The sequence below is a fragment of the Nicotiana sylvestris genome, chromosome 3 (assembly GCF_000393655.2).
Source record: "Nicotiana sylvestris chromosome 3, ASM39365v2, whole genome shotgun sequence".
In the NCBI taxonomy this organism is placed as follows: Eukaryota; Viridiplantae; Streptophyta; class Magnoliopsida; order Solanales; family Solanaceae; genus Nicotiana; species Nicotiana sylvestris.
The window spans coordinates 193,279,929-193,352,017 of record NC_091059.1 but is presented as its reverse complement, the minus strand read 5'-3'; the positions used below and the strand labels follow the sequence as shown (position 1 = coordinate 193,352,017).

General features: G+C 38.2%; 3 protein-coding genes across 3 annotated transcripts; 1 reads left to right on the top strand and 2 right to left on the bottom strand.

The window, feature by feature from the left end:
* Positions 1-25,062: 25,062 nt before the first annotated feature.
* On the bottom strand, positions 25,063-25,437 carry LOC138888528 (uncharacterized mitochondrial protein AtMg00820-like). Its single transcript, XM_070170403.1, has one exon. The coding sequence runs from the start codon at positions 25,435-25,437 to the stop codon at positions 25,063-25,065; it is 375 nt and encodes a 124-aa protein (XP_070026504.1).
* Positions 25,438-35,826: 10,389 nt separating this feature from the next.
* Positions 35,827-37,514, top strand: LOC104226933 (uncharacterized). The gene has a single exon (XM_009779038.2). The coding sequence runs from the start codon at positions 36,295-36,297 to the stop codon at positions 37,219-37,221; it is 927 nt and encodes a 308-aa protein (XP_009777340.1). The 5' UTR covers positions 35,827-36,294; the 3' UTR covers positions 37,222-37,514.
* A 4,615-nt stretch (positions 37,515-42,129) lies between these two features.
* LOC104226932 (transcription factor bHLH87-like) lies at positions 42,130-44,143 on the bottom strand. Its single transcript, XM_009779036.2, has 3 exons — positions 44,067-44,143; positions 43,737-43,809; positions 42,130-43,447 (listed from the first exon to the last, which is right to left on the bottom strand). The coding sequence occupies exon 3, from the start codon at positions 43,402-43,404 to the stop codon at positions 42,130-42,132; it is 1,275 nt and encodes a 424-aa protein (XP_009777338.1). The 5' UTR covers positions 43,405-43,447; positions 43,737-43,809; positions 44,067-44,143.
* Between the last annotated feature and the right edge of the window lie 27,946 nt (positions 44,144-72,089).

Below are 72,089 nucleotides of genomic sequence, written 5' to 3'. Positions count from 1 at the left end.
GCCTTCCAATTCAGAATTTAAACCAAACAATCCTTTTTACATTACTGATCAATTCAACAGCTATAAGTAAACAAAAACTGGTTCTTAATTGACTCAACACATGCTTAGCAGAAGTAAGTTGATTTGTTATTGTTCGGATAGCTGAAACTAATTGACGACACATGTCGACTCGACTATATTAGCCTTAACATACACAATCGTAGCCAAAAATCAGACATTTAAACAGTATTGATACATGGTTCGAATTATACTGACTAAGCAGAAATGCACTCGAGGAGTCAACTAGTCAGTACAAATTTGGAATACAACCAATACACATGTCTTATCAGAATAGGAGGGGTTCAAACAAACACAGTGGTTCAGGCAAGGTGGACAAACAGAAGTTGGTAAAAATTCAAAGACACAAATTGAAACAAAACATGAACAGACATTTAAAATAAATCACACGGACTAAAACAAATAAAGGGAATAAAGCAGACTCACCTTAAAACTTGAAAAGTTAAAAGTTTGAACTCGGATTTGGACAGTCCTTTCTTAAGGCTGAACGGACTTTAATCGAAGTGTTTCTCTGATGAGAAACACTTCGATTAAGGTCCATTAGACCTTAATCTCTTTTGCTCGGATGGACATGGGCCAGTGATGAAGAACTTACAATGTTCCAAAACTCAGATCTGGGATTCATGCTTCCCTGTTCAGATTCGGACCAAACCAAGTATGGTTTGGTCACGAGGGGGGTCTAGGGAGTGTCTGGTGTGAGGCTGGGGTTAAACTGTGTAGATCGAGTTTTGACTCGAATCTTCAAATGAAGATTCGAGAAGGTGGGGAGGGATTCGAACTACATGGTTAACAGATCTATGTTCGGGATGGCAAGGGGGTTCTAGGGTGTAAAGGGGAAGGTCGCCGGCGTCCATGCCGCCGGCTTTCATGGCGAAAGTATACAGGGGCGGCTAGGGTTTAGGGGCCTGGTCTGTGGAGACGAAGGCTGGGGTGTTGGATAGGGGGGGGGGGCAGGGTAAGGTTATGAACTTATATAGTTAGTGGGTGGATTGATCTCAACCGTTAGATCAATCTAGATCTACGGTCTGGATCTGATGGCTTAAGTGGAACGGTGTCGTTTCAAGGGTAAAGGGTTGGGGTCGGTCCGGGTGTGAACGGGTCGGGTTCCTCAGTGGGTTGTGGGGAAGTGATCTTGGCCGTTGATCAATATGAGATCAATGGCCCAGATCACACTGGACTAAAACGTCGTCGTTTGGACGTCCTGGGCATCAGGTGGCCTGGACCGGGCAGGCCTGGGTCTTGGGCTGTTTGTTTGGGCCAATTTTGTTTTATTTTTTTTTATTTATTTCTTTTTTCTTATTTATTTTAAAACAAAACTAAGCCAAAAAATCAAATTAAAATTAAATACACACTCAATACAATTATTTGCACACACACTAAAATATTTCAAAACAGGTAAAGTCAAACAAAATAAAATCACGGACGAAGATGCCTATTCATGATTTTCTATTTAACGACCGGATTACGGTTCGAATTATGCAGGACACATATATTTTTTGAATTTTGTTTTAATAAAGTAAATAAATAAAAATGGGCCGAAGTCACAAATAAATCAACAAGGTGCCGCACAGAAATCCAAAAATTGTACAGCAGGGCCAATTATTATTTTTTTATTTCTTTTTGGAGCGATTGTCGTGCGAAACAAAAATCACGTGCTCACAGCTGCCCCTCTTTGTTCGGAAAAACGAAGGGTTTTCGTGCAAAGATAAAGTGAGCGTATATGAGCGATTTTTGCCTATAGACCACTCCGTATGAAGCATGTTTTTTTTTTGAAAGATCTGACCGAATCTTGCTTCAAAGATTTCCTACATATCCTGGGCTAAACAGGAATCAGGTCAATGTAGTTCGAGAAGTTTTGGTAGCTGGGACTACCATGGGATTGCAATGCTTGCTGCTACTGCTGTTGCTGTTGTCACTGCTGCGTCACTGACCGCCTTATTACAACCAAACAAAAATTAGAAACTGAACTGAATACTTATATGTATGTCAACTGCTAGTTACAAGATTCCTATCTATGACTCTTTTACGACTTGATCTTGGGTCTTAGCTGATTCTGCTTGCAGACTCCGATCTGAATCTTGATGCTTGCGAGTTGCGGCGACTTGTTTTAATCTTCGGGATACTGAGTGAGACGCGGTTGGCAGGGTTCAAGACCTTAATCAAATGTTGGAGTCAATCCGCCTTCCATTTACTCCGATATCTCGGGACATCTCTCTTTTTTTTTTTTGATTCCGTACTGGGACTCATCTCGTGGGTCATTTCGATCCATGTGGGTCGAGGTCAGACCTGCGGGAGAAAACAAACGAACGAAATTTTTTGCCCCAGTTTCACTAGGAAAATTTCATTAATTATTTACCAGGAAGTTCATAAAATTGATGAAAGAGGATATGCATGCTCAGTTCAGGGTTGGAGCCCTAATACCGACTAGCTGGGGAAAGTTTCAGTTCAGGGTTTAAAACCCTAATGCCGAACAGAGAAAGAATTCAGTTTAGGGTTTAAAACCCTAATGCTGATTAAAGGAAAAGTTCAGTTTAGGGTTTGAAACCCTAATGCTGATTAAAGGAAAACTCAGTTTAGGGTTTAAAACCCTAATGCTGATCACATGGGAAAGCTCAGTTTAGGGTTTAAAACCCTAATGCTGGCTGAAAGGAAAAAGTTCAGTTTAGGGTTTAAAACCCTAATGCTGACTAAAAGGAAAATTCAGTTTAGGGTTAAAAACCCTAATGCTGATTGCATGGAAAAGCTTAGTTTAGGGTTTTAAAACCCTAATGCTGGCTGAAAAGGAAAAAGTTCAGTTTAGGGTTTAAAACCCTAATGCTGACTAAATGAAAAAGCTCAGTTTAGGGTTTAAAACCCTAATGCTGATTGCATGAAAAAGCTCAGTTTAGAGTTTAAAACTCTAATGCTGGCTGAAAGGAAAAAGTTCAGTTTAGGGCTTAAAACCCTAATGCTGATTGCATGAAAAAGCTCAGTTTAGAGTTTAAAACTCTAATGCTGGCGGAAAGGAAGAAGTTCAGTTTAGGGTTTAAAACCCTAATGCTGACTAAAAGGAAAATTCAGTTTAGGGTTTAAAACCCTAATGCTGATTGCATGGAAAAGCTCAGTTTAGAGTTTAAAACTCTAATGCTGGCTGAAAGGAAAAAGTTCAGTTTAGGGTTTAAAACCCTAATGCTGACTAAAAGGAAAATTCAGTTTAGGGTTTAAAACCCTAATGCTGATTGCATGGAAAAGCTCAGTTTAGAGTTTAAAACTCTAATGCTGGCTGAAAGGAAAAAGTTCAGTTTAGGGTTTAAAACCCTAATGCTGACTAAAAGGAAAATTCAGTTTAGGGTTTAAAACCCTAATGCTGATTGCATGAAAAAGCTCAGTTTAGAGTTTAAAACTCTAATGCTGGCTGAAAGGAAAAAGTTCAGTTTAGGGTTTAAAACCCTAATGCTGATTGCATGAAAAAGCTCAGTTTAGAGTTTAAAACTCTAATGCTGGCTGAAAGGAAAAAGTTCAGTTTAGGGTTTAAAACCCTAATGCTGACTAAAAGGAAAATTCAGTTTAGGGTTTAAAACCCTAATGCTGATTGCATGAAAAAGCTCAGTTTAGAGTTTAAAACTCTAATGCTGGCTGAAAGGAAAAAGTTCAGTTTAGGGTTTAAAACCCTAATGCTGACTAAAAGGAAAAGCTCAGTTTAGAGTTTAAAACTCTAATGCTGGCTGAAAGGAAAAAGTTCAGTCTAGGGTTTAAAACCCTAATGCTGACTAAAAGGAAAATTCAGTTTAGGGTTTAAAACCCTAATGCTGATTGCATGAAAAAGCTCAGTTTAGAGTTTAAAACTCTAATGCTGGCTGAAAGGAAAAAGTTCAGTCTAGGGTTTAAAACCCTAATGCTGACTAAAAGGAAAATTCAGTTTAGGGTTTAAAACCCTAATGCTGATTGCATGAAAAAGCTCAGTTTAGAGTTTAAAACTCTAATGCTGGCTGAAAGGAAAAAGTTCAGTTTAGGGTTTAAAACCCTAATGCTGACTAAAGGAAAAAAGTTCAGTTTAGGGTTTAAAACCCTAATGCTGACTAGCTGGGGACAAAGTTCGAGAATACTAAACGATCTCTTTTCTTTTGAATTTTCTTGTTTTAGTAGAAGATAAAAGGGAGTTTCGTGGAAACTTACCTTTCGAGTGAATTCATCATTGCCAAAGTATTTCTTGTACCCGTGTACCTTCTTCTTTGGGTGACACCTGCTTCTTGCACGGTTGTCTTGGATTATACTTGTTTCAACCTTTCAGACAAAGAACAATTGTTAGTTCGGGAATGACGGTCGGTTTGGTGAGCTTGATCGTTTCCAGTTGCTTTCTTGCGTCTTTGTTTTCTGTTGTGAAGTTCCGCCATTGATTTGATTCGAATGGCGAAACCCTTCCAGATTTTTCAGGCTTGTATTTCCAGATTCTGTGATGATCTGCCTCGTAAGGCCTCTCTTTTTTTTTTCTTTTGTCCCGTTTTGATTGAAGGTTCTCAACGGGGATTTTATTGGAGATACTCTGTGGGGATTTGTACAAAAGGAAGCTCTGTGGGGGGGAATATTCACAAAGTGGATTCTTTGTGTGGATTTTGTACAATGGGGTATGCCCGGTTTTTGTTTCAAAACGAGTTTCCCAGGGTTTGTTGGGGTAAGCTTGTTGGGGAATATTTACAAAAGGACTTGCTGGGGATGTGGTGGTGAAATCCCAACAGTTTTTTTTTTTGTTTTGTACTGGGGAGACTTTGTGGGAGATTGTACAAAAGGAGAAACTCTGTGGGGATTTGTACAGGGAGAGACTCCATGGGGATTTGTCTGAAGGCGGACTTGCTGGGTAAGATTTCAAGATTTCTCTCTTTCTTCTTTACTCTGCAACACCATCAAACGTCATGATTCATCATGCTTGGGTAATCATATCAACGAGATGAGGTGCTTTCCTTCATGAGACGGGATTCCGTGCAAACAAACCATGCCACCTACTCTTTCCGGTGTGTCCTGAACTCGGGGTTAAAATGCAAAAGGGATTCGAAAAGAAACAAAGCAGGGGAAAACAAATCAGAAAAGGAATACCCTTTTCGGGACGAGAAAGACTTATCTGAGGAAGATAACGCTGGCTTTAAATGACATGACATGCCTTTTGGACTGGACGTCTGACCTTCTAAGAGCTTGCGTTTTCCTGAACCAGAACGGACCTGTGATTCCAAACTGGTGGCACTCTGCCGAGACTTTCTTGGGGTGGCGTCATTCTTTTCGGCCAACAGCGCCCTTTGCGGGTTTTCGCTGGCTGACCTCTCTCATTTCTCTTCCTGTCGTCGCTTGATAGCACTCTTTGCGAGTTTTTACTAAACAAGCTCTCTCATTTTGGTTTCTCTTCTCCCGTCGCCTCGTGGTGCCCGAAGGTTTTCACCGCCGAGACTCTCTCATTTTATCTCTCTCAATTCAGAGTGTGATGGTCTTCGTTTGTGACGCTTATTGATTCCCCACCATATTTGGTAATTGATTTGAAGGCTTGTGCTTGGTAAAGAGAGGTAGTGATACTAACTTCTCAACTGCTCGACGTGCCCCGGTTTTCAATTTCAGGGTGAATGGGATTTTATTGTTGGTGTGACTGAACCTCAGGGAGAGGCTGCCTACGTATCCTTTCGGAATCAAGTCAAACGTAGTTCAGGCCTCAATCAAATTTTATTTTTATTTTTTTTTGTTTTTGGTTTTGTTTTTTTTTTTTGTTTTTTTTTGTTTTGTAAGCGGCTCAAAAGTTGGTAGAGGGAATTGGGTAGTGTTTGGGGAGTAGTGGGGAATGAAACCTTCGCCATTTTCAAACGTGTCAAGACCACTGGAGTATGATTTAGACGTAGTACCTCTTGACTGCATCTGCATTTACTGCTGTGTCGGGGTCATTTCCTTCGATATCACCTAGATACAATGCTCCTCTTGGCAATATTTTCCTTACGATGTATGGGCCTTTCCAATTTGGGGCAAACTTTCCTTTTGCTTCTTCATGATGCGGCAGAATACGCCTCAGTACCAATTGTCCTACTTCGAAATTCTGAGGTCGGACTTTCTTGTTGTAAGCACGGGCCATCCTTCGTTGGTATAACTGTCCGTGACAGACCGCGGCCATCCACTTTTCATCAATCAACGTCAATTGCTCTAAACGGGTCTTGACCCACTCACTGTCCTCGATTTCTGCTTCGACAATGATTCGAAGCGAAGGAATTTCTACTTCTGCCGGTATTACCGCCTCGGTCCCATAAACCAAAAGATAAGGAGTCGCTCCTACTGATGTGCGTACCGTAGTGCGGTACCCCAATAATGCAAATGGTAACTGCTCATGCCACTGTCGGGAACTTTGGACGGTCTTCCTCAAAATCTTCTTGATATTTTTGTTCGCCGCTTCCACAGCACCATTGGCCTTTGGCCGATAAGGAGTAGAATTCCTATGCGTTATTTTGAATTGCTCGCATACATCTCCCATCAAGTGACTGTTCAAGTTTGCTGCGTTATCTGTAATGATAGTCGCAGGAATACCGAAACGACAGATAAGATTTGAGTGTACAAAATCCACCACAGCTTTCTTAGTGACCGACTTGAGAGTGACAGCCTCTACCCATTTTGTGAAGTAGTCTATGGCAACCAGTATAAACCTGTGTCCATTCGAAGCTTTTGGTTCAATTGGTCCAATAACGTCCATGCCCCAGGCGACAAATGGCCACGGTGCGGACATGGGATGCAGTTCCGTGGGAGGTGCATGAATCAAATCACCGTGCACCTGACACTGATGACACTTCCGAACGAAGCTAAAGCAATCCTTTTCCATGGTCATCCAGTAATAACCTGCTCGAAGGATTTTCTTCGCTAAGACATACCCGTTCATGTGAGGTCCGCACACACCTGCGTGTACTTCGTGCATGATATTTCTTGCCTCCTCGATATCGACACATCTTAAGAGATTGAGGTCCGGAGTCCTCTTATATAACAATTCACCGCTCAAAAAGAAACCACTTGCATGTCGCCTAATGGTCCTCTTTTGATCTCCAGTAGCGTGCTCGGGGTATTCTTGCGTCTTCAGGAACCTCTTGATGTCATGGTACCAAGGCTGCGTATTTGATCCCGCCTCGATTACACTGCAGTAACCGTGTCTTTCCTTGATTTGGATTTCCAAAGGATCGACGTGGGCGTTGCCCGGGTAGGGTAGCATTGAAGCCAAAGTAGCAAGTGCATCTGCCAGTTCATTGTGACACCTCGGAATGTACCTGAATTCTATTGATGTAAAGCGCTTGCTGAGGTCCTCCACATGTTGTCGGTACGGGATAAGTTTGACATCCCGAGTTTCCCATTCGCCTTGAGCCTGCCGGATGATCAGGTCAGAATCTCCTTAATCAGTAAGTCTTCGACATCCTGATCGATTGCCATATGCATGCCCATAATGCAGGCTTCATACTCAGCTGTATTATTTGTGCAAAATAAACGAAGTCTAGCTGTAGGGGGATAATGCTGACCGGAAGGCGAGATCAATATTGCCCCAATCCCTACACCCTTGGCGTTCACGGCTCCGTCAAAGAACATCTTCCAAACATGAGCTTCCTCTGAGATTACTTCTACGGTGTTTACCTCTTCATCTGGAAAGTAGGTATCCAATGGCTGGTATTCCTCATCGACCGGGTTTTCGGCCAAATGATCTGCTAACGCCTGGGCTTTCATTGCCGTGCGAGTGACATAAACTATGTCGAATTCCGTAAGCAAGATTTGCCATTTAGCCAGTCTCCCAGTAGGCATTGGTTTCTGAAATATATACTTCAAAGGATCCAACCTGCTTATGAGGAATGTAGTGTGGGCTTGGAGATAATGTCTCAGCTTTTGAGCAACCCATGTGAGAGCGCAGCATGTCCTTTCCAGCAGAGTGTATTTGGCCTCGTAGCTGGTGAATTTCTTGCTCAGGTAGTAGATTGCTTGTTCCTTCTTTCCGGTTATGTCGTGTTGCCCGAGGACGCAACCGAAAGAGTTCTCCAAGACTGTCAGATACAAGAAAAGTGGCCTCCCTGGTTCTGGAGGGACCAAGACCGGGGGATTCGAAAGATATTCTTTGACTTTATCAAAGGCTTCTTGACATTCAGTTGTCCATTTGATTGCCGCGTCTTTCCTTAACAGCTTGAATATGGGCTCACACGTGCTTGTCAACTGGGCAATGAACCGACTGATGTAATTCAACCTGCCCAAAAGACTCATCACGTCTTTCTTTGTTCTCGGGGGAGGTAGATCTCTGATGGATTTTATCTTAGTTGGATCTAGCTCAATTCCTCTCCTGCTTACGATGAAGCCCAAAAGTTTGCCCGACGGAACTCCGAAAGCGCATTTGGCTGGATTTAGCTTCAAGTCATACTTCCTTAATCTCTCGAAAAACTTCCTCAAGTCGTGGATGTGATTATCCTGCGTCCTGGACTTGACTATCACATCATCCACGTACACCTCTATTTCCTGATGCATCATGTCATGGAAAATGGCAGTCATGGCCCTCATGTAAGTAGCCCCAGCATTCTTCAGACCAAATGGCATGACCCGGTAACAGTACGTGCCCCAAGGCGTGGTGAAGGCAGTTTTCTCGGCGTCCTCTTCATCCATCAATACCTGGTGATACCCAGCATAACAATCTACAAAAGACTGTATCTCGTGTTTGGCACAATTGTCAACGAGGATGTGGATGTTGGGCAACGGGAAGTTATCTTTGGGACTCGCTCTATTCAGATCTCGGTAATCTACACATACCCGAGTTTTCCCGTCCTTTTTTGGTACTGGAACCACATTCGCCAACCATGTTGCATATTGGACTACCCGGATCACTCCTGTTTTCAGTTGCTTGGTGATCCCCTCCTTAATCTTGTCACTGACCTCAGTTTTGAACTTTCGTTGCTTTTGTTGAACTGGAGGACAATCAGGATGAATCGGCAATTTGTGAACCACTAAATCGACACCTAGTCCCGGCATGTCATCATATGACCAAGCAAACACGTCTTTGAATTCAAAAAGAAGTTGAATTATCGCCTCTCGCGTTTTCTTGTCCGTGTGAATGTTTATCTTGGTCTCCCGGATTCCTTCCGGGGTTCCTAAATTTACCGGTTCAGTGTCATTCAGATTTGGCTTAGGTTTATTCTCGAAATATTCCAACTCTCGGTTTATATCCCTAAAAGCCTCTTCCGCATCATATTCTGGTTCTGGGTTCATTAATTCGTAGTTAAATAACTCATTGTGATCTGGGCGTGAAGTCCGCAAGCATGTCATATTTAAAGCCGCATTATTAGGACTGAAAAGGAAGATAAAAGGAAAAATGATAAAAATCAGAACAAAAGAAAGAATAGGAAAGCAATGATGATTTTTTATTATTATTTTCTAAGAATAGGAAAGCAATGATGATTTTTTTTTATTATTTTCTTTGGAAAGTTGGAAGACAACAATGTTTACAACTAGGAATTCAAAGCAACAATTGAAAAGAAGAAAACGTTCAAGTTATGTCCTGGAGATAACTTGTGACACAGGAAAGGTGGCAGGACAGGTCTACCCGGACTTCCGTCTAGTCGGGAATGGCGTGGCCTCCCAGTTTTGAAGTTGGGCGCTCGGCCCCATGTACAGCATCTCAGCAGTGCTTGTGCCTTCACCTGGTTGAACCATGTGGACATCATAGAGCATCTCTCTCATTGCCCCACATATCTCCTCGATTTCCTCAGCGGTGAAGACCTCATCATCTTCTTCTTCAATGTACCTCGGCCCGATGAAAGTTGCGTATAAATCCGGCAGTGGTTGAGGTAACTTCCAACCCTCATTTCTCCTTTTCTTTGCCAATTCTTCGTCCGCTGGAGTAGGTTTGAAACCTAGTCCGAAAGGTTTCTTGATGATTGGCAAAGTAATAGGTTCTGTTATTCCCTGAAGGGCTCGTCCAAGCCCCTTCCCTGGCCTAAATCCGTGCCGGATCATTTCTTTGGCCACCATAAACGAGGCGTTAGACAAGAAAGGCTGGGGGCAAGGTATTCCCTCTTCGTGCTGCTCTGCCAGTACCACCTCGAAAGCTTGATAGACCGTATGTTCACTTCCCTCTCTCGGTTCAAGGTAAGGGATGGATGGGTCCCGATAAATGGCATGCTCGTCTTCCCCATGGACCACGATCTCTCGGTCTTCGAACTCGAACTTCACCATCTGGTGAAGAGTGGAAGGAACGGCTCCTGCCGCGTGGATCCAAGGTCTGCCAAGGAGAAAATTATAGGACGTGTCCATGTCAATCACCTGGAAGGTGACTCGAAATTCGATTGGTCCTATAACCAACAACAGGTCTATTTCTCCCATGGTATCTCTCTTGATGCCGTCGAAAGCTCTTACGCAGACATTGTTGGGTCGGATTCTTCCGGTCCCAATTTCCATTCTTTGAAGCGTGGAGAGCGGGCAAATGTCAACACCTGATCCCCCATCCAACATCACCCGTTTGACATAGTAGTCCTCGCATTTAACTGTTAAATGCAAAGCCTTGTTGTGTGCTGCTCCCTCCGGGGGTAAATCATTCTTGCTGAAAGAGATTTGGTTGACGGCGAAGAATCTCTCTGTCATCCGCTCTAGTTGCTCCACCGAGGTTTCAACTGGTACATATGCTTCATCCAGGGTTTTCAGCAGTATCTTTTAATGCTCGGTTGACCTCATCAACAATGACAGCATGGATACTTGCTCAGGGTACTTGCGCAGCTGATCTATCACTTCGTAATCCGGCATTTTCATTTGTTGGAAGAACATTTCCGCTTCTTCAACACTCACGGGCTTCTTTGGAGGGAAGCGCCTTTGTGTGGCGTTGTTCAGTTCTTGGGTATTTGAATACCTTCCAATGAAAGTATTTTCTGGAAGTTCTCCCATGACCTCTTTACCTTTGTACATTACCAAAGTCTTTTGATAATTCCACGGCACTGTGGACGGGTTGGTCATTGGCTTTTGTGGCACGCGTCCGATAACCACTGGCTCATTCAGCCGAGGTGGTTGAATCGTCCCCCGGACCACATAGGCCCCTTTTGGCACATACATAGGTTTTGTCTTTTTGATCCCGAAGTTCTGCGTCTTCTTGGCTTGACCTCGTGGTATGTAAAGAACTCCACCCTTTGCTGGTACTACTTTCTTCTCCACCTTCTTTTCGGGCTTGCTTTCTGCAGCCTTGGCCTCCTCCCCCCTTTCTGATTTCTGGTCTGTTTCAGGCCTCCTCGCTGTGTCGACAATGGCAATTATGGCTTTCAAAGCAGGGTCGAACTCTTTGTCTTCACAAATCATGCCGATCAACGGCCCATTATTGTGAGCGGGCAATGGATTGTTTGTTACATTCGGGATCTCCTCGTCCCTTAGCACTATTTTCCCCTGCTCTATCAAATTTTCGACCACTCTTTTCAATGACCAGCAGTCGTTTGTATCATGTCCCTCGGCCCCTGAATGATAGGCGCATCTGACTCCGGCTTTGTAAGAAGGCGATGTTGGGTTTTGCCTCGTTTGGGGAATTGGTTGCAAGAAACCCAACTGGACTAGCTTAGGGAACAAAGTAGAGTATTGTTCACCGATGGGCGTGAAAGTCCGCCGTCGAGGTGGCTCCTGGGGGCGGTAGTTATTCTGCGGGGGTTGTGGGTTATAGTGGTTGCGGTAAGGAGGCTGATTTCTGGGAGGTGGAGCTGGGCCTCGGTTGGCTTGTTGTGGTGGATGGTTATAAGGTTGGGCATTCATGACCATATAAGGTTGATGAGCATATGCCAAATTTGAGTGGGGGTAGTAGTGTTGTGGGGCTCTTTCCGGAAAATGGGGCCTGGGATGACGATACTCCCTTGCTTCAGAGGCTGCCATAGTCGTTTCTTCCTTCTTCTTCCCCCTTGTCGTTCCTCCGGACCCGCTTTGGACGGCCTGGGAGGTCGCCCTTATGGCTGCTTGACTCAGAATCCTACCTGTTTTCAAACCATTTTCCACCATCTCTCCAATCTTGATCGCTTCCGCGAATGGCTTACCCATGGCTGACATCATGTTTTGGAAATAGTCAGACTCTTGAGCCTGGAGAAAGGTAGTGACCATTTCCACTTCATCCATGGGAGGCTTCACTCTCGACGCCTGTTCACGCCACTTAATAGCATACTCTCTAAAGCTTTCCGAAGGCTTCTTCTTCAAATTCGACAGAGAGTTTCGGTCTGGCGCAATGTCGATGTTATACTGGAATTGTTTTACAAAATCTCTGGCGAGATCATCCCATATATGCCATCGGGACATTTCCTGATCCATATACCATTCCGAAGCTATCCCTACTAGACTTTCCCCAAAATATGCCATTAGCAGTTCTTCTTTTCCGCCGGCTCCCCGCAATTGGTTGCAGTATTTCTTAAGATGTGCAATGGGGTCACCGTGCCCATCGTATTTCTCAAACTTGGGGGTCTTGAAACCCGTTGGCAGGTGCACGTGAGGGAACATGCACAGGTCGGCGTAAGAGACGCTCTTTTGTCCGCTCAATCCTTGCATATTCTTCAAACTTTGTTCAAGGCTTCTCATTCTCTTGGCAATCTCATTTTGTTCTGCAATTCTGGGGTTCTGATCCTGCCCGGGTGCAAGCTCGCACTGAGGCGGTAGAGGATTAGTGCTGGTAGCGAACCTAGTTGGTTCCATTGAGAACGATGGTGCTTGGAATGTAAAAGAGGATGAGTCAAAGCTTGGCTTGTACGTGGTAGGCTGTGCCGTAATCGGGCAAGGCGATGCAGTAAAGATGTTCATGCTTGCATCAGTGGATGACATTCGGGGATGAGGCTCAGAAGGCGATCCAGCAGAGAAGGCTGAGGTGGCTGGGTACCCGAATGGGGTAGCAGGATAATTTATGGGGACATTAGAAGTCCCACTTGACCTGGAGAATAATTCAGGGAATCCAGGGACAACACTTGGCGGCTCTTTCCCATTGTTCCAGTCGTCCAGCATTTCTAGCATGCGGAGCCGTAGGATTCTATTTTCCTCCGCAGTTGCGGATTCAGGTGTGAGGACGGCTGAGATTGAGCTTTCCTCAGAAACAGGGATCGTTTGCAATGGAATTTCCGAAGACATTTTCACACTTCCTTTTGACCTGGTGAAGTAAGTGTGAGTACTGCTTCTGGCCCTAATAACAGGTAGTTGAACACTTCTACTTGACCTCGTGAAATATGAGTGCGAGGCCAGACTTTCACCAAACCAACCGTCCTTTCAAAAAACCCTGACGATGCTCAATGACAAACGCACGGTTAATTTGTAGCAAATAACAGATTAATCTCACGTTGGGCGTGATGCACCTATACAATTAAGTGGATTACTATATGTTTGCTACGAGAGCATGCGTCATTCCGGCATTTTTCCTCTTATTAGTCTTTCCCCTTCTTTTCTTTTCTTTTTCTTTTTCTCTTTTGTTTTTCTTTTATGTTTTTTTTTATTATTATGCAGTAAAAGAAATGCGATCGGATCCGATGAGGATTGCCTACGTATCACGATGCCTACGTGAATCAGATCATTACGTAGTTCGAATAACACAAATGAGCGTAAAAGAAACAACCTCTTTATTGTTGAAATGTTATATTACAAGCTACATTTGCAAAAGAAAAAGCGAACTTTGAAAACAAAACTAGATTCAAAAATAGACTAAAAATCACCCTGATGGGAAAACAAACAGAAGATGCAAAAATACAGATTTGACCTATGAACGCATTATGGTTTTGAAAATTGGTGTCCGCGGGGCATCGTTCGGCCTCACCGCGGTCCTAAGCGTGAGATCCCTCTCAAGTTGCTCCAGCTCGTGCATAGTTTGCTTGACATAACCCATTACTGCCGAGAGGATGGTAACGCTGGACATGTTCTCACATCGTAGGCATCGTCTGGTGATGGCATGGGCAATGGCCTTGATCCTATCTCTGGTTCGCTTCTTCTCTATGAGCAGGCGTTTTATCTGATCGCTGCATATCTTGAAAACTTGAGCATCTTGTACATGCTGATGCTTCAATCGCCGTACTTCCAACTTCATCTGGGCTATTGAGTCATACCAGTATCTGCTCTCAATTTGGAAATCCTTGGCCTGATTAGCTGCTTTGATCTCAAGTGCAGCCATCTCTCTCTTTGTTTTAGCAACAGTTTTCTCGTGGTCGTCTTCCAATTGATTCAGGTATCGACGATGCTTATCTGCTTTTGTATCCCACTGTGCTTTGAGCTCTGCTATGACATTTTCAGATTTCTCCAAACCATCTTGCCATTCTCTGATCTCGCTTTTTAGCCTTTTTATCAGGTGCTCGTCTGATCGACGCCTTGGCTGTTTATCTGCATCCAACCTTATCTGTTTGATCTGGGCTCTGAGCATTTCATTTTCTTGAATTAACCTGTTCCGCTCTCCCAGATCGGTAGCAATTTGCACGTTGTGCTCGTATTTCATGCCTTCTACTTGTTGCTTTAACCTGCTGATTTCGGCACAATAGCCTCTTTCCTTTGCTAACCAATCCCAATGCCTTTGCGATGACTCGGTGAAATTCCGGATGTGGGGTCTCTTAGCTGGCCTTTCATGCTCAAGTTCCCTTCTGTACCATGCAAGGTAACCTGGCGCCGTTTCTCCTTTGGCTCGATCCCGCACGCAAGTATCTGATTTCAAATATTGACCCTCATTCCAGATTTGGCGAATCTTTGCTTCTGGGAACTGTCCGTTAGGACTTATCTCAACTGCTTGAGCGCTAAGATCTTCCTCATGAGGTACTGTCTGGCATCTTCCGAACTGTCTCAAAACTCGGCCGGGTGCGTAAGGTTGAATGCTCTTAAGCCCCATCAGCAAGAAATGAGTTTTAGCCGCCGACATATATAAGATCTCATCAACAGGCAACCACCCCAACGTCCATTGTATTTGGCTGGCGGTAAGAGCTTGAAAGAACGAGGTCCATGCCAGGACTCCCTTGGGCCAACTGATCTCTTTGGTTCTCGTGTAAGATTCTTCTATGCACGTCTTTCCCGGGGAATCATGGCTCAAAATCTCGGAATGATGGCAGAGGTGCTCGGTCATCCATAGCTGTCGGAGCAGGTTACAGCCTTCGAAGAAATTTCCCCCGGCTTTACAAACTGTAAGAGCTCGAAAGATGTCGGATACCACCATTGGCGCGAGAGTACTGTCACTTTGCGTGAGTAAAGTGCTGACGACCCCAGATATCTTCAAATCAATATTTCCATCTTTCCTTGGAAATACCAGAAGGCCCAGGAACATTATCATGAACGCTACCCGTCTGTGCTCGTCCCACTTCTGCCGAACTCCTTTGCTGCACAGTTTGTTGATTGGATTATTGAATCCCCCCTCATGACCGTACCTATCATATATGAAGCATGGGGTACAGAATCCGGCTGCCAGATCCGGGTTGTGGACTGTTCTGGGTATTTTCAACGAATCTAGGAACCGGTGTACCGTGACAAACCTTGGGGCGACCAAGTATTTTTGCCTCAAAGGAAGTTCAGCATTCCCGATGTATCCGGCCATTTCTTCCAAAGTGGGGGTGAGTTCAAAATCAGAGAAATGGAAAACATTGTGCGCCGGGTCCCAATAGGTGATCAAAGCTCTTATGATATCTCCCCGAGGCTGGACTTCCAACAGACCCACAAGACCTTTCAGATATTTCTTAACCTCATTTTGCCCTTCAACACCTAGATCATTCCACCATAGCCGTAACTTGGCAGGGATTTTGGTCATTATTGAAAAATGTTCATTTTGCATCGTGCTCATCCTGCACATTTATTAAGGTAATTTTAACAAAACGACTTGACTCAAAATATTTTAAACAGAGGGGATCAAGTTTTGAACACGGCCTTTAAACACTTCGGGGATGAAGAGCTTAAGGCTGTGTGGGTCAACTGGACAAAAATGCTAAACAAGACCCAAAGGTGGCTGTTTATGCAAAGTCAGCCTTCCGGCGTCCCTTTCGGGAACGTTTGGCTATTTATGACAAAACAGCGTCACCTGATTTATTTATGACTTATTTAAAATTTGACACATTTTTATTTATTTATAGATTTTAGCTATTTAGAAAAAATGGGGTTGAACCCGACGAGGGTTGCCTACGTATCTCACATCCGGTGAGAATCAAACCGGCGTAGTTCGGGCATATCATGAATAGAGAAAATCAAATAAACCTAGAAATCAAGAATAAGTATATTTTTTTTATTATTTTTGAAAAAAAAAAGATAAAGACTAAAGAAAATATTTATTTTTTTTAGGCAATATTTGGACTATTAGTCTGAATTTATAAAAGGGGTACTACAAAAGAAACAACACATTTTTTTGGATTATGAATTTTTCATTTTTTTTTACTTTTAAATAAATACCTTCTTTTTTTTGATTTTGGACATGAAAGAAAAAAAAAATTGTATATTTTTTTTAATAATTCAAACTAAGAAGACAAATTTTATTTATTATTTTTTTTTAGAAAAATTCCGGCGAGGTTTTGACAATACTTGAACATTGGTTTTATTTTTCCAAAATAAGTAATTATCTCCCTACGCTGCTATTTTCCCTTTTTAGAAACCGGTCAGCATGCGGAACCGAAGCAAATAAATGCACAAAACAAATAGGATGCAGCAGGGTGGTCTTTTCATTTCAGGTTGCCTGTCCTAGACGGACCCAACCCCTGTGTTGAATCCCCTAAGTCAAATGCAACATGATGCAAATAAGCGTTCCTACTAGGAATCCGGCATGAAGTCAAGTTATTCTAGGTTCGCAACCTGGGTATTTGTTCTAGACTGTGTACCCGAGCGGACAACTCGAGTCGAGGAGGGGGCTACGTACCGGGGACCCGCGAGATCGTCCGGCTTTGTAACTTGTCTGACCTCTTTCTTATTTCAGGTATTGACACTAACAGAACAGGGAGTCTCGACCAGCGAGCTTCTCCCCGGAGGTAAGAAGAGAAGGGTTTCGGCACAGTTTATATACAGTTCAGATAATATCAAAGCGGGAAAAGACAACATTTAGCACGTTACGCAAAAACATGTAATAAAGATCAGATAATAAAGCCAAGTATAACAATTATTCTAAGCTCGAATTCTTGAACCCTGAACCAGTGGTTCTAGGTTTTAGTCCCCAGCAGAGTCGCCAGAGCTGTCACACCTCCTTTTTGCGCGCCCGGCCCCGAAGGGTTAAATGCGTGGGTGGAGTTTTTCCAATTTAAGTGACAATATTCGAAATGGGATTATTTATTTAATTCAGAGTCGCCACTTGGGAAAGGTTTGGTTTTTGGTGTCCCAAGTCACCGGTTTATCTTGAATCCCAAATCGAGGAAATTTTCGACTTTTCCAAATGAAGTCTGCGAACCAGAAATTCTAAGTAAGGAATTCTGTTGACCCGAGGGAAGGTGTTAGGCACCCTCGAATCCCGTGGTTCTAGCACGGTCGCTTAAATTGTTATAATGGCTAAATATCTGATTTAAATACATGTTGTGACTTATGTGCTTTTATTAAGTTTAAACCGCTTTTATTATTATCATTTATTTTTATAGAATTGCAACGTCATGAAAATGCATCTCGAACCACGTCACAATCAATGCACCCGTAGTTGTTAACACATTTCGACTCCGTTGAGATTTGAATTTGGGTCACATAAATGCGCACCCGAATTTAAGAATGTAATTTAATTAAAGTCGCGCCTAAAGAATCTAAACGCGTTATTATCTTTGGGGAAGGCAGTGGAATTCACTAAACCGTCCCTCCCAAACTCTAAATATTTATCATTGTCAATTATTGAGGGCCCCGCAGTTTGTATTTATTTGGCGAGGCTCGTCTCATTATTTCAGAAGGGTATCCTACAGTGACTACATCTCTATTATTTTAGTTTCCAGAGATAGAAGAACGAAAAATGTATGCTTAATTGAAGTATATGTTTTGGCCTAAATCAGACTCCTATCAATTTCTGATTAATTACTTATAAAGTAAAAGAAACATCATGCCTTACGAAAATGTTTTGGTCGAACAAAAAGATTACATATGAGATCGATGAAATGCAATACTTGATCCAAACATTACATACGAAAAGATTTCTTGTTGAATTTAACTGAACTTATTTGGGCTAGATTAAAGGATAACTAGCAAAGTAAAATGTTTTAATTTGACAAAAAGATCATGTACGAGCTAACGAAGTACAACACTTAATCCGAACACTTCTCGAGTTGAACTTAACTAAACTTATGTGGACTAATCTTGACTAAAAAAAAACTAAATGAAACAGGAACAGTATTGTATAAGGTCGAAGTATGCATGCTCATATTAACAAACAACTACCGAGCTAAAATACAACAGGATAAACTCAGTCGAATATCAGTACATACTTTTGAACTGTTGAACTATAAACTAATCAGTTTTCATAGGCCTGTTAATGTACTATGAATATTACAACAAATACTTGAACTTCTTCAACCTTTTTCATTTCATGCTTTCAAACTGTTTCAATTACATCAATATGGGACTTGAAATGTGTACCTGAAAATGCTGAAAATGCAAAGGAGAAGAAGAAGATGGGGAATCAGCAGCAGCAAGAAACAGACTTAACAGTAGCAGCAGGACAGAAATGCAGCAGCAGTAGTGAGCAAAATAGCAGCAGCAATCAGAACAACACAACAGAAAGGATTCTGTTGCGAGGTGGAACTAGAGTTGAAGAAGAAACAAGCCAAATGAAACAGCACACAGTGTGATGGCAACAATACTCCAGACAATCCAATTCCGGAATATACCAAATGCAACAAAACACTAACAATAATCTCGATTGAAATTTAGAAGAAGGAACACTGCCTAACGTATTGACAATAGATGAACTTCAGACAAACAAGACCAAGTTTCTGATTTCTTAATCTGTTTTATCTCTTTCTTGCTCTCTTTCTATTTCTGCCAACTCTTTCTTTTTCTTTTCTATCCTCACAATGTATGTTTCTCTCTTCTGTATGTCTCTCCCTGTATGTATTTCAAACTCTCTCTTTCAAAACTCCTCACAGTGTGTTTTCTTTTTTTCTTTCTGCCTATACTCAGATGCCCCTTTTATCTCTCAGGTCCTCTTTTTCTCAGCCCCCCTTTTCTCTTATACCCTCACAGTGTGTGTATTTCTCTATGTGTTTTTTCAGCCCTCAAGGTTCAGTGTGTATCTCTCTTCTAACCTCTAACTCCTGGGTCTCCTCTTTCTCAGATCCTCCTTTATAAGCCTCAAAACTATCTCTTTTAACAGCCTGTTTTCAGAATATCACAGTACCCCTCCCATGTGCCTTTTTCCTTTTCAGATTCCAATTAGTTATTTAAGTATATAACCTCCATCAACATTCCCTGGCAGACTTAACTTTTAAAAGGTTTAATACTTTTTAAACTTAAAGCAAGGTATGGGCAGTAGAATATTCCTGACAGCATATGCTGTCAAATTGTTTAAAACTTAACAAAAACCTTTATGCAGGCCACAGGCTGTGCACAAAGCACATGAGGTGCACCAATGCACATGTTGTGCACGAGTGCACATGCCTTCCAATTCAGAATTTAAACCAAACAATCCTTTTTACATTACTGATCAATTCAACAGCTATAAGTAAACAAAAACTGGTTCTTAATTGACTCAACACATGCTTAGCAGAAGTAAGTTGATTTGTTATTGTTCGGATAGCTGAAACTAATTGACGACACATGTCAACTCGACTATATTAGCATTAACATACACAATCGTAGCCAAAAATCAGACATTTAAACAGTATTGATACATGGTTCGAATTATACTGACTAAGCAGAAATGCACTCGAGGAGTCAACTAGTCAGTACAAATTTGGAATACAACCAATACACATGTCTTATCAGAATAGGAGGGGTTCAAACAAACACAGTGGTTCAGGCAAGGTGGACAAACAGAAGTTGGTAAAAATTCAAAGACACAAATTGAAACAAAACATGAACAGACATTTAAAATAAATCACACGGACTAAAACAAATAAAGGGAATAAAGCAGACTCACCTTAAAACTTGAAAAGTTAAAAGTTTGAACTCGGATTTGGACAGTCCTTTCTTAAGGCTGAACGGACTTTAATCGAAGTGTTTCTCAGATGAGAAACACTTCGATTAAGGTCCATTAGACCTTAATCTCTTTTGCTCGGACGGACATGGGCCAGTGATGAAGAACTTACAAAGTTCCAAAATTCAGATCTGGGATTCATGCTTCCCTGGTCAGATTCGGACCAAACCAAGTATGGTTTGGTCACGAGGGGGTCTGGGGAGTGTCTGGTGTGAGGCTGGGGTTAAACTGTGTAGATCGAGTTTTGACTCGAATCTTCAAATGAAGATTCGAGAAGGTGGGGAGGGATTCGAACTACATGGTTAACAGATCTATGTTCGGGATGGCAAGGGGGTTCTAGGGTGTTAAGGGGAAGGTCGCCGGCGTCCATGCCGCCGGCTTTCATGGCGAAAGTATACAGGGGCGGCTAGGGTTTAGGGGCCTGGTCTGTGGAGACGAAGGCTGGGGTGTTGGATAGGGGGGTAGGGTAAGGTTATGAACTTATATAGTTAGTGGGTGGATTGATCTCAACCGTTAGATCAATCTAGATCTACGGTCTGGATCTGATGGCTTAAGTGGAACGGTGTCGTTTCAAGGGTAAAGGGTTGGGGTCGGTCCGGGTGTGAACGGGTCGGGTTCCTCAGTGGGTTGTGGGGAAGTGATCTTGGCCGTTGATCAATCTGAGATCAACGGCCCAGATCACACTGGACTAAAACGTCGTCGTTTGGACGTCCTGGGCATCAGGTGGCCTGGACCGGGCAGGCCTGGGTCTTGGGCTGTTTGTTTGGGCCAATTTTGTTAAAATTGGCCCAAGTCCGGAAGGGAGTGGGTCCTTTCTTTATTTTATTTTTTTTATTTATTTCTTTTTTCTTATTTATTTTAAAACAAAACTAAGCCAAAAAATCAAATTAAAATTAAATACACACTCAATACAATTATTTGCACACACACTAAAATATTTCAAAACAGGTAAAGTCAAACAAAATAAAATCACGGACGAAGATGCCTATTCATGATTTTCTATTTAACGACCGGATTACGGTTCGAATTATGCAGGACACATATATTTTTTGAATTTTGTTTTAATAAAGTAAATAAATAAAAATGGGCCGAAGTCACAAATAAATCAACAAAGTGCCGCACAGAAATCCAAAAATTGTACAGCAGGGCCAATTATTATTTTTTTATTTCTTTTTGGAGCGATTGTCGTGCGAAACAAAAATCACGTGCTCACACGGGTGAATGGGACTGGAGGGGGAGATTTGTGGGGTCCAGCCCACATTTCAAGGAAGAAATTTTCTTCCTTCCTCACTTTTGTCAAAGTTGGTAATAGCAGCAGCCCATGTTTTTGTTTTCTGTCAAAAATGGAACGTTGCAGAGATGAAGCTGTCAAATGAGGTAGGCTGTATTCTGCCTATAAAATGAGAGCTTCGGCTCTCATTTTTAACATCACAATCTCAGAGGAAAATATATCTGAGAGCTAGAAAGAAAGAGTGAGGTTTCACAGACAGGGTATAAGAAAATAGTCTGTGAAGAAAATAGAGAGCGTGAGCGATATTGTAGTGAGGTGAAATATCAAAAGAGGGTTATTTCTTTTGAGTATTGTAGTGGTCTTTGTAGTATTTTTACTCGGGCCTACAAAGTGTAAATTCCTTACTATAGTGATATCAGTTGCTCCTCTCGGGGTCGTGGTTTTTCCCTTATTCAGAAGGGTTTTCCACATAAAAATCTTGGTGTCATTGTTACTATTTTATTCTTGTTAATTACCATATCTCGGTGCTACATTATTATTCCGCTTTTATTACCGTGAATATTATTTTGGTAGGGGGTTTATTCCCAACAAATAATGTCTATGCCTTCAATGAAGGATTGCGTATAGGTGTTCGTAACACGCAGCGGAAGACAATAACAATCCTAGAAAGATCTTTTCGTGTTTAAAATGTATTTACGTGTCAAAGATCGGATCTAAGACGTACCTGGTGAAGAAAGTCTCGTTTCAAATTCTTCGATAGTGCAAAGACTCTATGCGTATCTACACCGAGACTGATCTTTGCTATCAACTCTTTGATCAATGAAACCCGCGAACAAATAGAACGAAGAATATTGTGTTGAAATTTTTCTCAAAAATCTCAACTCAAATTAGAAGAACAAGAAACTCACTTTCACAAAGTGGGTTTTCTTCTCAAGAAAAATTTTGTGCGGCACATACACCTTGTGATTTTTTTACACTGATCCCTACTTCACATTTACAAATATGTGTATATATACATGAATTGAAAACACTTTTCTAATAGGGCTAGGAAAAGACGGCGTTCAATTCTTTTCCTTTCAAAGTCCAATCCAAATTTGGACTTCACATAATCTTCCTTTTTTAGAAATTCAATCCCATATTAAATGGGTTTGTGATGGCCGCACGTTAGTTAGTCCAATTGGACTTTCGTGTCTCTTGATCCAATTCAAATTGGATTATAAGAATAGATTAATATTATATACAACTTTTATATATATCAATATCAATATCAATTTACATTATATATATCACATATATATTTTAACTAAGAGATATAATTTTAATTTTCTATTCCAAATAGAAAATTTCAATTTGTTCACAATATTAATTATATCCTTTGTGCTAGCAAAGAATATAATAATATTTCATTTGGACTAATAACTAAATTTATTTGACTAATTAAATTCTTAATTTAATTATCAAATAATAAGTTAATTAATCCTTTAGCAAATATCAGAACACTCGTAAGTGTGCGACCACATAGGTTCAATACTAAGCCGGTAGTAAATTGACCACATCAATATACTAATCAAGGGTGACGTCTAGCAACACTCCTTAACGACCGGATAGCATGAAGTATACAATTTACTCTCAAGAACCAGTAGAAGAATAATGTAGTATATTCCTTCTGTCCTTATAGCTCTGGATCTCCCTAGGATATGGTTCAACTGTCAAATCCTAATAGATGACCAACTATGTGTTCATGTCAAATATAATCGACCATTGAATAACCTAAGAAACTCCTTTCTTCTTTCATTCAATTGCCCTGGCCAAGGTCTTAATTTGGTCGTTTATAATTCATGACAACATGGAGCATAAACTCATTACCAAGAGTTGACTGATTCCATCTTGATCAATCACTAATTCTACAAGCATTTAATCATGCCCAATATCCTTTCAACTATCGCCCTAGGGCCATAGGTGTCTAGTATCAAAGCACAATAAATAACTTGTCAATTACTATGACGATCTCAGGTCAAAGGAAACGGTTACATCACATTCTTCAAGAGAATATCCTATTGACAGTTTATGGTAATTCTAACCATTAGGAATTATCCAATGAGTCGGTTCAATGATCATATCTCTATATGCATCATCTATCTATGTGATTTAGTTAATGAGATCAACTAATCTTTATCCAATAAAGACGATCACATAAATATTGACCTAACCGGATCACTAATGTCCAAATTAATAATCCTACGATCAAGAACAAATTTAGATTAAATTATAAGAAACTTTACTCTCATTATCATGATCTCCATCACGATGACAAGTCTCAAAATTTAATCAAGGACCTTATCAAATTAATCAAGAAATAAAAGAATATCAAATGTCATATATTTTATATCAAATGACGTTCACAAAAATATGTTCAAATCATCAAATATGATATTGGATCTAGGGCATATCTACTATATCCCTAACAATCTCCCACTTGCACTAGAGCCAATCGCTCTTGTACTTCATTCCCAATTTCTACTTGCGCTTGTCAAACTCTTTTGCACCAAGAGCTTTAGTGAATGGGTCTGGAGCATTTTTCTTTCCATAAACCTTTGAATCTAGACGTCTCCACGTTTAGTGATCTCTCTTATCAAGTGATACCTTCGCAGAACGTGTTTGGACTTTTGGTGTGATCTTGGTTGTTTTGCTTGAGCAATGGCTCCAGTATTGTCACACAACAGTGGAACTGCACCTTCTATTGAAGGAACCACACCAAATTCAGTTAAGAACTTTTTCATCGATACAGCTTCCTTAGCAGTTTCACTAGCTGCTATATATTCTGCTTCAGTCACTGAATAAGCTACTGTAGCTTGTTTGGAACTTTTCCAACTCACTGCACCACCATTTAAGGTGAATACATAACCAGAAATAGATTTGCTATCATCTCTATCTGAAGAAAAATGTGCATCAGTATAACCTTCAAGTTTCAACTCAAAATCTCCATAAATGAGGAATTGGTCTTTAGTCCTTCTTAAGTACTTAAGAATGGTCTTCACCACCTTCCAATGTTCCTCACCAGGATTTGCCTGATATCGGCTAGTCACTCCAAGTGCATAAGCCACATCAGGACGTGTACATGTCATGGTATACATGATAGCTCCCACTGCACTAGCGTATGGGATCCTACTCATGCGTTCTCTCTCTTCAGGTGTTTTAGGACAATCCTCCCTACGGAGAGTAATTCCAGTCCTATCGGTAAATAGCCTATTTTGGAATTATCCATATTATACCTCTTTAAGATGGTATCAATGTACAAAGACTGGAAAAGTCCATGCAGCTTCCTAGATCTATCTCTATAGATCTTTATTCCTAATATATAAGCTGCTTCTCCCAAGTCTTTCATGGAGAACTGTTCAGATAGCCAAATCTTGGTACTTTGCAATGCCGGTATGTCATTATCTATGAGCAATATATCATCAACATACAACACTAAGAATATAATTGTGCTTCCACTAACCTTTTTGTACACACAAGGTTCTTCTTCGCATCTAATAAAATTGAACTTTTCAATTGTTTTGTTAAAGCGAATATTCCAACTTCGAGAAGCTTGCTTTAGTCCATAAATGGATCTTTGTAGCTTGCAAATTTTATTATGATCAGACGAAGATGTGAAACCTTCAGGTTGTGTCATGTACACATCCTCTTCTAGCTCACCATTAAGGAAAGTTGTTTTCACATCCATTTGTCATATTTCATAATCATAGTATATTGCTATATCAAGCAAAATCCGAAAAGATTTGAGCATTGCCACGGGAGAGAACGTCTCGTCGTAGTCGACTCCTTCTTTTTGACGATATCCCTTGGCAACAAGACGGGCTTTGTAGGTCTCCACCTTTCCGTCTGCTCCAATCTTTTTCTTAAAAACCCATTTACAACCTATAGGTTTTATATCCTTTGAAGGTTCAACTAAAGTCCATACTTTATTTTCCTTCATGGATTCCATTTCAGATTTCATGGCCTTTTGCCACTTCTCATAATCAGAACTTTGTTTAGCCTCTTCATAGGTCTTAGGGTCATCATCATTATGATCAACCTCATTTGATACATCATCTTGTACCATTAAATTTAATCTAGTTGGTACATGACGTTCTCGTGTAGACCTTCAAAGAGGTATTTGTACAACTTATTCACCTTGTGCTGGATTTGGTTGTTGTTCAATTTGGTTTAGAACTGGTTCTTTAACCGGTTCTTGAACTTCATTTAGTTCTTGAACTTCAACCGTTAAAGATGGCAATTTCCTTGGCAACTTCAAAACATCCAATAAAGGTTCTTCAAGTTGGGTCTCATGATCTTTATATTGTGTTGATTCATTAGTTTCTTGATCTTCATCAAGTTCTATTTCTCCATTATAATTTCCTTCTAAAAGAAATTCCATTTCCAAAAAGGTTGCTCCTCTGGCCACAAACACCTTATGGTCAGAAGGGTGATAGAAATAATATCCCATTGTTTTCCTTGGGATACCCAATGAACCTACACTTATCAGATCTTGAGTCAAGTTTATCAGACTGTAGTCTCTTAACATAAGCTGGACAACCCCAAACTTTAATATGTTTAAGGTTAGGCTTACATCCTTTCCATATCTCATATGGTGTTGTAAGAGACTGACTTAGTGGGAACTTTATTAAGTAAGTATGTTGCTGCTTCCAAAGCATATCCCCATAAATTTATTGGAAGATCAGTGAACCCCATCATAGATCTCACCATATCTAATAAGGTTCGATTTCTCCTTTTAGACACACCATTGTGTTGTGGTGTTCCTGGAGGTGTCCACTGTGAGAGAATCTCATTCTCTATGAGATATCTGGTAAAATCCTCACTAAGATATTCTCCACCTCTATCAGACCTTAGTACTTTGATACTTTTACCAGTCTGCTTCTCAACTTCACTACTGAACCTTTTGAACATTTTAAAAGATTCAGACTTGTGTTTCATAAGATACACAAATTCATATCTTGACATATCATCAGTGAAGGTGATGAAGTAAGAATATCCACCTCTAGCTTGAATTTTTATGGGCCCACAAACATCTGTATGAATTAGTCTCAATAATTCAGAAGCTCTTTCTCCACTTCCATAAATGGAGATTTGGTCATTTTTCCTTTGAGACAAGATTCACAAGTTGGATATGATTCAAAATCATACTTGTCAAGGTACCCTTCCTTGTACAACTTGTTAATTCTTTTCTCTCCAATATGACCAAGCCTACAATGCCAAAGGTATGTATGATTTACTTGATCATCTCTTTTCCTCTTAAGGCTTGAAACATGCATAATCGAATTAGCATTCACATTAGGTAAGACATAAACATCATGTTGGAGGTAGCCATTCACATATAAATTATCACCATAATTAATAGAGCAAATACCATTGCATATAATAATGCGAAAACCACGTTTGTCTAACATAGAAGCTGAAATTATGTTCGAAACAAATTTAGGAACGTAATAACAATCATCCAACATAAGTACTTTGCCTGTAAGCATTATTAAAGAAATTGATCCTACAGCTACGGCCGCAACTTTTGCATCATTTCCAACTTGTAGATTAACTTCTCCTTTCTTTAGTCTCCTACTTATCTTGAACCCTTGCAACATATTGCAGATATTATAGTCACTGCCAGTATCTAATACCCACAATGAAAAATTAGTAGTAGCTAAAGAAACCTTGAAAATATTTTTCATTAATGTCTCACCTTGTTTCTTGTCCTTTAGAGTTGCAAGATACTTCTTGCAGTTTCTCTTCCAATGCCCTTTCTTCCAGTGAAAACATTCAGCATCATATACTGACTGCAAGATCAAATCTTCAGAAAGCTCTTTACCAAGCTTGTACCCCAACTTCTCATGTTCTTCGGTAAGAACAATCATATGATTGACAAGGGGTCCAATTGGAGAGTTTTCGATGTCCAACTGTGTATCAACCATCTTCTTAAGATATTCAATGATTGCAGTTGGATCCATATTCTGATGTTTCCTCTGGAGTTTAGAACTCATAGAAGCAAGAATGATGTGTTTAATAGCAAGACATTCTTCCAGGTGTTTCTGATAAACCTTGGTGCCTCGAACATATAACCAACACAGATATGAGAAATATAACAAAAAGGAGATGGGTTAAAAAAGTCAGCACCTCTAGACTGGTCATAATATGTCATGTGGTTAGACTAGCTTAAACTGTTAAACATGCAGAAAAGACTGCAGTACAACCATAAAACCATATACTATTGCTCCAGTTTGTCTCTCACAAGTCACAACTTAGGAAGAAGCTGGTTCTCATAACATATCCTTATGCTGCCCTACCCAAAAGACCCACACACAAGAGAAAAGTAAGAAGGATGGAAAGGTAAAAGGAAAGGGATGCCAAGATACTATATCCAATCTTTTCCAACTCTGAGGATGCAGTACTGAAAGCTTTTGATATATGGTATAGAGCACATCCCTGTCAAATAAGTAAACAAAGACAATGAACATCAAACAGGCCTTAATTTGATGTTTCCATAATTGAATTCTTCGACCAACACAAAATTAATTAGGGATATCTCATAGGGCAGAAACCAAAATTTGGACCAGCTTTCCCCATAAAAGCAGAAAAGTACTTCAAGCAAATCGAAATTTCACTACATTTAGTGCTTTCCACAATACAAAAGACAAATGAATACGGAAGAACATTGAAAATTAATGCTGATTCTCATTGCATTATCCCTCTAAGAGTTTCACTCCATATGAAACTTCTAGATGGAACTCCTACAATCTCTCTCCCCAGTTACTACTTCCTTTTTCTCGCTATTCCTTCAGATTCCTCTTAAAGTTACAAAATTCCATCCCCTTATAAAAAAGAAGCAAGAAAAACTCCATCCACAACCAAGCTAACCACCTTAACACCAACTACCAAACTGCGTTACCTAGCTAAGATCATTCGAGGATAGTAGTCAGTGAAGTTGGAAGAGAAGCATGAAGTGTTAGGTTTAAATCCTAGTGGAGGCACAAAAAAAAGAGAGATTGTTATACAAATAGCCGGCCAGAATCAATATTTACTTTCTCTAGCCGGTATACATAGATTATGCCGACTATTTTTAGTTGCAAAGATTTGATGTGCGGTTATTTGAGTTAATTCTTCTTCAACTAAAAAAAAATTAAAAAAAAAAACTAGGTGATTTATTCTACCTAAACCAAGAGTTACCGGTACCTGTGCCGGGAATAATTGAGGTGCACCGTCATAACAATATAGTAATAAACACAGAACAATGGACACCTTGTGGATTGATAAGCTTCCTCTTAATTTATTTACATAATTGCATACAGAATGGTGGTGGGGAAGAGTACCAGATGCAGATAGTGCAGAACAATTATAACACATAAGAACCAACAATACGAAAATACCAACAAGTCGAGATGAAAACACATTGCAAAGCTATGGAGCTTGGTATATCGAACCATCCAAGACGTAATAAATCAGCATTGGTGTGACCTTCTCAGCACTATCCCTCTTTTGCCTGCGAATAGCAAAGAGATGAGGCTCCATTACTTCACTCTGCGTGTATTCCATGCCCGTCATTTTCCTGCAGAATCAATCTAACCATGATTTAAGCAAAAATGGGGAAAAGTAAAAGCAAACAAAAAAAAAAGGAATAAATACGAGGGAAAGGAATCATACGAGATATGAGAAAAATCAAGCGGTTAAAATGGCGCGGGAACGGAGCTGTTCATTATTGCAGGTCCAATCGTAGAATGGGGAGAGAGCAGAATTAGTCGAATACTAGGCTTCGGTCCAGCGGATATGTATTCAGCCACGCCTGGGCTCTAAAGCATATGCTCGTTATGTCTGTCCCAGGTAGCGGTGAAGCCGCCGGCGGTACCATAGGCGGCGTCGCCTTCTCGTCCTTGGATTTTTTAACATAGTGTTAGGGTACGCGTAACGCGCGTGTACTTTTATTTAATATATATAAACTTTTTTAAAATCACATAATGATTACTAAAGTATTTTTTTGAGTAATAAAAAAATTAATAGAAAAAAAATCAAGTCCATGAACATGATAATATTATTTAACTAACTCAAAAAGAAAAATTTTACCTCAAAAAGTTCCCAAATTCTTTACTATATTATTCACATATTACTGAATTTTACTAAAATGGCATGAATGCCACCTTTTTTTATTAACTTATTTGAAATTATCAACAATTTTCTGTTAAAACATTGTATCAACAAATGTTAGAAATATTACTTCACCAATTTACAGCAAAATGAAAAAAAAGAAATCACCAAAATCTTTTTGAGTTCCTCTCCAAGGTATTGTAATACATCTAGACTCTAGTGAAGATCATATTTATTTAAAGCTATTACCAATATTTCTATTAAAAATATGAAACCATCGAATGTTATAAATGTGAAATAATATTGCACACACATGTCTATATAATAAGTTTAAATTAATGTGAGTAAATAATGTTAAAATGTGACGCTAAACCACTCATCCGAACATTAATTGTTCAAAGAATTGGAAAAGAAACTTTTTATGTGACTATAAAATATTGATCAAGAAAACAACTCAAGACTGTGGATAAAATCATGCAATTAAGAACAATTTTTTTTTTTGTATGACTGATGATAATAAAAAGATACATTAATTTCTAAACAAAATTTTTGTATTTTGTTTCCACAATGTAGGAGGGGAGGGGGAGAATGACCATGTGAAAGAATTTTTTATCAATAATACTAAGTTGGGTAGAAATTAGTGTCTTAAACCAATGCACATTGGTTTGGAGGTTCACTGTAACTGATTTTTTGGTTGTTTTAATACATATTAAGGTCATTTTTTAGCATTAATTAACAATATAATTGTCCATATTAACCTTAATTTATTCATTGGAAATATAGCAAATATTCCGAGGCTATTTACTCCAAGGGCAACTTTGAAAAAAAAAAGAAATTAATTCTTTCTTGATATTTGAAAAAATTAAATACTTTGGACAAAAAAAAACCAATAAATCATTTAAAATGAACTAAAGGGAGTATAAAAGAACCAAAATCCTAGGGATGGAAAAAATATTTTTGACGACAACACCAAAACACATTCCCTAACAAAACATGTCAATTGTCAAGTATATACGAAATTTTTTAAGAAGCAATTGACCGAAAAAGGTAAATAATACATTTCTAAAATTCCTAAAAAGAACTCCTAGAATCCTAGAGTTATTTACATTAGAATTATATTATTAGTCATCTTACTTTTCTATTTACGTACGTCTGAAACTTTGGGAATATTTCTTAACCTATTTTTATTTACCTAGGATTATAGAAATGTTTCTTTTTTAACTCCTTATACAATTTAATAGTTGTCTCTAAATTTCATAATGATATATCTTCTCTTATATAAAAGTTGATTTTAAAGTAATAAATATTACATCAAATAATATGAAAAGGATTATAGTTATGTTACATAATTAAAACATGAAAATAATTTGTATAACGTCAAATCTTAATGGATTTTAAAGTCCTATATATTTGAACTTCCTACATAGTTCAGAAAAGTAAATATTTAATAACAAAAATTTAATTGATTTAGAAGTTCTAAATATTAGAAAAATAATTAAATTATAAGTTTGTCCCATATAAAATCTCTATCGGCAAGGTAAAATATTCTAGAAAAATAAAAAATGAAAAAGTTCATACTTGACTTCAAATTCTTTAAATTATATTTTAAAATTATTATAATATATTCTTATACGTAGTTCTTTTTTGGGTAACGTATTTATAGTGTTAACCTTTGTTTGCTTTATATCTATTATGTAATTAAGAATCCAATTATCACGTGAAATTTGTCTTTCGAATTTGATAGGAAGAAGCATCACAATTGTAATTTGGAAGTGAATTGAATTGAGATTTAGTTGTTCTTCTAGTTGGTGTCAAATAAATTTCTAAATATATTTAATTGGTGTTAGTCCTAAATATTAGGATTTCCTAGAAATTTTCAAATTGGAAAATATTTAATAACCAAAATTTTAGTTAATTTTAAAGTCCTGTATATTAGGAAAGTAATTAAATGACTATTGCTAAATAATAGGAAAATAATTAAGTCTATTTCTGAATATTATAAAAATAATTAAATGACTATTATATTCGGTGTGAACTTTATTTTTAAACTTTTTTATTTTATTGAGTTAACTATATAGGATCAATATTCAGCAATTTCAGAAGCTTACACTTTATTTTATTATTCAAATACAAGTTGTAAAAAAATATGTAAGTATCTTTCAAAATATTACTGTTTGAGATGGGAAGCACACGCAAAAAATATAAGTTCCCAAAAAGATACAAATTATTTCAAACTTTTCTCCTACTCAAACAATATATTATTCTCTTATCAAAATTACTCTTTGAGATGAGAAACACAGGCAACAAATATAAGTTTCTAAAAAGATATAAATTATCTTCAAACTTTTTTTCTATTCAAACATTATATTATTCTCTAATCAATTTGTGGAATATTAAAAAACTACATTTAATAATTAAAATAAATATTTAATTAGGTACAAAATCTCTTACTTTTAATAGTAACAATATATAGAAACATCTAGCCTTCTCCCATGGAGGGTTTAACATCCACTAAAATTTCAACTATATCTAGAAAGAATATCAAAACAAGTATATGTATATTGCCCAAAAATTAAGAATGAGAATAGAAGTAAAATATTGTTTGTATATTTAGTGAAAGATTACGGGATAAAATCTAAACAACTTACCAAAAATTATTCCATTGGTGCACTTTGATACATCATCAAATGAAATAAAATTATTTGAAAAACCAATGGTCGAAAAGTGACTATTGATTTCTTCAACTAAAGTATTTTCCTTAAATCCAATCTCAAGCTCCTTGTGCACTGATTGAAAATTAGGATTAGCATTATTGATGCGTCCTTTTATGATATAACAGATCTTATTTTGTTGTAAATAATTTTTCCACAACTCAATATAACCATTGAAAAGTGTAGCGTGAATTTTTGTTCCATGTAAAAGTTTCACTGTAAGTTAATCTGATGGTAAAAACTATAATATGAAAAGACATGCATGAAATAAAATATTGATATAAAATAACAATTACCTCTTCATCAACTAATGTCACAATTTTTCGGGTGCCTTGATTTATTTTATTGTTGAACTCTTCTACTATTCCACTCCCAAACACTAACACTCGTATTACCCAACATGATTCAAATACTCTTAGACTATTAATTGGGACACATTGATCTAACATTTCTTTTTCACTGGCCATTGCAAGTGTACCTAAAATAAAGCATGCATAAGGGTTTTATAAGTTATCAAAATGGCTAATTCAATAATTGATTATTTTTATGATGTAAGAAAAATTGTTTACCTTAGCGGATGTAATTATTGAAATCTGAGTGATTCAAGCATGGCAATTGCAATAACGCAAATCATGTAGTATTAATATAACACAGAAGTAAATGAGATAGTCTAATTTTTAATTCTTTTTAAAACAAGCAACTTGAGTTGGCATAGCAATTATAAGTATTATTAATTATACAACAAAGGAAAAAATAATACTAATATTTAAGTGATAAGACTTAGATCAAATGACTAACCGATTTTCTGTGATGAATTGCAATTCTTCAATAACCTGTAATAAATTTGTAAATTATGTGAAATGTGAAATTAGCCAAGTCAAAAATATGAAACAAAAACTATATAATAAAAAATTATTGGTGCAACAATAAAATAAATTATTGATGCAACACTAAAAACGGTACATGCAAACGTGCTTGTAAAATACGAAGTAGCAAAAGATGTTGATATATTAGTAAAAGAAACAATACATGGAATCGCGATGTTGGAATAGGGCGAACTTTGACGTTTAAATTGTAATATTGTAGCTTCTTTTATAGAAGTATTATGGTACACAATTTGACACGTGAAAGGAATTATATAAAGTATATTTGTGTGTAGGTCAAAGAGAAGAAAAAATAATCAAATAATTAAAACTTCTACCAAAATATTTCCTTGTATCGTCCAGCAAGTCAAATTCTTTAAAACACTTCCTTGTGTAACGGAACCACAATAATGATGGTTCCATTTTACCCGGTATGGATTTTTTTTGGTTGTAATTGAATACCTGATATGTAATTTACTGTAAGTCAATTACATATGCTTTTTTGTTCAATAATGCGAATAAATTGAACCAAAAACTAACATATTATATAGTCCCATTAATATCATAATACCTCCTAGTCAAATTCTTTAATAAACTTTCCTTGCGCAACAGTAGAAAATTTTTATTACCAAATAATTAAGGCAACATAATAACTCATTTAATATTCCAAAGAGTAAAGGGAATATGTTATTTAATGAGAGTGAAAGTTTAGGAATTTTTTTTATTAAGTTTCCTTGGGTAAGAAATGTGAGAAAATTTAACCACTTAATTAAGGCAAAGTTTAATAACAAGTAATTGAAGAAAAATTTACCAAAAAAAATCGAAAACTAAATTAATTAAGTGAATTTTTTTAAATATTTATGAAATACTTAAATTACTATATTGTCCTATGGAAACTCTATGTTTTAAAGGGTAAAAAAAGCAAACGGCATTTCGCTAATGACCTTCGTGCTTTTAATATAATATAGATATAGATATAGATTAAATTTGACAAATGGCCATAAATATGACGTTTTTTCACAAATGGTCATAACTATAACGTTTTTTCACCAAACATATAATTTTTTTTTTCTCACACAAAAATTATATAACTAAAATTTTTTCATCAAAGTCATATAACTTTAGTTTCTCACATAAAAATCATAAAGCTTCTACTAACTCATACAAAATTTATAGTGGCCGTAAAATAAATTTTCTGATAGTATTTTCTTATTTTACGTTTTTTTATTTCTTATTTTCAATCTAATAAATAATTATCCAATTAAAATAGAAGAAACATGAGTTATGTTATCGGGAACGGCTAAAAATATACTCATGTTTCTTCTATTTTAATTGGATAATTATTTGTTAGATTGAAAATAAGAAATAAAAAACGTAAAATAAGAAATAATATATATATATATATATATATATATATATATATATATATATATATATATATATATATATATATATATATATATATATATATATGTGTGTGTGTGTGTGTGTGTGTGTGTGTGTGTGTATGTGTGTGTGTGTGTGTATGCCCTGACCCAATACTCATATACATAAATTAATAATACTAAAAGTGAATTCTTCCCTCATAAGAAACTTAGTTCGGAATGCATGAGATTCTGACAAAAAAAAGAAGAAATAAAAGGTATAATTAGAGAACACTTGAAATAAAAATGCTATCGATTCGAATATAAATCTTGAAAAGAAAAATAAAAGAGAGAAGAATCATGTTTTGAAAGATTTACTATTCACTTTTAGTATTATTTTAACTTTTATATATGAGTATTGGGTCGAGTGGGCCACGTCGAGTTGGCTTATCTCTATTTTAATTGAATTATTATTTATTAGATTGAAAATAAGAAAATTAAAAATCATAAAATAAGAAAATACTATTAAAAATTTATATTTTTCAATCACTGTGATTTTTGTGTGAGTTAGTAAAAGTTTTGTGATTTTTGTGTGAGAAAACATAGTTATATGACTTTGGTGAAAAAAGTCATAATTATATAAAAAAAATTTTGTGAGAAAACAAAATTATATGACTTTAATAAAAAAATCCTAATTACATAACCATTTGTGAAATTTACTCATCAAATCACTATACTCTATGCAGTACAATGGTAGGAATAGTTCTGCTATTAAACAGTATTTTCGTTAGGCGACCTAATTTACAAGAATATTACTTTATATTTAACTTTACTTTTACGAATTTTCTGCTGTATACAGCTACCTACTTTAAATTTAAAATTTTCTGTAGTTTTAATGATAACTGAAAAAAATCACTTTTTTTAGGTGAATAAAAAATTTAAAGTGCAAAAATATAGAAGAAATGGAGGTTTATAAATAAAATAATTACTTATCTTATTCTTTATTACATTTACATCCAACTTTACATTGTACCATTTAGTATAGAGTTCAAATCTGGTATAATTTTTATGACACATTTCAAAAAGAAAAGTAAATGCATAATGCAAAATCTGAATATGTGATTTATCTACCGGAACATATACCGTAAACTATAGGTGATATGATTCTGTTTATTTTTCTCAATTTTTTAGTTGCTTTCCTTTTTGCGTTATTGATACAAATTTTGGAACGCCTGACAAAAAAATAAAATAAAAATAAATAAATTAAGGATACAAGCGATAAGAAATACTAGAATAGTTAATAAAGAGTAGCTGAGCCTGTTGGATACAGTATATATATTTTTTCTGAACGTCCTAATATACGGTTAATGAAATACTTTTGATTTATCAAAAGAATTATAGTTATTATTGCCAATAAACAAAAGTATTGAAAATTGTCTTGCCTAGGGGTAGGGTCCTTCCTTCCCGGGAACCTTTTGCCCCCAGGCCTGTAGCAATTCCATCTAAATTTTCTCCATAATAAACAAATTTTGATGTCTGAAATTCCATCTAAATTCCACAAAATAATACAAAGAATTTTCTGGAAAATTTTCTTCACAAGCAGGATGTTGGTGCGGCTTTAAATAGCAGGTATCCTAATTAAAAACCTGAGTGACTTTGCCTCTCAAGGTAATATGCACGTTATTAATCCCAATTTATGTTGAGATTATAACATTAATAAAAGGGTAATTTTCAAGATTGAATGTAGAGTGGCTGATTAGACATTATGCATTCATGTAGCATATATAGCCATGAATGCCATGTAGTTTTGGGTGATCATGTTTGTCCATTGACCCATACATTTTATGCTAAATAGTTAAGGAAATTGAGAAGGTGGAAAAAGAGAATCTGAGAAATGCCTAATCGTGTTACGGCAAGGGCAAAATCATTTTCTTCCCAACCATCTTTAGCTCAAAAACTAATAGATGATCCTGTAGATCCTAAAAACGCCCAGTGTAGCGTTACATGCGTTTATCAGTCTCATATTGGAGGATATTGGCGTAACGTGACTGTTATATGGAGAAAGCATTTGATGAATCATAGTCTCACCGTATCCGTCGATAGCGTAGAAAACAATGATCACCAAACTTGCAAAATTGATCTTAAACCTTGGCATTTTTGGGCGAAAAAAGGTTACAAAACATTTGAGGTTGATGGAAATCAATTGGAGGCATACTGGGACCTAAGATCAGCAAAATTTTCAGGGAGTCCAGAACCATATAAAGATTTCTACGTTGCCTTAGTTTCAGATGAAGAAGTTGTCATGTTATTAGGTGATTACAAGAAAAAAGCCTACAAAAGAACAAAATCAAGACCAGCTTTAGTAGATGCCTTATTGTTTTATAAAAAAGAACATGTATTTGGCAAGAAAAGTTTCTCAACAAGGGCTAAATTTGATAACAACAAAAAAGAAAGTGATATTGTGGTAGAAAGCTCAACTTCAGGGCCAAGAGATCCTGAAATGTGGATAAGTATAGATGGGATTGTTTTGATTCACATAAAGAATTTGCAATGGAAATTCAGGGGAAATCAGACAGTACTAGTGAACAAGCAGCATGTACAAGTATTTTGGGATGTGCATTCTTGGTTGTTTAGTTCACCTGGTTCTAGCCATGGATTGTTCATTTTCAAGCCAGGGGAACTTGAGTTGGATAGTGACAAAGATGGAAGTAGCGTTGGAGGCGAAAGCGATTGCAGCGACCATACCAAGTATTACTCGACGTTGAGCCACTCTAAAGCCGCACCCTTTTGCCTTTTCTTGTGTGCCTGGAAGATTGAGTGACGGGAAAGAACGTATGTGAGCAGGGACGGAGGGAGAGTATTGTTGACTCGTTCGAACCAACTCCGTAACTTTTACTTATACCATAAGTTCTGGAACCTATAAACTTTAAATCTCGGCTCCAGAGCATATATGAGTGGTATGAAATTCATAAGCGGTTTAGAGATGAGTCGGTTTCAAATTCGCTGAAACTTTCAGTAGAAAAATTCTATGGATTTCTTTCCTTTTTCTTGAAGAAAAATTATATCCCTCCAAGTCTTTGTGACTTTTGTAAGTTGTGTTCTGTATATTATTCTGCATCAAATGCTTCAGCTTTCTTATTCTGTTATCAGCTCTTTTGATTTTCACTACCACCATTTTTTACCCTTGGATACTTCGTGCCAAGCAGTGGTAGATTAGATGCGTTTAAATATAAAACGGCCAAAGCACATTGATAAAAATATTCTTAAGTTAAAAAAAAAGTCACTCATGCCATCTGTTAAAAGTTTTTTTCAAAAAACATCATGCTGGTACCTAAACATCATATACAGTCAGACCTCTCTATAACTTAATTCCTATATAACAACACTTTACAATAAAAGTTAAGTTTTTTGTCAATCAATATTCATGTTATATTATAATATTTTATTCTATATAACAGCACTTCGCTATAACATCCAAAAATATGCGGAATAAACGAGGCTGTTATAGAGAGATTTGACTGTATATCATTTACTTCTAACATAGTTTTACTTGGCATATTTCGTATATACCGACCATTTTAAAATAGCCATGTAAGTGAGACACGTGAAAAAAAATTCAAAATTTATCCATAACTTTGCGAAATTAGTCATTTATGCCTCCATTAGGAAAATCTTTTTAGTTTCTTTCTCTTTCTTTTTTGAGGAATTCTTAGAAACAACTATAGATTAGAGATAGTTTTCCTAATTACCATTCGTAGCTATAATTCAATTGTTACTAACTTGTATCACTTATATTCAAACGCGCAACGAATACAACATGTGTTAACTGTATTCACTTGCGCAATGAATACAACATGTATCAACTGTATTCGTTCGTCAATTATATTCATTTGTGCAACGAATACAATATGTATCATCTATAGTCAAGGCGAAATACAGCAATGGCGGACACACGTGGTGGTGAGTGGATTCAAGTGAACATGCTTCATCCAAAAATTATATTGTGTATATGTATAAATTACGATTAAAGTTGTGTAAATTCTGTATAAATATTTTATTTGAACTCACTTGACAACTAATATTATTTTACGGCTAAAGTTATGTACTTCTAATATTGAACCCACTTGCACAAAATCTTGGATCCAACATGTATTTGTTCATTCAACGAATACAACTAATGTGAAATACAGAAAAATAAAATGCTCTTGCTGAGAGTCAAAATCAAGACCTTCGCTAACTAAGCGGGCACTCTAACCAGTTGAGCTACGAGAGCTTGTTGCTCTCTTGTTTCAGTTCAAACAATTAATCTCTTATTTCATGAATTTGCTATAAAATTCAAATATAACTATGAATGATAAATTTACCGAAACTATAGTTAAGAATGATAAATACAATATAAGTATTTGATGGGTGGCGCAATTTTCCCTTCTTTGTTTACGTGAAAAGAGCATTACATTCCTCCACTCAACAAGCTATGAACCAGAAGCCTTATTGTGGGCATGGGCCTCGAGGCATGGCAAATTTGGCGGGTCAACTCAACTGATTAAGGGCCTGCTTTTAGCCCATTGTGCGCTTTTCAAAAGTCAGAATACAGATCTATGAAAACTTGAGATAACAACAACAATAACGAGTATAATCTCACTTAGTGGGGTCTGGGGAGGGTAGTATGTACGCAGACCTTACCCCTACCCTAAGGTAAAGAGACTGTTTCCAAATAGACCCCCGGCATCCTTCCCTCCAAGAACTTTCCACCTTGCTCTTGGGGAGACTCGAACTCACAACCTCTCGGTTGGAAGTGAGGGTTGCTTGAGATGATAACAAATAAGAGGGAAAAGTAAGAAAAGTTAGTGACCCAAAAAGTACTATTGTTCCTATCCAAATCTATTTTATCTCCGTAAATGGAGACCCTCTTTAGCCGTGCATAAACCAACCAATAATTAAGGCTCCCTTTGTCCATAATTTTTTTTTTTTTCAATTTTTTTTAAATGTGTTTGTCCATGAAATTTTACAAGTTTTTGAAAAAAAATTCAAAAATTTCAGATATTTTTTTTTCTCCACTCACAAAATTGCAATATTTTTTTAATTGAAATGCATGTCCAAACATAATTTCAAATTCCAAATACTATTTTTCAACTTAAGTATTATACTTTCGTTTTTTATTCCATTTCCTAATCTCCAAGCAAAGTATTAGGGATCCCCCCTCCTTTTTATATAGAAAATCCTTATATGTCTTATACTCATATATGGAACTAGTCAAACTTTTTCTACACAGCTACAAGCATTTTTCACAAGTTGGGGATTATGTGCTAGAATTCCAGCACTTGCATGTATTCTCTCTTGAAAGAAGCAAAAAACCCAAACAATTGCCAGCCATGAGCCAACTAAAGGTGTAACGATAAAGAAGCAGTTGCAAGTCGGCACTAGACTGTCTTTAAATTGGTGTAATGAATCAACTAGGACAAGTAGATTATCATATCATAACCGTTTTGGCTAAATTAAAATCAAAGTCAAATATTTATTCCCATCCATATGAGTACCTATCTTATATGTTGAGACAGACCAAGTACTAGTCAATTACACAGATATATCTGGAATTTTTCCTCTAACAGAACTTCCTATATTTAGAAAGTAAACAAAATCTCTAACTTCCTCTATCCAATCAAACCAGTTAATTCTCCCAACCCCTCTTACAGCATACTGCCAACAATCAAACCCCACATTTTTCAAAGGTTCTCCACTTAGCCTATTGCCATCATCCTACTCGTTATCAAGAAGAATTAATTGTACACATGTCTGCTTCGATTTCTTTTTTCTTACAACGATGGTGTTCATGATAACTTTTCTACATATCTTTGACTATTTCATCTGGTAGGGGTGAACCGGGAATTTCCTGAAGGGTGTTTAAAATTTAATATACATATATACAAAATAATTTTTGACCTACATACATAATATAAGTTTCATACACATAGTATAATTTTTTTATGAAGGGTGTTCACTCAATGTAGCTACATAGTGTATTCTTCCCGCGGAGGGGGTGTGATTTGACACCCCTTCCTGTAAGGTGACTACGCCACTGGGTGAACGCAGTGTATGCAGTTCCATGGGTTTAAAGTAATTCAGTATCTTTTTCACGAAATATAAATGTGTATATATATATATGTGTGTGTGAAGATCACTAAAATTTTAATAGATAATAGTAAATTCTGAGCCTATAATTGCAAAAATATAATGGATTTAGTAGTGAAAACATAAATATTGAATTCATCAAATTCAAACCTTGAATCTTTCTTTACCATCGGCTATCCGCTACCTTTTACCACAACAAGTACTCTATAACTCTATCAAGAATAGGAAGAAATTACCTTTTTTTTGGTGTTTTATGGAATTTAAATCTTGATTTCTTATGATTTTTACTCATTTTATTGACGGCCAGGGAACACTATTGAATGCGTAATTTAGAAAGGCCACACCCTGGTTTGCATTTTTTAATGCTCCTCTTTTACATAAAACATTCTGAGGAGTCAGGATTATAATAAAAACCAACAGCCAAAAAGGAAGAATAAACGTGGTTAGCAATAAGGGTTAGGAGTGAAAACCAAGAGGCACGCTTTGGATTGAATCAAGGAGACAGGACCACTGACTAGGATTCACAAGTACTAAGAGGATGTCCCTTTTGTGCGTTGTTTTGCTCACTGCTTTTTACATTAAAATAATTAAGATCTCTAAGAAAAGTGAGGTCTCAAGTACAAAACTCGAAGTTAAATACAATTAAACGTGCAGGTATAAAGTGGTAATCAATTTTTAAGCTCTCGATCTTAATTATAGCCCTTATTATTACTTAATTATGGCCTTTATTTCTAATTCATGGACTGGTCCTACACTTTTTCTATTGTGGTGGCCGATTTCATTATGATGCTCATAATTAAGGGAGTTACTACCAATTACAGAAGCTTGAAAGTATGTAATAATGAGTTCATGATGATAAGGATCAAGGATCTTTAGTTTAGGCAGCAAAGATGACTCAGAGTTATATCATGATGAAATAATGATGAGTCCCACTTTATATAAATTCTCTCTTTTCAAAAATAAATTTAACTTGCATTAACGGCATAAACATTGCCGTATTTTTTTTATTCACAGGTGTAAATATATTTATACAAGGTAATTATAGGTAAATTTTTGTAATAAATATTAATTGATCTATAATTAACCCAGTAAAAACAGTAAATAATTGTTATCACGGTTAAATCCACTGATATAGTGTAAAAAGATTCACTGTTAGTTTATATAGTAACTTAAATTAAATCCTTTTAAATTGGTAGACGTAATACATGATTTATTCCCCTCACAAATTCACTGATCATAACCTTTTTTTCCTCTAGTCATATATCCTAACAATAAGACGTGGTCGAATTTGTTATATTTTAAGAGTTACATGTGGGAAATTATCGTACCAATTGATTGAACTAGCCCTTATTTGTTCCATGCAAAGACACAAAATTATCAACTCAACAAATAAACAGAAATAATTCTAATTAAGTCCCATCTGATAGAAAACTGAGGGGAGGAAGAAAAAATTAACCTCCGTCAGCAGAGTAATAACGACAAAAACAAAGGGAATAACAAGAACCTAAAAAGGTTTTTACACTACAGATTAGTAAATTATTCTCCTTTCCTCTTGAATAATTTGTTCCGTCAGTTAAAAAAAAAAAAAAAAAAAACCATGTCAACTCTTGGGACCATGAATTGGATTAGGGTTTTGGACAGGAAAATGTGGTAATTGCATGGGAAATGGATAGTTGAATTGTATTGAAGAAAAAGGATCTTGTTTTTGGCCTATGGCTTCTAAAGCTTCAACCTGCGACCTTAAAAATTTCAAATAATTTGCAGCTTCATCAAGCATTGATGCTGTATCCATTTTGCTTCCTCCTGGAACTAGCCTCTGCAAAACCCTAATTCTTTCGCTTATCCTTTCTCTCCGTTGCCTCGCCGCGACTGTCTGTGGATCCGTTGATATTCTTACGTTCTTCCTCTTGGGCTTTTCCGGTGCTTCAGGCCCGAAGTTCACGGGCCTGAATGCAGCGGCCCGATATATCATTTCTTTCATTTGAGCAATTGCCTCTGGATCCGGCTCTTGATCTATTGAAGATACCGATGAGCTAGCTTGTTGAAAATTGATGTTCGATGAAATTGGACGTGACTTATTGTAATTTTCTGCTATTAATCTGGGCTTCTTGGATTTGGATTGCTTTTCCGAAATGAGCTGAAAATTACCACAATCTCCATTTAACGAATCTGACTCGAATAGATTGAATTCACTCGGAGAATTCTCAAGAGTTTGATTGTGGCTTCTCTTGTTATACTTATGATTCGGAGATGATTGTGACACCGTCTCATCGAGCTCATTAGCATTGATGGGCTTGTATGGTTTTCGTTTTCTTTCTTCTTCTTGAAGTATTTTATGTCCAGACTCATGACAAGTCAAAAGCTGTTGATAACCTAGCGACTGCTTCAGAGCTTCAGACGAGGCATTGTGTTCACTAGAAGAATTGAAATTCCACAAGCCTTTTGAATTATCAACAAAAATCATGGACATGCCATCATCTTCGATTGACGTGTCGGTGTTGTTGGTGGTGGTGGTTGCTGAGAGTAAGCAATCAAGGGATTCCAGAGAGCATGCATTTGAGAGTAGTTTAGGTGCTGGCTTAATCTCTTGGACTTGACCATTAGAGCTAAAATCCGCCATTAGGCCATTTAATGCCATTGGATTACTATCACTGATGTAATTAGGCATATTTAGTATAGGGGAAGAAGAAAATCCATTTTCAGCACAATCTCGGCTTAGATCTGCTGCTGATTTAGCAGCCATAGAATCAGCAGCTAATCTTACAGCAGCTTCTTGACGCTGTGGCATGTTCCAATTAGAAATTACGTGTATTGGATCAAATGAAGCTCCAAACTCCTGAAAAACTGGACTTTCATCCCAATTCAAACTCTCCATCAATACTACTTTTGCGATAGTCAGACCACTAGATCTTCAATACCTGAAAAAATGCGAGTCGCTTATAATTAATGAACTTTTCAACTGAACCCAGTATTTTATTTACACTGAGCAAAAATATGTGCGTTTGTGGGAAAGATACTAAAATTCATCAAAATACTTATTTTTGAACCCATTATTAGATACAGATGCAATGAGTTTAGTGGTGATAACTTAAATATTGAACCCATCAAATTTAAATTTTGGATTAGCCTCTGGATGAACGGTAATAAATCTCTAATAGCTTTGTCTTCCAAACGAATGAAATTTTATAAAAGAAAAAAAAAACTTACAATTAAATTAACTGCAGCCTGCAGGCGAAAATGATGGCTTTGTGTGATAGACTGATGAAATCGTGAAGGGTTTCTGTATTTAGAATCAAAGCTTTTAGTAAAACGCAGAAGTACAGGCTCTAACAACTATATTCTTGATTCATATAATCTGAGATAATATACAAAAATAGATATTGCTAACGTCAGTTTTAGCTACTAGCTATATATACAATTTGTCAAGTTGTATAAAAAGAGAAGCCATCAGAATCTCGGAACTGGCCAAAAACTTGCAGACATGAAAAACTAGCAAAGGGAAGAAAAAAAAAATGAAGCAGAAGATGACATATTTACCATATAACAGAAAACTGCAATCTGTTGTGTGAAAGAAGAGTTAGTTTTAATTTAGCTTAGGCAGCAATATTGGAAGGCCAAAATTCTTGACTCCTTTTTCAATATGTTGGTAGGAAGACATTAGCTAATTATTTATATATCTAGAGGAAGAAAAAGGAGTTGTAGAAATTTGAATTAAATAATTGGGAAAATAATATTGGTAGCACTTGTAGAAATAAAATATGTACATAAGTTCAAACAGTTGACAGGAGAAGTAATGTTTTTTTAAAGAGAAGATAAGACTTTTTGGTCAGTTTTGGTGGGGCTGTAAGAGTATAAGTTTTGCAGATGGGGAGCATGAGATTTTTGAGATGCGTTTTGAATTTATATTTATTTATTTATTCTGAAGGGTAGCCTTGACGTAACTGATAAAGTTTGTGTCATGTGACCAGGAGGTCACGAGTTCGATCCGTGGAAACTGGCTCTTGAAGAAATGCAGGGTAAGACTACGTACAATAGACCCTTGTGGTCCGCCCTTCCCCGAACCCGCGTATAGCGGGAGCTTAGTGCACCGGGCTACTTTTTTAATTTATTCAGTCAGTTGAATGTTGTTTTTTCTTAATTAATTAAATTATTAAACGTTTTAGGAATTGAGAAAAGCTCTGACCACCACCTTTTTGGTTTGCTTAGTTGCTCTTCTTGCTGTTCCATGCGTGCTGTTAAAAAAAAACCACAGGTACTGTTAAGCAACTTTAGGCTTTGGAAAAAATTTCATCTCTTTTGAAAAGACTCCCACTAATCACAGCTTTAATCATAACATTTTTGTGTTACTGTGAATTTTTACTTTATAGTCTCCCTTTTACCGCGGGTCAATCATACACTTTTAATTGCTATTGCAGATGTAAAGGTACTTTGTTGAGAGAAAAAAAAAGAGAGATCAAAAAGGTACTTTCTCTTTACTTCGTTCGCAAAGAGTAAAAGTAATTTCAGAAAAGCAAACAAATCCACCGCAAATAATGGAAAAAACGAGTTACTTTTTCCCACTTGGAGTTTGGAGCAGTTGATTTAGCAGAACTGTAACTTGTTACGCAAATAATGTTGTTCATCAAAAAAGAAAATTGACCTTGAACTTGACCTAACTCCAAAAAAAATCTTTGTCGTGACAATAGTTTAAGACTATATATATATATATATATATATATATATATGGAATTATTACAATAGCTAAATCGAATAAGATCAGGAATCAGGATTGCTGTAAATAGATTAATAGAAAGAAATTAGTTTATATATATATAATTTCAGTGTGAAGATTGTTTGACTCAAAAGATATTAGTAGAACCTTTTTGAACAAATCAATCAAAGATAAAGGGGTAAATCTTAGCTGAGTATAATAATCTCTAGAAGGAATAATAGATAAAGAGAAGATGGTCAGAGAGTTTTCTTTCATTCATGAGTAATAATGTCTCTAGCGTTCGGGCCCCCATTACAAGATTATTGTCCTCCTTTTATACTAAGAGAGAAACTGTTATAAATTATAAAAGACAAAATACAGGGAATATTCGAAGGAATATTCCTAATGTCCCCTGATGGGCTTACACTACTACCAGGGTCGTACAGTCTCTTGTTTTGCCTTAAAGTCGTCTCCCTCGGAACATCGACTCAAGGAGACCCCGTCATTTGTCGTACTCGTCGTTAGTCGTGATTGGTCAAATTTGGACCCATACAGTTAGTCCCTCCGTTTGTCGGGGTTGCAACCGGGTGCATCCTCGATAAGCGGACGTCATGCGCTCTTATGGAGAAATTTGATCCTTTGAGACGTTACGACGTGACCAATGGAGGAAGGTCAGCGTGCCCAGCAAGACATCGAGTAATACACTGTAACGGAAATGATATCAGCTTCACGTGCGCCATCATCACGCATGTTTTTGAGGCAGGAGTTGACGGCTTGATGCTTCGATTCTTGCGCTGCTTTGTGACCCGCCGCCTCGATTCTGGCGCCACCCAATCCTATAAATAGGTGAAGGGTTTGTTTTTTCGAAATTTTTTACCAATTTCACTACTGATAACTTCTTTCACTCTTCCGTACTTGCTCTCATATCCTTCTGCTTCTTCTTACGTTCTTCATTCTAAGATTCTTCTTCCTTCTTCTCTTTGTGTTGATATCTCTTGTGAAGAGGTTCCAGAGGCCACCCCGTTGTCCACGGCGCCCCCTTCTGGCGGTGAAGATACGGTGGTAGAAGAGGGTGACAGCCTTCTTACAGTGGATGAGCTACTGCCGAGGCATCCCTTATCTCGAAGTGACTTCCTCAAAGATTGTCACGACCCAATTTAGGATCGTGACTAGCGATTAGGAGCAAGTGCTCATAAGTAAGCCTCATCGGTATTTTACAGAAAATCAGCCAGAGTTTCCCCTATTTTTGGACCATCCCAAAAATTTCTCTATCTCAAATCAGCAACCAAACATCCTAATATCATACCAAACAATTGACAACTTGTCAATTAACCAATACAAGTCTCCACTATAACTAAACCACCAACTAGCCACTAGAAATACTAATTTATCTCCAACTTTGATAAATGAGAACGATACTCAACATAAGACTATAATAACAAAAGAATACTCATGACACTAAAATAATGACTATAAAGCGACTCTAAGAGTTTAAAGAAAGACCATAAAAATAGATAAAATTCTCCGCCCACGCGAACAAATGCGAGGCTCACCGAGAACTATCAACTTGTCCGCTCTAATTAACGAAATCCTCGCCTGCGTCAACTGCTGTCTCTGTAAAAAAAATTAGTGGGGAATGAGTCGCTAGCTCAGTGAGTAATAACACTTAACCACAACCGTTTTTATTGGGGACAAGTCTATATTAAACAGAAATTATCATAAAAATGTTCCTTTCAGAAACAATAAAGGATTTTCAATCTCGTCATGTTTTTTTTCTTGTAGTATAATACAATTGACAATTCCATAATAAGCTCGGTAACCATTGTATAATATCAATATCCATATTTTTGGGAGGTTTCAATGAACGGATCATGTAATCGGTATAATTGTGGACTTCTTCGCAAGAAGTCAAATATAACGATAGTCCCTACTCGAGGAAAATCGGTAACGGTATGCTAGTTCTACCTTTCCACTAGCGAGGGTTATAACTGTACTCTGTAATCGGTAAATACAAGGTGCACTAGGTCTAACAAAACCGCCATTAGCTACGGGATCCTTCAAAGTCTACTCCCCTTTGTACTTGTCTCTATATTCGTATATACTCATAGGAAAATATTTTAAAACAATATAGGGCATTTCGGTTCTTATCAAATCATGTAATTTCATTTCGATAACAGTAATTTCAAGTAACGGTAGAACATATCTAGTGACAACAAGAATATTTAAAACAACGGTAATCATCTCAAATAACTATTTTGGTATCATATCAAGTAAAATACTTATCCCACATGCAACTCAAAATAATCAGTAACATATTCATAGTAAATATCATGTGTAAATCATGCAAGTTATGAAAATATAAATTGCGGTAAGATTACTACTCATAGTACTCGTGTGAAATACCAAACTCGTCATCTCGAGCGATCCGTACAACTTTCTCCAATCAATATATAACCACATCAACAGCGATCTCGTGTTAATTTTCTTGTTTAGGCTAATTCATGGCTAATTTAGAATACCCAACACTCGAAGTTTCATGTTTGACTCTTAATTTGCCTAGAATAATTCTTATTGGTATTTAATTTCTTATACCTTGTGAAACCCTTCAAATATATGAACTGAGATAAAAAGAATTACCAGAAGAAAAGAACCCAGATGATAACTTCGAGTATTACTCGTAAAAACCAGTGCGTATTTAAGTTTTCTCAAGGTTTGGTTCCAGCCTTTCTTTCCTCTTCTTCTCCTCCTCCTCTTTTTGAAATTCGTTTTCTGCGTTCTGAAGCAGAATCCTTTTTCCGTTTTCCCTTCTTTCGTTTGTGTTGATATAGTTACATTTTATGGGCTTGGGCCGTTTTGTGAAATCCTTATTCTTTTTTTGATTTGTTTTTTATAGTTAGTTTCTTATTATTATATTATTATTATTATTTTGCTAATGACCAATACACCCTTATAAAAAATATAGGGTATTACAAAGATCCCCCCTACTCTGGACCCCGTGTTTTCTGAGACGGAGCAAGTTCATAACTATGCTTTTCGTGTAAAGTATGGCATCCCGCTCATGTAGATATGGTTCCGACGGGGAGAGATTGCTTAAATGTCCACAGACCTGGGTACTGCGCTTTTTATGAGTACCCTTTCATGATTGGCTATACTCTTCCTCTCTTCCCCTTAGCGGAAGAATTCTTTAGGTTCTACCAAGTTTGTCCGGCGCAACTTTCGCCGTATACGCTCAAGGTACTTCTGTTGCTGACCAAATATACAGAGTTGGCGGAGTGTAATGTTCCCATCCACCACCTTTTGCACCTGTTCACGCCCGGCTTCCATAAGGGAATTATGGTGCAGTTGAGCTTCGTGGCACGAAAGGGTTGGTGGTCGGGACAGATGACCGGGCAAGCCGTAAGTTTTGGCACAAATACTTCTTTGTCAAAACTGAACATATCGTTTCTGACTCCGCCAGGTTCCCGGAGCGATGGAATGAGACTCGTAAGTGTCGCCACTCGTTTTACTCTTCCTTCATCTGTATTCATTTTAAAGTTTGTTTGTTTCCTGTTTGTAGCTCTAGGATGTCCACCTCACCCTATCGCGAATATCAGGGATTGGGTAGCTCATCTGTTGCCTCATGCCGCAGAAACCCGAGATTGGCCCGCCTTCGTAAAGCGTTATAGCCCTAAAGTTTCATCTAGTAAATGTTTTCATTACCCCTTCGTTGTCCGTATGACGTTGTTTCTTAATACGACCCTTTGTGGCGACAGGTTGAAGAGCTTCCAGGTGAAGGGAGCCAGTTCCTGTGTTCCGGCACGCCGCTGCTACTGCGGATACGCAGTTTATTTTGAGTGAATCTGTCCGAGAGGGTTATCCTCAACCTACCCAATTTGAAGGTCCCTCTCGAGTCGTGGTCGTGAGGGAAAAGGCTTCTTCAGTACCGACCTCACACCCTTTGGATGAATTTTCTAATGGGGAATAGTCGTTATCGAGAAAAAGGAGAAGGATGGAGCTCGGGAAGGGTGTGGACATGGACACTAATAGGAGCAGGACGTCACAGACGGCACCCGTGCTCGCCTTTATAGCTGATGCCATTTTATCGGGGAGGTCTCCCCAAGTGGAAGGAGTTTACCCAGGAGCCGGTTCGGTACGCTCTGCTGAGGGCGATGCGTTGTCTAACATTGGAGGGCGTCGTGTTGAGGGTGGTGGCTTAGGTTAAGATGTCGATCCAGAGGATGTCAATGAGTTCGTAGGTCGCCATAATCATGTGGAGGTCAGAACGGAAGGGTCTTATCGTCATATAGTCGTCCCCGGGGACTACAACTTGCTGCTGAACTGCGAGCAAGTGGCGTCTGCTCTAGCTCCTCTATGTGTTGCCCCTGAAAACAAGGTGCTTAGGGCGATGAACGACGTGGAGTTGTCTCAGAAGGTCGCCGGTATGGCCTTGCAGGTAGGTGTTGTTGGTACCCAATTTTTCTCTATATATTTTTAAACATACAAAACACCTTCAAAATAGCATATATAAGCATGTCCAAGGTTTTTATTATTTTTTCCATAATTTTAAGGTTTTAAATTGATTTATTTTCTTCCTTTTTATCCATAAAATCTCCAATAGTTATTTCCAAAATTATTGTTTTGACAATTCATATATTGGATTTCTATATTTATGCCAAAATATGGCTAAGGTAATTTTTATATATTTTTTATAATTACATTTAGTATTTTTAAAGATAGATTGCATATAATTGCAATATTAGCCCTTTTTCAGATTTAATTATGTTGTATATGCATAAAATTGGTTCCTATATTTTTAAATTGTTAATTATATATTATAAATCATTTTAGAATCTTAAAATTATTTTTTCAAAAATTATTTACTATTTTTTATAAATTATAAAGGGAAAAACTAGCTATTTAAATTATAGCCAGATTGGCTTTCAATTGTAGCCAAATCGGATCCCTAATTCCCAGCCCAATTTACAATTAAAAAACCCGAACCACACCCGATTTACCCATATCCAAACCTGGAACCCACCTACCCCATTTAATATCGAGAGATCAACGGTCCACACCGTTTATTTCCTTTTTCAATCAAACAACCGCCCAAACCCTACCCCATTTTTCATTTGAGCCGCCTCTGAATCATCTCCTCCTATATTCTCTCTTAGACACTCTCAAACCCTAATCACTGTCCACCCTTCTCCGACCACCTCCCTCACCGGAAAATATGGCCTCTTATCATCTCCTGGCCCCTGCTTCACTCCACGCCGGTTCGACACTACCCTGAGGTCCTCAGGTGAACCTGGAGCGGTTAAAATCTTATCCATGGTCTTTCATTCCATTTTCCGATCATCCATGGTTGTTCGAGTAAGATCTATGACTTTTTTCGGCTAAAATTGGTGACATTTTAAGGTCCTTTCATCTTCTTTGGGTTCTCTGAAACCCTAACTCTTGAGATTTTCCACCTTTCTTTAGATCTGTCTTAGATCTAGGTATATCCATGAGTTTTTAACCAATTTTTTTTCATCTCTACCATTTTCCGAAAAAACCCTAGATTCGCTATTGTTCGATTCTTCTCAAATCTTTCTAGATATGAGGTGATTCGTGTATTATTAAGCATTTTTCTTTTAAAACCTCCTGTTTTAACTAACTATTTCAAATTTTTAATCACTCCTCCTAAACCAGGGTTCATCCCAAGTTGTTTTTCAAGGGTTTTTCTGACTTTTGAGTATTTGATTAATTACCATTTCGTCTTCGTGACTGATTTGTGCAAAATATGAAACCCTAGTTGATTCTATGTAATTCTTTCAATCTTTGCTTCGATTTTGGGTATTTTTGTGGTACCAGTCGTGTTAGTTTACTCTATCTTTGGACTTAAACATTTTTCCTTGTTAAATCTGATATTTTTGTGGTTTTGTCCTAATTGATCTTTGTTAGAGTTCAAACCTGCTTTTTCGGCTAAGTACTGTATTTTCTTTGAAGTCTTACTCGGTTTAATCTCTATTCTATGGGATTTGAGTAATTCTCTCCGGAAATCACTATTCTTTTGAAGGTTTTGCTGATTACTTTACTCTATTAAGTGTCATGTGCATAGATTATATTTATTTCCTTGTTTATGACTTTAATTGATCATCTCTGCCTTAATTGATTGCCTGTATAATTTTAGGATTCTTACTGATTCCTTATTTGGTATGATTTGGACTCTTTTCTTTAATTAAATCCCTGTTGTTACCGTTAATCAATTATCCCAATTAAGGAGGTCTATTCCGAACCCCTTTAGGTGTATTTGATTCTGTAATTTTGTGATTGTCCCTAATTGACTAGCTTTTGATTCTTTACCTTATTATTTCTACTCCTAAAGTGCTATATATACGCTCTTGTTTTACCTCTCAACACACGGGCAATTAGTTCAGAATACACACACACACTCAAACTCTCTCTTCCTTCTCTACTACTTATGTTAACTGCTTTTCTAGTCGGATGAATGCCAAGGCTAGACTGTGGAACACTACTTGCTTTACTTTCTGCATTTTGCTTCCTTAACTGGTATGTTCCTAGTTCAATTCTGAAACTCAACTCTATGTGCTCCTTGTCTGTTAATCCATGTCTCCTTCTACACTAACTTAATGGCTCATGTGTTTAATTGCCCTTCTTGTTTACTGCTTTATTTGGCATGCTTAAGTTTTGCCCTCACTTGTTCAAGTGTAATCAGCATGTCTAATTGAGTTTTGTTTATTTCCCTCAACTAGTATGCCATGTTAGTATCATAGACTCCTAATGTACTTGATTAACACTAAGTGGCATGACTAATTATGTAGACCCATGTCCTCAACATGATTACTATGTCTTATTACTATTCTAATTTCAAGCACGATTCACTTGTTAACACTTTGAAGTAGTAATTTTTTGTGTTCTGAAGGCCAATCAGTTCCTACTTGTTCTTTGTACTTGCTGGTCTATATGCATCTCTTCTCAGCCTTGTTTATGTGTTTCTGAGTTGGGCCCTCTATATCCCCAACCCCTTACTTCCCGCTTGTGAATGTTGAGATGATACTATTCTTTGAATTTGTTCTTTGTGTGCTGGCTTGTTCCAAGTTGTTGTTGCTCCTATCCCCTTCTCCTTTCAAAACTGTTTTCCCTAAGCAACTATTCTGTTGTTTTGCAAACTTATTTCAAACATGCTCTGACAAAACTGTTTCCAACTCAACCCTTTTAAAACTATGCCAAGCACTCTCACATATACTCTTAGACCACTAGGTTCTGCCCCTTTTGTGTGAGCCTTGCCTTCGGACTCTTGAGCTCCCTCTGAACTTGGACACATAAAAACTGGCTTTTCCACACTGCACTTACTCTGTCTTGGCTATGAAATCTGGGTGTGAGCACTTCCCGGGATCCTAAGAGGTCCTTAGGGAACTCTGACACACCCGGATATGAGAAAGACTATGGAACAATCTTGGCACTTAAAGTGATTTATTACATAACTCATGGAGGAAGTCCTAATCAGATTCCTTATAGTGTAACTTCCTTGTTTTTCATTTCTACTTATGTAATTCATTTCAATGTTGGTTTGTAATAACCTGTTGTAAATAAGTATTGGGGTGGCTAGTGAAAAGGAATAGGGTAAATATGCATGCTATAGTTGCTAAGGGTAGAAAACATGCTATTAGGTTTATATTCCTAACTGCGCAATGGAAACCATGCTTAGGATTCATACATGCATTAGAAAACATGCTCTTAGGTCTCTATGTTTATTGTTTCATCATGTGCATACTTACAAAATCATGTGTTAAAATCTACTAATAACTAGCACTTTACCATTATGTTATGCGCTGCCATGTACACTTAGAGATCCCGCCTTAGGATAAAAACAACGCTAATAAACAGGTCATTTCCATATCTTCTGCATATTCTGAAAGTATGTAATACTTATGCATTTAGAAATCCTGCTCAAGTCCTGCATATACATTATTCTGCATTTTTGTGCATTAGATATCATGCCTTTAGGATCGCATTCACATCCGCTTAGGCACCTATAGTGCTGGTAATAATTTCGGAATTCTGAACATTTGGAACAATATGTTTAGCAATACAATTCAAACGGAATTCCCTAAGTAACCCTGATAACTGGAACACTGTTTTACATCTAGGCAAGCCTTAGGTGCTAAATTTGTCAAAACTGGAAACATGCTTCTTTATGCTGCTTTATCAACTGTTAAAATCAGTAGGCAAGCCTGATTCAGACTTCTTTTCTGAGTCATGTAATAAATCTTATTCTGTTGTTATCACTTAGATACCATGCATAAGATCTGAATTTAGACCTTAATTGTGTATGAGTCATGCTGTTTATGTGCACTGTATGTGGAGGTATATTTGAGCCTTTCGCTTGTCTTCCATGCTCCCTTTAATTGAAGTCTTACTTGTTATTATATGTCGCCTTAGTATTTTGCCTTTAAACTTAAAGGTCTACCTAGAACTTCCCCCTTTTATAGGATATGAGTCCTAAATTCCTCCAGGACTGAAAGGAAGGGATGGGTAACAACATGCAATAGGGGTCGAGACCAACCCTCGCTTTAATTACCTTCACGGGGCGGGAAAGGATAGATATGAATATGATGACTGGTACATTAGTACCACGTGTAGCCCCTCTCTGAGGAGTGTCATACTGGGTATTGCATTGATGTGATCCATATTATAAGCAAACCTAGGTCACCTCCCTTTACATTCCCAAGTATGTTTAGATTGCAATTCTTTTCAAAATCTTGCCTTTTATTTGTCCTTTTTCAAACACTTGTGTGTCTAAACTTAAATCCCCCTACTATTTGAGCCATACTTGTTTGTTTGCTACTTGTACAAATTTACAAAAACTGTTTGGCTGGGAACCACACTAGTGGATCCTGAGGGGTGCCTAACACCTTCCCCTTAGGGTAATTTCAAGCCCTTACCCTATCTCTGGTTACCAAACGTAGTTATAAATGAACCTTATAGGTGCCTTAATGCACCTTAAATCGTTAGGTGGTGACTCTTCAACATTGCAAACCCCCTTTCCAAAGGGAAAGAGTTGTCATAACCAAAAATGTCATGAACCCGATTCCGCGAAGGAAAAAGGGGGCGCGACAGGTGCCTTTCCTCCCTTTTTGGTCGTTGGGTTTGTGTGGTGATCATTGTTCTGCATTTTGTTTCTAACTTCTCCTTTTTTTGTCAGACCCTCGTCATAGAGATTGAGCGAGAGTGTAGGGAGAGGAAAAGGACGGGCCTTTATGAGAAGATGTCATCCAAATATCAGCAGTATCATGCTAAGTATCGTGCGATGGCCGACATTTATCATCAGGACCTTGAGTTTCATTTGTTTCGCGAGGGGCTCAAACATTGAGAGGACCAACTAGAGCATAAGATCGAAGATTTGAGGGAGCGGGATAAGGAGCTCATGAAGGTTGTCGCCCGTAACATTGAGCTCGAGGCTTCTCCTAAAGTGAAGGATGATGAGCTCGAGTTGAGCAGGGGGGTGATGGCCGAGAATGACAACTTGCAGGCGAATGTGGCCAGCTTGACCGCCGAATCGAGTGCAAGGGCGGCAGAGGTAGAGGGGATTAAGGGCGAGCTGAGCGTTAGTACTGATAAGTTGACGGTAGCTATTTCTGGAACTGCTTCTTTGGAGGATACCCTCTGTGTTTGTAGGTCGGAGTTGGCTGAAGAGAAGGAGGCCTCTAGTCGTAAAGTCGCGGGGCTTGAAGGGCGTGTCAAAGAGCTGGAGGCGGAGATGTCTACGTTAAATGGACAAGTGGCCTCGCTGAGGACGGAGGAGGCAAGTCGATATTCTCAGCCTTCCACTTCTCGTGCCTCAGCCGATCCGGTCATTGTCACACCTCCTTTTTCCGCACCCGAGGGGCGTAGGGGAGTTTTTTCCAATTAAAGGACAATCGAAACGGGATTGGTTTAATTATTTCAGAGTCGCCACTTGGGAGATTTAGGGTGTCCCAAGTCACCAATTTTAATCCCGAATCGAGGAAAATAATGACTCTATATTATAGTCTGCGTACCAGAAATCCGGATAAGGAATTCTGTTAACCCAGGAGAAGGTGTTAGGCATTCCCGAGTTCCGTGGTTCTAGCACGGTCGCTCAATTGTTATATTCGGCTTGATTATCTGATTTTATACAAGTATGAACTTATGTGAAAATTTTGACTTTTAACCGCTTTATTATTATTATTTTTACAAGAATGTGAACATCGCTTAAAACACGTCTTTGGACTGCGTCACATGAAATGCGCCCACAATCCGGAACGCATTTTATTTGATGTTTTGAGATTTGGATTTGGGTCGCATGAAATGCACACCCGAGCTTAAGAAAGTAAATTATTAAACACGCGCCTAAAGAGACTATCGTGTTATTATTTTGGGAAGGCCGTGAAATTCGCTAAACGGCCTTCCTGAATTCTAAGTAATTTAAAACAAGTACTTACTGAGGGCCCCGCAATTTGTGTTTTTATTCGGCGAGGCTCATCTCATTCTTATTTTTTAAAAATGAATTTGCAGCGTCATGAAGATGCATCTCAGACCACGTCACAGTCAATGCTCCCGTGATTAGAGACACATTTCGATTTCGCTGAGATTTAGATTTGGGTCACATAAATGTGCACCCGAGTTTAGGAGAATTAAATTATTAAAGGCGCGCCTGAAGCAACTAGCGCATTATTATTTTGGGTAGGGCCGTGAAACTTGCTAAACGGCCCGTCCCGGAATCTAAGTATTTAATATATACATTTAGAGGGCCCCGCGGCTTGTGCATTTTTTCTTTTCTTTTTTTTTCTTTTTTTTTTATTTTTTTGCGAGGCTCGTCTCATTTTTACTATTTAAGGGCAAACTTAAAACAACTACGATTTCCTTCTTGTGAAGCCATCCGAGATTAAACGAAAAAACGATTCTAACAGATAATAATATCCATGGTAAAAATGAAAAATAGAATAACCTCGTTCATATGCTCATATTTACTTTAAGCATGCAGTAACCAAACATAAAATACCATTTTTAACACAACAACAAAAATTGCATCGTTGACATTCATAAATATAGAATATTTTCATTTATTGCCTTGAATCATAACATGCGAAACGAACAAAATGAAACAAAGGACGAAGAACACCAACCTTCGAACCTCGACAATCCTAGAATGACAAACAGTGCTTCCTACGGAACTCGAACCGGACTTCACTGATCAAGGAACAACAACGAAAACTCGGAACGACCTCGACGTTCCGGACCTCGACGAACAACGACGACCTCAATGGAGACTGAAACCTCGGCCAAGACTGCCAACGCACGAAATGTTGGTTGCTGCTGTATTTCTGTTTTTCGACGCAACAGACTGATACGCGAATATGAAGCAAAAGGGGTCGTTTGGATGCTGGACTGGGGACTGCGAGCTGGGCAGCAACAGTGGGTCGTCGGGGCGATGGGGAAGGTGAAGGAGTTGGTGTTTTTGCTGGACGTGAGAAGGAGGGGGTTCGACGAGCAGGTGGGTTGGTTGAAGGTGGTGTTTGGGAGCTGAAGGTTTGACGACGATGGTTATGGAGTTGGGCTGGGGGAGGTTAGGCTAGTTGACGGAGGTGGAACGATGGTGGGTTCTTTGTTCTTGACAGTAGGGTTTTTCGACTAGTTTGGGTGAGGAAGGAGGTGGTGTTTTGTGGTGGGTTGTGAGGTCGTTAATGGTGTTTGGGCGATGGTCTTTGGACGGTGGTGAGACGGAGGGTCTCGACTGGTTTTCGGCGTCGGGGGGGGGGGGGGGCTGGTTGGAAGCTGGTGGGGTTGCGGACGTAGGTGGTGATGGCTTGGAGGTGACGGGGTTCGACTGGAGTTTTGGACGCTGGGGGAGGTCGTCCTGGGTTTTTTCACGCTAGGGCTTCTTCTTCTTGTTGTTGAAGAAGAAGACGATGAACAGTAGTCATTCCCCTTCAAAATTCAAAAAAATCCCCCCTGTTCCTTTGTTTCACCCGTGTATTTAGCATGGGTTTTGCCCAGAAAAATGAGCCCACGCGTGGTGGGGTTCAAGGCATATGTCCCCCACGCGTGGTGGGGTTCCCCACGTGTCCTGGACACGGTTTATTATGGGCTAGGTCCGAAAATTAGGCCTAAAACCGGGTAGTTTGAACCCGAATATTATTCTTTTGCCCGGACCCGAGAAATAGGAACACGTTGCTTAACTAGTCCTATGTAAGTAAAATAACTACCAAAAATAAGACTAGTATTTAAACAAAACTATATCTTTTTAAATATTTTTTCAAGATTTAAAATAGCTACAAAATATTAATGAAACTATTTTTTTGTAATTTTCGTTTTAAATATTAAGATAAAATATGAGGTAATATTTTTGTATTTTTCAAAGTTAAAATGACTATAAAACCTTAATAGAACTATATTTTATTTATTTTTTTGTAATTTTCGAAATTATATAAATAATATTTTTTTGTATTAAAACGACTTCAAAACATTAATAGAATTATATATTTTTTTTGTAATTTTCGAATTTATATAAAGTACTAAAATAAAGTACAATTTTTGTATTTTTTTAAGTTTATGAGAAATACATAAACTAAAATTATATATATATTTTTTTTTGTGATTTTCTTTTTTGCAACGAAATAAAGTAAAAATAGTTAAAATAGCTATACTAGACCCAATTTCACATATTCACGCTAAAAATGTGAAAATTCTCGGGGAGGGTCAAAAATCACGTGCTTACAGCTGCCCCTCTTTGACTGGAAACACGAAGAGTTTTCCGACAAAGAACGACTAGACGTGTTTTTGACCCGACCATTACTTGGACGGACTACACTTAAGGAAAGGGAGGGAATGTGACCGAGCCCTGGTATCTGAGCTGCCTACATATCCTTGGTTATACAGGAATCAGGCCACGTGTAGTTCGGGATGAGAGAGATAGTGAAGTGTACCGAGGTGAAGAGCCGATCGAGGTGCCGTTCCGTTGAGGTTCCGGTCCGCGGTCCTGTCATTACAACAAAAATGAAAACTGAAAAAGACTAACTAAGCCTATCAGCTACTAGTTACAAGGATTCCTATCTCTTAAGTCTTCTGAAACTTGGTCTTGAGTCTTGAATGGTGCTTCATACAGACTTTGGATTTGAACCTTGACACTTGCTAGTTGTAGGTGCTAGTTCTTGAGCAGACCACATTTGTTCTCCACTTCCGTAATTTGGGCTTCTCTTTCTTCTTCTTTTTTTCTTCTTTTTTCTTGTTTTTTTTTTTCTGTGACCAGCTTCTGTTGATCATCCCAGACTATTGATTCGCGTTCTTGAGGCGAGCTTCTATCTTGGATTGAATGCTGGGGATTTCTGTTGTAATCCTTCTGCTTTCTAGTGGGTCACTGCTTGATCTTTGATAGGCGGACTCCTGACTTCTTCGATCTTTGACATACCACAAACTCCGTTCTACAGCCGGGTCCCTGACAATCAAAACAAACAAAACAAACAAAATTTCCTAACCCAGTTTGTACTGGGAAGGTTTGTGAGTTGTTAGCAAAATCGTAGCCCACTGATACTACTGGTGCAGTGCTGAGAGTGAACTAAACACTAGATTAGGATGTATTCCCTTGTTATGCAGGTGGGCGCCTAACTTCAATGCTTGAAATGTAAGGACTGAAATGTATTCCTCTCGTAATACAGGTGGGCGCCTGGCTTTAGGAAAATGACTTCTTTTTTTTTTTTCAAAATGTTTTTTTTTTAGCATCTTAGGAGAAAGATTCATCAGACTAAGATTTTGATCCTAGGAGAGGGTTCGTCAGACTAGGTCTCTATCTTAGGAGAAAAATTCGTCAGACTAAGATTTTGATCCTAGGAGAAGGTTCATCAGACTAGGTCATTTTTTGTTTGTTATCTTAGGAGAAAGATTCATCAGACTAAGATTTTGATCCTAGGAGAAGGTTCGTCAGACTAGGTCTCTATCTTAGGAGAAAAATTCGTCAGACTAAGATTTTGATCCTAGGAGAAGGTTCATCAGACTAGGTCATTTTTGTTTTTTGGTTATCTTAGGAGAAAAATTCATCAGACTAAGATTTTGATCCTAGGAGAAGGTTCGTCAGACTAGGTCTCTATCTTAGGAGAAAAATTCATCGGACTAAGATTTTGATCCTAGGAGAAGGTTCGTCAGACTAGGTCTCTATCTTAGGAGAAAAATTCGTCAGACTAAGATTTTGATCCTAGGAGAAGGTTCATCAGACTAGGTCATTTTTTGTTTTTTGGTTATCTTAGGAGAAAGATTCATCAGACTAAGATTTTGATCCTAGGAGAAGGTTCGTCAGACTAGGTCTCTATCTTAGGAGAAAAATTCATCGGACTAAGATTTTGATCCTAGGAGAAGGTTCATCAGACTAGGTTTTTTTTTTTTTTGGTATCTTAGGAGAAAAATTCATCAGACTAAGATTTGGATCCTAGGAGAAGGTTCATCAGACTAGGTCATTTTTTTTTCAAAACAACTTAGGAGGAAATGCATCTCATATGGGTAAAACTTAACTTTGAGGAAATGCGTCTCCTGTGGGTACAATAAACTTAGGAAGTGCGTCTCCTATTGGGGATAACTATTCTTAGGAAGTGCGTCTCCTACTGGGTGAAACTATTCTTAGGAAGTGCGTCTCCTATTGGTACAATGGATCTAGGAAGTGCGTCTCCTATTGGTAAAACTTAACTTAGGAAGTGCGTCTCCTATCGGTGAAACTTTTTAGGAAGTGCGTCTCCTATTTGTGAAACTTAGGTTAGGAAGTGCGTCTCCTATTGGTACAATGGACTTAGGAAGTGCGTCTCCTATTGGTGAAACTGATCTTAGGAAGTGCGTCTCCTATTGGTGAACCTATTCTTAGGAAGTGCGTCTCCTAATGGTAAAACTTGAACTTAGGAAGTGCGTCTCCTATGGGTGAAATGAACTTAGGAAGTGCGTCTCTTATGGTGAAACTGAACTTTAGGAAGTGCGTCTTCTATGGTGAAACTGACTTAGGAAGTGCGTCTCCTATTGATGAAACTTGCTTAGGAAGTGCGTCTCCTATTGGTGAAACTTGCTTTAGGAAGTGCGTCTCCTATTGGTGAAACTGAAACTTAGGAAGTGCGTCTCCTATGGTGAAACATATCTTAGGAAGTGCGTCTCCTATTGGTAAAACTGAAACTTAGGAAGTGCGTCTCCTATGGTGAAACATATAAACTTTAGGAGGAAATACATCTCCTATGGGTAAAGACGTGGAATGTATGCCTCTGTTATCTGGGCGGGCTCCCAACTTCAACACTTAAAATAAAAGGACTGAATGTATGCCTCTGTTATCTGGGCGGGCTCCCAACTTCAACACTTAAAATAAAAGACTGAATGTATGCTTCTATTATCTGGGCGGGCTCCCAACTTCGACACTTGAAAATAAAAAGACTGAATGTATGCCTCTATTATCTGGGCGGGCTCCCAACTTCGACACTTGAAAATAAAAAGACTGAATTTATGCCTCTGTTATCTGGGCGGGCTCCCAATTTCAACACTTAAAAGTAAAGACTGAAACCAACATATCCTATTTGAGGGCGGATGAACCCAACATATCCTATTTGAGGGCGGATGAACCCAACAGATCCTATTTGAGGGCGGATGAACCCAACAGATCCTATTTGAGGGCGGATTAACCCAACAGATCCTATTTGAGGGCGGATGAACCCAACAGATCCTATTTGAGGGCGGATGAACCCGACAGATCCTATTTGAGGGCGGATTAACCCGACAGATCCTATTTGAGGGCGGATGAACCCAACAGATCCTATTTGAGGGCGGATGAACCCGACATATCCTATTTGAGGGCGGATTAACCCAACATATCCTATTTGAGGGCGGATGAACCCGACATATCCTATTTGAGGGCGGATGAACCCAACATATCCTATTTGAGGGCGGATGAACCCGACATATCCTATTTGAGGGCGGATGAACCCGACAGATCCTATTTGAGGGCGGATGAACCCGACATATCCTATTTGAGGGCGGATGAACCCAAAATATCCTTAAGACTTGAAGATGTCCTACCTTGAATACTTGCTGGGGATTGGGATGAGTTTTCCCTTTCTACCTTCCCCATTTATTATTATTATTATTATTATTATTTTATTTTTTTTTAATTTTATTATTATTATTCTTTTTTTTTATTATTATTATTACTATTATTAGCTTCCTCCTTTGAAGACTAACCGCTGAGGATACCGACTTTCCAACCTCGTGTTGGACTCCTCGCAATCGCTAGGGATAACACTGTTGGGGAATCATTTACTTACCTGTTGGGGGTAAAATGTTATCAGCTGAGGGTACCTGACTTCCAGAAAATTTTCTAAATGGAAGGAAAATTTTCTGCCCCAGTTTGATAATATCCCTTGTGGCATGCAGTTCTGGCATCAACGCCATTTCTTTTACCTGTTTCAAATCAAACAAAAACTGTTAGTTTAAAACGTAGTGGTTGGTTGTGATACTCCTGCTGGGATGGTTTTCCCTTTCTCCCTCCTTGCTCTGTGTTCCACAACTTGTTGGGGATGATATTATGTGTTGGGGATAACCCCTTCCAGCTGGGGATATCCATCTTCTTTTGTGGCATAGCTCGGAAACTGGCATTTTCCCGACCTTTTAGTTTAGTATGGATTTCGCCAAATCATGCTCACTGTTCTCCTTGCTCTGTTCACGGGCCTTGTCTTTGAGGTTTATAACCTTGGTTTTGGCAAGGATATCCCTCTTGATGCTCGTCAATCCTTTTGTCAATTCCCTTTGCTGGGGATATCTTTTTTGACACTGGCCTCGCGCTTGTTCCTTGCTGACTATACCATTTGGATATACTAGTCAGATCTCATCTTGGAAAGCTGATGGCATATTTTTGAAGTCATTTCATACTTGTTCTGACCGGACAGACTCTATTGGGGAAATTTTTTGTGAAAGGAGAAAAACAACAGAAACAAAATAAAAGACAAAGGACATGATGACTCTTTTACAAAAGAAACTATAAATAAAAACCTATCAAACGCAGATACCGACTCTAATGGCCATGACATGCGTATGTGGCCTATCCTCTACCGTCAATCATCTTTCAAGATCTTCCATTGGCGATTCCCCCTCTGATTCTCAATCTTATTCGACTTGTAGTGCCCGAAGGGTTTTCACTATCAAGTCTCTCTCATTTTGGTTTTCTCTCAGCTTTCATCGCCTTATGGTGCCTGTGAAGGTTTTCACCGATAAGACTCTCTCATTTGTATCACTTTCCAGCTGGGGATTTGGAGTGTCGCCGGTATGACTCTTTCTGCTGGAGATTAGAGTCCTTTCTGCTGTGGAACAGAATGTTATGTTCGCCGGTAAGACTCTTCATTTGTCTGACTTGGCATCTTTTGAAGACTGATCGGAAGGTCTTTCTTTGGACCGTAATGTGGGTTTTTGGATTGGGCTAGAAAGAAAGGGTATTAAAGGCTCAAAAATGCATTCATTTTGGGTTATTAATTACAACCTTCGGAATTAGATTTATTTACATCAAACGCAACATCTGCCCCAGTTTCTTGCTTGGGGATATTTTAATTGTTTTTTTTTCATTTTTCAAAACTATGACCGAGCCGTGAAGCGCCTACGTATCCTCTTTGAGGAATCAGGTCAAACGTAGTTCCCAATTCCTCTTTTCATTTGATTTTCTTTTTTTTTTCTTTGTTATCAATTTCTTTTCTTTTCTTTTCTCTTTTTTTTCTTCTCTTTTTTCGTTTTGTTGTTTTCTTTCTTTCTTTTTTTTTCGTTTTGTTACCGATTCCGAACGAGGGGTATGAAAGAAAAATAAATAAGGCTCAAAAGGGGTAACGAAGGGTAAAGTGTTTGGGTAGCAGAACAAAATGCCTTCGTCATTCCAGTCTTCAAAGTATGCCAAATGCAAACAACACAATTTAAATTTGTAGTCTCTTCTGATGGTGCTTGGACTTTGACAATTATATTCAACATTTGCTTTTTCATTGGTCCTTTCTAAAGCACCGTTGGGCGATACTCTCATTATCATGAACGCCCCTCATGCCAATTTGGCGAATCTTGCTTTTAACGGTTTTTCTTCATATTTTACTTGCCCCAGTTCCATATGACTCGAGCTCTGAATAATCTCAACCGTCCTTATTTCCTTTAAATGGTCTGGTCACCTTTTCGGGGTTTTATGATTAACTTTTAAGATTAGGCCCAAACTGGGTGCGCATGTCATGTCCCTAGAATCGACATCGAACAAAAATGGTAAAAGGACTAAACAATAGGATGACTGGAAATAATAAAAGACCGGACTTTGTATTAGACTACCGGTGAAATGGTTTAAATAACAAAACAAACAAAATAATCCAGAACAAAATCCTAAAAACAAACTGGACAAGACAACATCCGACTCATAACCCTAATAATCCGAACAACAGAAATGACAGCATAATGAGTCACCACAAGCTTCTCTCTTGCTGACCAAAGAACAAAACGTCCCCCCACTTTATCAAATTGGCATTTTAGCCACTGAGCATTGCAACAATACTACCGAGACCATTACCAGCTTCAACCTCATCAACCTCTGTCGGCAAATTCTCGAGGAGGTTCGAGTGCTCCATGTCACTGTTATTAATCGCAACCCGCCCTTCTCGGATCATTTTCTCTACTTCCCTTCTCCAACTATGACAGCTCTCAATGTGGTGCCCTATGACATTGGAGTGGTAGGCGCATTGCGCTGCCGGATCAAAACTTCTTGCAAGTGGATTTATAGTGCATGCGGGGAGTGGCTCAATCAAACCAGCATGCCTCAGCCTTTCAAACAGACTGGCATAAGATACCCCGATGGGGGTGAGAGCCTTTCCTCGTTTCAGCAACCTCTTCATTCTTGCATGTTGACAAGGCCGGAAACCTGATCCAGATGGCTTTTGATGGGCTTGTATGAGTGGGTAAGCATTTCGTGGAGTCGGGTCCCTGGGAAGTGAGGTATGGCTTTTGAGGTCGCGGGGAAAGAAATGGTGTTGGGGAGCGGAGAAGCATTGAGGAGTGATAGAGCTACTCGGATAGCTGGGAAAGCTGCCATAAGTGGGTTGGGATGGAGAGTATGGGGGATCTTCCATTATGGTGCTGGGTGCTTGGGAAATGACCGAGCTCAAGAGACTTGGCGGTGGAGGGGGTGGTGCTTTTCCCGTTATCCATGCCTGATACATGTCTGCCACATGTTGTCTCAGCATTCTCACTTCTTCTACCAACCCGCTGTTCCATTCGATCAATTGTTGTCGGTCATCAGTACCGACCCACTCGGTTCTGCGGTTCTGAGCCATTGTCCTTTGATTTTGCTTTGCAGGGAGGAGTTACCACAACCAACCACTTTTCTATATATGAACACAGCAAAGAGAAGCCATCAACGTTAGTGTTAGGGCATTTGACAGACAATCATATATCAGAGATACAATGCGCCTAAGCAGTCAGACAATTGTGCCCCTCTGAAAATTTCCCACACTTTCTTTTATTTATTTATTCTTTTTTTTGTTATTATTATTATTTTTTTTTTTAGTGGTGGTCGAATCTTATGGAGATTGCCTACGTATCATGTCCCCGCATGAATCAGACCTTGCGTAGTTCGGACCAAAGATAAACAATACTCGACATTTTTTCTCAATTTACAAATTGAAAAATCAAACAAACCACATATTCTAATTAAAGATTCATAAACTCAAAAACAAAAGGCTAGCTCCCTTTCTCTGTTCGACAAATGCAACCAAATGGTTATTTTTGCAAATGTGGCCCCTTCCAAATTTCACATGAATTTTGAGGCCGGGGAGGATTATTTATGACATTTTACAAACTTGTCCATTCTTTTACGAAAATAGCCTTTCGACAACTGAAAGAAACTCTAAGGCTATTTCGGCAAGAACGGTTTAAGACGCGGCCGAAACTGGCTCGGCTTATTTTATTTTTCATATATTTTTTGACTAAACATCCAAACGGCATTCACCCGACCGTTGACTCTTTGTTTTTTTTTTTCAAATTATGATAAGAACCTTGTATTGCAAACACGGCCTTTCGACGTCTCGGGGACGAAGCCTTTTAAGGCTGTGTGGGTCAACTGGGCCAACAATCCTAATCATGACCCAAAGGTGGCTGTTTATGCAAAGTCAGCCTTCCGGCGTCCCTTTCGGGAACATTCGGCTATTTATGACAAAGTAGAATCACCTGGCTTATTTATGACTCTTTTGTCGTTTTTCAAATTAGAAAACTCAATATTGCGAACACGGCCTTTCAACGTCTCGGGGACGAAGGTTTTTAGGCTGTGGGGGTCAACTGGACCAAGTTTTTTTAAAAAATGACCCAAAAGTGGCTGTTTAGGCAACGTCAGCCTTCCGGCGTCCCTTTCGGGAACATTCGGCTATGTCTTGATAAAACAGCGTCACCCGACTTCTTTATGAAATTTAACATATATATTTTGCTATATTTTTTTTGTAAAAGGGGAAGTTGGACATTACCCGACTTATTTATGAAGAAAAAAAAATCTTGACATGTTTTTTTTTATTATTATTATTATTTGTTTTTTGGCGTTTTTAGCAAAAGGTGGGGTTGGACCCGATGAGGGTTGCCTACGTATCTCACATCCGGTGAGAATCAAACCCGCGTAGTTCGGGCGAATAAACTATTTTTGAGAGGACCCTTTTCCATTTTCTATATTTTTTTCTTTATTATTATTTTCACAACAAACAAATAGACTATTATTCTATTATTTTTCATTCATGGTAAACAAACGAATTAACGAAAAACATAAAACATTCCTTCTTTTTTAGAAGGTGGGGGTTGGACCCGATGAGGGTTGCCTACGTATCTCACATCCAGTGAGAATCAAACCCGCGTAGTTCGGGCAAATAAGAATAAGCAGGCAAATAATAATAAGCAGATGAACTAACTTTTTTTTTTGAATTTTCGTTTAAAAGAACTACTTTAAAAGAAGTAAGGAAATATTATTTTTTGATTGGTTTTCTTTTTAAAAGAAAGACTAATATTTTTTGAATTTTCGTTTTTTTTTTATTCTAAAGAAAAGAAGAAAATATTTTTCGGAATTTTACCTTTAATATAAGAAATGCTTCTAAAATGTTTTTTTTTTTTGAATTTTGAATTTTCTTTTCAATTTTGAAAGAAGAATCAAAATATTTTCGGATTTTCTTTTGAACCTTTTTTTTTGGATTATATATATATTTATTTTGGAACAAATAATAAAATCACGTTCAACACCCGACTCTTTTTATATTTTTTTATTTTTTTGTATTTTTTATCATTTTCATAGACAAGCAAACTAAAATAAAAAGAAATATTTTTAAAAAAAAACAGACTTTTCATTTTCATTTAATGGCAACACAAACCGTTTTTATTTTTTATTTTTTTATTTTTAAAAACAAGACAGAACGATGATGATTTTTTTTCTTCTATTTTTCTTTGCTTTTAATATAACAAACTAATAAGACCTTTTTTCATTTTCTCAAAATTTCGGCAGAGTTTCGATACTACTCGGACATTGATTTTTCTCTAAAAATAAGTAGTTATATCTCTACACTGTCATTTTTTTTCTCCTCTTTTTCACGACTCTTTTTTTTAACCTGTGGAAAATAATGAAAACATACAAAATCTTTTTGAATTTTCATGCTTTGTTTTATTTGTAATTTTATTTTTTATATTTATTATTTCTTTCAAAAATGTGGCATGGGAGACATAATGATTTCCAAGACTTCTTGGATTCCGCAAATGTTCCCCATGCGCTTTTCCCAACATATGAAGCGTGGGGGACATATGAGAATTCCAAGACTTCTTGGATTCCACAAATGTTCCCCATGTGCTTTCCCAAAAAGCAAGCGTGGGGGACATAGGGAATTCCAAGGCTTCTTGGATTCCACAAATGTTCCCCATGCTTTGATTAAAATAACATCATGCTGGAAATGACCAAATGACCCATACGCCCTTGACTAAATACAACATGTAGCACATAGGATGCCGAAGACGGTCTATTATTTTCAGGTTGCTTGTCCTAGACGGACCCAACCCCTGTGTTGAGTCCCCTAAGTCAAATGCACATGATGCAAATAAACGTTCCTACTAGGGATCTGTCATGAGGCTTTGTTATACTAAGTTTTAAAACCTAGGTGTTTGTTCTAGACCTGGCTTACCCGAGCGGACAACTCGAGCCAAGGATGGGAGCTGTGTACCGGTAACCAAAAGGCCATCCGATTTTGCAACTCCTCCGAATCCTCGTTCTATTTTGGGCATATGACACTAACAGAAAGAAGCCACGACCAGCGTGCGCTCCTCAAGAGAGAAGAGAAGGGTTTCGGCACAGTTTATATGTACAGTTCTAACAATATCAAAGCAGTAAAAGCAGCATTTAGCACATTAGGCTCAAAACATGTAATAAAATCAGATAATAAATAAAGCCAAATAATAACAATTACACTAAGCTCGAATTCTTAACCCTGAACCAGTGGTTCTAGTTTTAAAGTCCCCAGCAGAGTCGCCAGAGCTGTCACACCTCCTTTTTCCGCACCCGAGGGGCGCAGGGGAGTTTTTCCAATTAAAGGACAATCGAAACGGGATTGGTTTAATTATTTCAGAGTCGCCACTTGGGAGATTTAGGGTGTCCCAAGTCACCAATTTTAATCCCGAATCGAGGAAAATAATGACTCTATATTATAGTCTGCGTACCAGAAATCCGGATAAGGAATTCTGTTAACCCGGGAGAAGGTGTTAGGCATTCCCGAGTTCCGTGGTTCTAGCACGGTCGCTCAATTGTTATATTCGGCTTGATTATCTGATTTTATACAAGTATGAACTTATGTGCAAATTTTGACTTTTAACCGCTTTATTATTATTGTTTTTACAAGAATGTGAACATCGCTTAAAACACGTCTTTGGACTGCGTCACATGAAATGCGCCCACAATCCGGAACGCATTTTATTTGATGTTTTGAGATTTGGATTTGGGTCGCATGAAATGCACACCCGAGCTTAAGAAAGTAAATTATTAAACACGCGCCTAAAGAGACTATCATGTTATTATTTTGGGAAGGCCGTGAAATTCGCTAAACGGCCTTCCTGAATTCTAAGTAATTTAAAACAAGTACTTACTGAGGGCCCCGCAATTTGTGTTTTTATTCGGCGAGGCTCATCTCATTCTTATTTTTTAAAAATGAATTTGCAGCGTCATGAAGATGCATCTCAGACCACGTCACAGTCAATGCTCCCGTGATTAGAGACACATTTCGATTTCGCTGAGATTTAGATTTGGGTCACATAAATGTGCACCCGAGTTTAGGAGAATTAAATTATTAAAGGCGCGCCTGAAGCAACTAGCGCATTATTATTTTGGGTAGGGCCGTGAAACTTGCTAAACGGCCCGTCCCGGAATCTAAGTATTTAATATATACATTTAGAGGGCCCCGCGGCTTGTGCATTTTTTCTTTTCTTTTTTTTTTCTTTTTTTTTTATTTTTTTGCGAGGCTCGTCTCATTTTTACTATTTAAGGGCAAACTTAAAACAACTACGATTTCCTACTAGTGAAGCCATCCGAGATTAAACGAAAAAACGATTCTAACAGGTAATAATATCCATGGTAAAAATGAAAAATAGAATAACCTCGTTCATATGCTCATATTTACTTTAAGCATGTAGTAACCAAACATAAAATACCATTTTTAACACAACCACAAAAATTGCATCGTTGACATTCATAAATATAGAATATCTTCATTTATTGCCTTGAACCATAATATGCAAAATGAATGAAATGAAACAAAGGACGAAGAACACCAACCTTCGAACCTCGACAATCCTAGAACGACAAACAGTGCTTCCTACGGAACTCAAACCGGACTTCACTGATCAAGGAACAACAACAAAAACTCGGAACGACCTCGACGTTCCGGACCTCGACGAACAACGACGACCTCAATGGAGACTGAAACCTCGGCCAAGACTGCCAACGCATGAAATGTTGGTTGCTGCTGTATTTCTGTTTTTCGATGCAACAGACTGATACGCGAATATGAAGCAAAAGGGGTCGTTTGGATGCTGGACTGGGGACTGCGAGCTGGGCAGCAGCAGTGGGTCGTCGGGGCGATGGGGAAGGTGAAGGAGTTGGTGTTTTTGCTGGACGTGAGGAGGAGGGGGTTCGACGAGCAGGTGGGTTGGTTGAAGGTGGTGTTTGGGAGCTGAAGGTTTGACGACGATGGTTATGGAGTTGGGCTGGGGGAGGTTAGGCTAGTTGACGGAGGTGGAACGATGGTGGGTTCTTTGTTCTTGACAGTAGGGTTTTTCGACTAGTTTGGGTGAGGAAGGAGGTGGTGTTTTGTGGTGGGTTGTGAGGTCGTTAATGGTGTTTGGGCGATGGTCTTTGGACGGTGGTGAGACGGAGGGTCTCGACTGGTTTTCGGCGTCGGGGGGGGGGGGGGCTGGTTGGAAGCTGGTGGGGTTGCGGACGTAGGTGGTGATGGCTTGGAGGTGACGGGGTTCGACTGGAGTTTTGGACGCTGGGGGAGGTCGTCCTGGGTTTTTTCACGCTAGGGCTTCTTCTTCTTCTTGTTGATGAAGAAGACGATGAACAGTAGTCATTCCCCTTCAAAATTCAAAAAAATCCCCCCTGTTCCTTTGTTTCACCCGTGTATTTAGCATGGGTTTTGCCCAGAAAAATGAGCCCACGCGTGGTGGGGTTCAAGGCATATGTCCCCCACGCGTGGTGGGGTTCCCCACGTGTCCTGGACACGGTTTATTATGGGCTAGGTCCGAAAATTAGGCCTAAAACCGGGTAGTTTGAACCCGAATATTATTCTTTTGCCCGGACCCGAGAAATAGGAACACGTTGCTTAACTAGTCCTATGTAAGTAAAATAACTACCAAAAATAAGACTAGTATTTAAACAAAACTATATCTTTTTAAATATTTTTTCAAGATTTAAAATAGCTACAAAATATTAATGAAACTATTTTTTTGTAATTTTCGTTTTAAATATTAAGATAAAATATGAGGTAATATTTTTGTATTTTTCAAAGTTAAAATGACTATAAAACCTTAATAGAACTATATTTTATTTATTTTTTTGTAATTACAAAAATATGAAATAATATTTTTTATATTAAAACGACTTCAAAACATTAATAGAATTATATATTTTTTTTTGTAATTTTCGAATTTATATAAAGTACTAAAATAAAGTACAATTTTTGTATTTTTCAAGTTTATGAGAAATACATAAACTAAAATTATATATATATTTTTTTGTGATTTTCTTTTTTGCAACGAAATAAAGTAAAAATAGTTAAAATAGCTATACTGGACCCAATTTCACATATTCACGCTAAAAATGTGAAAATTCTCGGGGAGGGTCAAAAATCACGTGCTTACAGTCATGACCCATCGTTTGTATAAGTTGTGGGTCCATGCTGAGGCTCGACTTGACGTGTACAAGGCTTTTTACGCCAAGGGGAGGGCAACTGAGGTGGAACTTCAGGCTGTGCACACCGAAGCTCGTACAGCTCGTGAGGCATACGGGTACGACCCTCTTACACCTGACGGGGATGACATCAATTCTGATGATGTGAACCGTCTTGCTTCGGATTTGTGGTACGAAGATGCTTACCCCACCGGGGATGATGTGTAGACCTTTGTTTGTACTTTGCTTTTATTTTGGTTTTTGTAGGGGGCGTACTTGAGCCCATTTGTAAGGACAAGTGTAAATACTATTTTGATGCAATGTAAAATTTATTTTGTCGATTTGTTCTTCTTTGCAATGTTTATAGTGTTAGGGATACCTGTCGAGCTGCTAAATTGATTTAGATTTTGGGCGAAGATTCCTTTTTTGCCGATGGCCTTGGCCATTGGGACGTTGCTTCGGACTATCGTTGAAGTAGGATCCCTTCGTAGTTCTAACGAGGTCGAACTCATGCTATCGTCGATGGCCTTGGCCATTGGGATGTTGCTTCGAACTGTCGTCGAAGTAGGATCTTGTCGTAATTCGAACGAGATTGAACTCATGCTATCGTTGATGGCCTTGTCCATTGGGATGTTTCTTCGAAGTGTCGTCGAAGTAGGATCCCGTCGCAGTTCAAATGAGGTCAAACTCATGCTATCATCGATGGCCTTGACCATTGGGATGTTGCTTCGAACTGTCATTGAAGTAGGATCCCGTCTTAGTTCGAACGAGGTCGAACTCATGCTATCGTCAATGGCCTTCGCCATTGGGATGTTGCTTCGAACTGTCATCGAAGTAGGATCCCGTCGTAGTTCGAACAAGGTCAAACTCATGCTATCATCGATGGCTTTGGCCATTGGGTTGTTGCTTCGAACTGCCGTCGAAGTAGGATCCCGTCGTAGTTCAAACGAGGTCGAATCCATATTATCGACGATGGCCTTGGCCATTGGGATGTTGCTTTGAACTGTTGTCGAAGTAGGATCCCGTCGTAGTTCGAACGAGGTTGAACTCATGCTAACATAGTCTGCGGCTTCTTTTTTCATGGTGGGCCAGTAGTATCCGTCTCGGATGAGACATCGGACGAGGGCACGGTTTCCCGTATGGGCACTGCAGTGCCCTTCGTGTACTTCTTCTAGTATTCGCCTTGTTTGATTTGGCCCAAGACATTTGGCTAGAGGGCCACCAAACGTTCTATTGTAGAGATCGCTGTTTACGAGGCTGTATCTGGCTGCTTGTACCCGGAGCTTTGTAGCTTCTTTCTTATCTTATGGGAGCGTTCCATCCTGCAAATAGGTTACGAGTCGGTTGAGCCAGTTCCTGTAGACATGTGATTTTTTACCCTCCCCAAGAGTTTTCATATTTTAGCATGTAAATATTTAATTTAGGCCTAATATAGCTATTTCAACTATTTTTG

What these genes read in the sequence shown, in the direction of transcription:
- LOC138888528 (XM_070170403.1), bottom strand. Translation starts at nt 25,437, where the DNA reads ATGGTACAAGATGATGTATCAAATGAGGTTGATCATAATGATGATGAC.
- LOC104226933 (XM_009779038.2), top strand. Translation starts at nt 36,295, where the DNA reads ATGCCTAATCGTGTTACGGCAAGGGCAAAATCATTTTCTTCCCAACCA.
- LOC104226932 (XM_009779036.2), bottom strand. Translation starts at nt 43,404, where the DNA reads ATGGAGAGTTTGAATTGGGATGAAAGTCCAGTTTTTCAGGAGTTTGGA.